The sequence below is a fragment of the Ovis canadensis genome, chromosome 14, assembly GCF_042477335.2.
Source record: "Ovis canadensis isolate MfBH-ARS-UI-01 breed Bighorn chromosome 14, ARS-UI_OviCan_v2, whole genome shotgun sequence".
Classification (NCBI taxonomy): domain Eukaryota; kingdom Metazoa; phylum Chordata; class Mammalia; order Artiodactyla; family Bovidae; genus Ovis; species Ovis canadensis.
Genome location: NC_091258.1, coordinates 31010439 through 31082092, shown reverse-complemented (window position 1 = coordinate 31082092; position 71654 = coordinate 31010439). Strand labels below are relative to the sequence as shown.

Here is a 71654-nt window from a genome sequence, read left to right as displayed (position 1 = left end):
TTTATTAATTAAAGACACACACTCACACACACACAAATCACCAGAGCTTCCCGTTGGGTGTTGGAAGCTGATGTGGGAATCAGCTGACTAAGTCTCCACTTTACTTATGAGCAAGAAGAGAAGTTCTTTTTAATTGAACGATGTAAAGAAATAGAGGAAAACAATAGAATGGGAAGGACTAGAGATCTCTTCAAGAAAACTGGAGATATCAAGGGAACATTTCATGCAAGGATGGGCATGATAAAGGACAGAAAAGGTACAGACCTAACAGAAGCAGAACAGATTTAGAAGAGGTGGCAGGAATACACAGAAGAACTGTTACAAAAAAGATCTTACTGACCTGGATAACCTCAATGATGTGGTCACTCACCTACAGCCAGACATCCTGGAGTGTGAGATCAAGCAGGCCTTAGGAAGCATTACTATGAACAAAGCTAGTGGAAGCAATGGAATTCCAGCTGAACTATTTCAAGTCCCAAAACATGATACTGTTAAAGTGCTGTGCTCAGTATACCAGCAAATTTGGAAAACTCAGCTATGGCTACAGGACTGGAAAAGGTCAGTTTTCATTCCAATACCACAGAAAGGCAATGCCAAAGAACGTTCAAACTACTGTACAATTGTAGTCATTTCACATGTTAGCAAGGTTATGCTCAAAATCCTTCAAGCTAGGCATCCACGGTATGTGAACTGAGAACTTCCATATGTACAATCTGGGTTTAGAAAAGGTGAAGGGACCAGAGATCAAATTGTCCACATTTGTGGGATCATAGAAAAAGCAAGGGAGTTCTAGGAAAACATCTACTTCTGCTTCATTGACTATACTAAAATCTTTGACTGTGTGGATCACAACAAACTGTGGGAAATTCTTAAAGAGATGGGAATATTAGACAACCTTACTTGTTCCCTGAGAAACTTGTATGCAGGTCAAGAAGCAACAGTTAGATCTGAACATGAAACAATAGACTGGTTCAAAATTGGGAAAGGAGTATGACAAGACTGTATATTGTCACCCTGCTTATTTAACTTATATGCAGAGGACATCATATGAAATGCTGAGCTGGATGAAGCACAAGCTGGAATCAAGATTGCCAGGAGAAATATTTACGACCTCAGATACACAGAAAATAGCACTCTTTTGGAAGAAAGTGGAGAGGAACTCAAGAGCCTCTTGATGAGGCTGAAAGAGAAGAGTGAAAAATCTAGCTTGAAAATCAACATTCAGAAAACTAAGATTGTGGCATCTGGTTCCATCACTTCATGGCAAGTAGAAGAGGAAAAAAGTGGAAGCAATGACAGATTTTACTTTCTTGGGCTCTGAAATCGCTGCAGAAGGTGACTACAGCCATGAAATTAAAAGACACTTCCTCTTTGGAAGGAAAGCTATGGCAAACCTAGACAGTGTATTAAAAAGCAGAGACATCACTTAGCCGACAAAGGTCCATAGAGTCAAAGTTATGGTTTTTCCAGTAGTCATGTATGGATGTGAGAGTTGGACCATAAGGAAGGCTGAGCTCCAAAGAACTGATGCTTTTGAACTGTGGTGCTGGAGAAGACTCCTGAGAGTCCCTTGGACAGCAGGGAGATCAAATCAGTCAATCCTAAGGGAAATCAACCTTGCATATTCATTATAAGTGCTGAAGGGGAAGCTCTAATACTTTGGCCACCCAAGTATTGTGAAGAACCAGCTCATTGGAAAAGATCCTGATGCTGGGAAACAGTGAAGCCAAAAGAAGGGAGCAGCAGAGGGTGAAATGGTCATGTGAATCTGAGCAAACTCTGGGAGATAGTGGAGGACAGAGGAGCCTGGTGTGCTATAGTGCACGGGGTCACAGACAGATGGGACAGTACCTGGCGACTAAATAACAACAATAACAGAGAAACAGGACCAGACCCATGTCTTCTGCCCCGGTGAGGAGTCCTGATCAACCTCCACCTCCATCTCCATGTGCAACTTCTGTCCAGTCCTCTCCACAAGGGGACCAAGGTGGCAGGCAATTACACTGAAAAGAGGGTGAATATGAATATTTTATTTTCTCTCCCATCTTGTCAAAACCTACAATATTGCTTTCCATAAGTCATTTTCACTCAAGCACTTTGTTTGGGGGCATGCATGCCTTAATGTATTTAGTCTTTGATTCTGCCTCTGGCCTTCCTTTATGAATAACCTTGCTCTCAGAGACCCTTCAGAGTGGGGACATTCGGATGGTAAGTGGGCACCTGTCTGACTTGGGCTTCTCATCAACTTCATTGCTTTTACATTAGCTGGGGCGGTGGAACCTGAATGTTAGCTGCTTAATTGCACCCACTTTTTAGCCCTCTTCTCGAAGATTGATTCCAGGGCTTTCTTAGCATACTACATGCCACCGTCTGTAAAAGCGGAAAGCAGCAGCTCTCTTAACTGGAACAGCAAAGTCAATTGATGCGTTTCTCCTGTTAAATTTACTGGCTTTATTGAAAGGTCTTTGGGGAGTTGCTTGCTCATTAAATACACCAGATACAAAATCTCTCTTAATACATTATTATCTAGGTAATATAGAAGACTTCCCCAGCATGAGCTCAGAGAGAATTGTCAAAGCTTTTCGGAGGCCACCTCGTAAAGCTTGCCCTTCTCCTCCTAAGCATCCACTGTGTGCTTCTGTGATTCAGGGTGTCTTACTCTGCTTGTTCTGGTCCAGCCCATCAACCTCATTGCCTGACTCCCTGCCCATCGTGGTCCAGGCCAAAGTGTGGCAAGAGCTACGGCAGCTCCCAGAATGGTAGAAAAGGTGATGTCAGATCTCAATGGCTTTTTGAATTGAAGAGTTGGAAATGACTTAGAAACAGCAGCATCTTACTGTGCACGCATGCACACACACACACACACACACTGTCTCTTTCTCTTTCGCCAGGTGTCTGCCTTATCTTCAGATAGTGGCAAGAGGATTAATTGGTGGTGAAAGTGGAGAAGAGGACAATGGCTGGCTGCTCCCGTCTCAGACGTTCTGGGACCCCCAACCCTCGTGAGAATGTTGAATTAGACCCTGGCTGCAGCCAGCCGAATTCTGCTTCCCGAGGGACATGGTTGGGTGTGCATAGAACCACTCCCCCCACTGGACCACTGGCCCCAGAGAGTCCTTGCTTGATGTGAGATCTTTACTAAGTCAATTCCCAAGTTCTGACTGTCAGTTTCTGAGTAAAATCAGGTTAAAAATTCCTTTCCCTCTTTACAATTTTGGTTCAAAAAAAAAGATTCCATCACTTTCCTAAAAGGATATGGGTCAGCTAACAGCATAGGAAGCCTCAGATAATTTTAACAGAATAGAAATAGAAGGGAAAGCCCAGAGTGAAGGGGAGGAAGGGGAGCTTGCACATGCTTAGTCAGGGGAGGCGTGGGGCACCAAGGGCTTCGTGAGCAAAGGACCAGCCAGTGATGCCTGGGGGGATGTTACATTTAGAACAGGGCACACACACAACCCCAGCATTCTCGCCAGCCTCCCCCTTCCCTTCAGACTCCAGTTCTGCATCAGGCACTGTACTCACCGATTGGAGGTGGGGCTCTTAACCTCTATTGTGGTAGGGGTCCACTGGCAGTCTCAGAATGATGCTTTTAAATGTGTAAAGTCGAAGATATGGCCTTGCAAAGGTGGTCAATTATATTAAAAGCCAGTTATGAAAATATTTTAAAAATTATCTAGTGATGTGCTTTTGTTGGCCTATTATGTAATATGGAGGAACTAACAATGCTTTTTGAAGCATTGTTAAACAAAAATGATAAACAAAAATGCTTTTCTGATGTATCTGCAACAACTGCGGCGGCATGATTGGAAAACTGTGCTTTCTCTTGGTGACAAAGTCACAGGGACTGGGGACACCATTGCAATTTGTTGCCTGTGTTTGAGAACTCCATGGACAGAAGAGCCTGGCAGGCTATAGTCCATGGGGTTGCAAAGAGTCAGACATGACTGAGCGACTAACACTTGCTTTTTCAGGAATGAACGCAAGTGCACATCCTCTCCTGTGACCAGACCATGCTTTCCAGAAAATAGAAGGGATGCCCTTCTCATTTCAATCACCATTTGGTGATTTCCATCTCATGCAGGAACTCACAGCAGCTGGTAAGACCCTGTCTCCTCACCTATGCTTTCCCTGGCTCCACCCATAGTCCTTCTGGCCACATTTTCCTGGAATGCACTGAGGTTACTCCTGCACAGGACCGATGCAGGTTACTCCTGCACAGGACCGATGCTCCTGCCGTGCCTCTGCCTGGCACACTGTCCATGCATGTGTCTCATCTTGTCCTGCTTCATTTTCCTTCCTGGGCTGTATTGCTATAAATGTGTCTTGTCCCTGCTTTATTTTCCTTCCGGTCTGTACTGCTATACGTGGCAGTGTGTATGTATTTGCTAGTGTGTGATCTGCTTGCCCAGCCGTGCTGTGCCACCCACGAGGGTGAGGACTCGTTTCTTACTTGCTGCCCACATGCACCTCACATGTGGTTAGTGCTTGAAAATGCTTGCTGACCAGGAAAAGACATTTTGGAGAATAACTGAGTAAGAACTAGCTATTAGACAAGAAATTATTGTTAATTTGATTGAGTGTGATTGTGTCATTGAGGTTACGGTGAAATAAAGAAGCCGAAGTATTTATGGGTAACATGGCATCCTGGGATTTGCTTTAAAATATTCCAGTTTAAGGAAAAATAGGAGTTGATGAAACAAAAATGGCCAAATGTTGATAACTGTTCAAATTAGGAAATGAATACAATGTGGGTTAATTACATTACTTTCCTTCTTTGATGGGGAGGGGGTGTTGAACATTTCCATAATGAAGAGTTAAACATGCTTGTTGACCTCAGGGGTTAGGGAGCAAATAGTATACAAAATGCCCTTAGTCCACATCCAAGCATAAGACAGGCACTGACTAATATTAGCTTGTAAAATTATCCATAAAAGTAATGAAGAAGCAGGTAAGGAAGTGCACTGGGGACTGGAGCAGCCTGGACTTGGAGGGGGATGACAGATACCATTGTTGCTGGTGCTCTTGAAAAGCAGCCCCCTGTCTGCCACACTCATACCAGGGCCTGGGCAGGCAGGGTGAGTGTATCTTGTGCCCATGGCCAGTTCACCCTCCATGGCTCCCAAAGGATGTGTCGCGGCTGAGCCGGGTTGAGCAGACTCGGAAGGTGGAGGGCTCAGTGAAGCTTTCAGGACATTTGTCCAGCAGCCACACCCCACTCGCTCCATGGCACTGGGGCTCTAAGAGGCATGGGGTGAGCTAAATGAGCCCTGGCCTGGGCAGGATGGGCAGGGGCGCCACGGAGCCACACACTTATGCACTGCTGAGTCATGGAGGTCCGGAACCGATGCGGTCCAGGTTCTCTCTGTCCACTCAGGGAGCCGGGCGCCCTGGGGAGGATGGCATGTTGTTTCTGTAGTCAGAAGGGCAGAGGGAGCCCCAGTGGCTTTCAGTGGGGCCAGGAACACCAGTCAGATAGGACTGAGTCTATCGCCTGGAGTGTCCTGCAGGTCAGAGCCGTAAAGGTTCAGTTAGTGCTCCTGGAGGTAGGCGGGGGAGGGGGTGGCTTCACAGCCCACCTGGCTAAGGGCCTGCTCTGCTTTGTGGCTTTTTGGCCACATAGTACTGATGGCTGGAGGGCAACAGTGCTGGGTGGGGATGTCAGCTCACCCTGTTAGCTCTGCAGCCTTGGGCCAGCCACTTCTCTTTCTGAGCCTGTTTTCTAGTCTGGAAAATGAGGCTAATGATAGTCCCTGTTGGGGAACCCTTCTACACTGCTGATGGTACAGCCTCTATGGAGAACAGTATGGAGCCTCCTTTGGAGGAGGGCATGGCAACACACTTCAATATCCTTGCCTGGAGAATCCCATGGATGGAGGAGCCTGGCAGGCTACAGTCCATGGGGTTGCAAAGAGTCGTACATGACTGAGCGACTAAGTACATGGAGGTTCCTTTAAAAACTAAATATAGAGCTACCATATGACCCTGTAATCCCACTCTTGAGCATATATCTAGAGGAAAACACAATCCAAAAGGATACAAGTAAAAGTGAAGTAGCTCAGTCGTGTTTGACTCTTTGCCACCCCATGGACTGTAGCCTACCAGCCTCCTCCCTCCATGGGATTCTCCAGGCAAGAGTACTGGAGTGGGTCACCACTTCCTTCTCCAGGGGATCTTCCCCACCCAGGGATCGAACCCTGGTCTCCCGCATTGCAGGCAGATGCTTTAACCTCTGCGCCACCATTGCAGCACTGACTTAGCATAACCAAGACTTGGAAGCAACCAAAATGTCCATCAACAAAGGAATGGATAAAGAAGATATGGTTCATATATATGATTGGCTATTGCTCAGCCATTAAAAAGAATGGAATAATGTTATTTGCAGCAACATGGATGGATCCAGAGATTGTCATACTGAGTGAAGTATGTCAGACAGAGAAGGAGAACTATCTTATGACATTCTTTATATGTGGGATCAAAAAAGAAATGATACAAATGAGCTTACTTACAAAACAGAAAGAGACTCACCAACTTAGATAATGAGCTTATGGTTACCAGGGGGAAGGTACAGTTAGGGAGTATGGGATGGACATGTACACACGGCTATATTCAAAATGAATAAGCAACATGGCTCTACTGTACCTTGAGCACATGGAACTCTGCTCAATGTTATGTGGCAGTCTGGATGGAAGAGGAGTTTGGGCTGAGTCCCTTCTATGTTCTCTTGAAACTATCATAACACTGTTAATCGTCTATACCCCAACACAAAATAAAAAGTTTTTAAAAAAATTGATGGTCTCCACTTAATCAGGCACAGTGCTTAAGGGAGGCAACGTGGGTACCATGCCACACATAATGCCTGGCCAGAGCAAACACCCTCTTCCACCAACACAAGAGAAGACTCTACACATGGACATCACCAGACGGTCAACGCCGAAATCAGATTGATTATATTCTTTGCAGCCAAAGATGGAGAAGCTCTATTCAGGCAGCAAAAACAAGATTGGGAGTTGACTATGGCTCAGATCATGAACTCCTTCTTGCCAAATTCAGACTTAAATTGAAGAAAGCAGGGAAAACCACTAGACCATTCAGGTATGACCTAAATCAAATCCTTTATGATTAGTGGAAGTGACAAATAGATTCAAGGGATTAAATGTGATAGACAGAGTTCCTGAAGACCTATGGATGTAGGTTCATGACATTGTATAGGAGGTAGAGATCAAGACCATCCCCAAGAAAAAGAAATGCAAAAAGGCAAAATGGTTGTCTGAGGAGGCCTTACAAATAGCTGAGAAAAGAAGAAAAGTGAAAGGCAAAGGAGAAAAGGAAAGATACACCCATTTGAATGCAGAGCTCCAAAGAATAGCAAGGAGAGATAAGCAAGTCTTCCTCAGTGATGAACAGACAGTTCAGTTCAGTTCAGTTGCTCAGTCGTGTCCGACTCTTTGCAACACCATGAATTGCAGCACGCCAGGCCTCCCTGTCCATCACCAACTCCCAGAGTTCACTCAGATTCACGTCCATTTAGTCAGTGATGCCATCCAGCCATCTCATCCTCGGTCGTCCCCTTCTCCTGCCCCCAATCCCTCCCAGCATCAGAGTCTTTTCCAATGAGTCAGCTCTTCGCATGAGGTGGCCAAAGTATTGGAGTTTCAGCTTTAGCATCATTCCTTCCAAAGAAATCCCAGGGCTGATCTCCTTCAGAATGGACTGGTTGGATCTCCTTGCAGTCCAAGGGACTCTCAAGAGTCTTCTCCAACACTACAGTTCAAAAGCATCAATTCTTCGGCGCTCAGCCTTCTTCACAGTCCAACTCTCACATCCATACATGACTACTGGAAAAACCATAGCCTTGACTAGACAGACCTTTGTTGGCAAAGTAATGTCTCTGCTTTTGAATATGCTATCTAGGTTGGTCATAACTTTCCTTCCAAGGAGTAAGCGTCTTTTAATTTCATGGCTAAAATCACCATCTGCAGTGATTTTGGAGCCCCCAAAAATAAAGTCTGACACTGTTTCCACTGTTTCCCCATCTATTTCCCATGAAGTGATGGGACTGGATGCCATGATCTTTGTTTTCTGAACGTTGAGCTTTAAGCCAGCTTTTTCACTCTCCTCTTTCACTTTCATCAAGGCTTTTTAGTTCCTCTTCATTTTCTGCCATAAGGGTGGTGTCATCTGCATATCTGAGGTTATTGATATTTCTCTCAGAAATCTTGATTCCAGCTTGTGCTTCTTCCAGCCCAGTGTTTCTCATGATGTACTCTGCATAGAAGCTAAATAAGCAGGGTGACAATATACAGCCTTGACATACTCCTTTTCCTATTTGGAACCAGGCTGTTGTTCCATGTCCAGTTCTAACTGTTGCTTCCTGACCTGCATACAGATTTCTCAAGAGGCAGGTCAGGTGGTCTGGTATTCCCACCTCTTTCAGAATTTTCCACAGTTTATTGTGATCCACACAGTCAAAGGCTTTGGCATAGTCAATAAAGCAGAAATAGATGTTTTTCTGGACCTCTCTTGCTTTTTCCATGATCCAGTGGATGTTGGCAATTTGATCTCTGGTTCCTCTGCCTTTTCTAAAACCAGCTTGAACATCAGGAAGTTCACAGTTCACGTATTGCTGAAGCCTGTCTTGGAGAATTTTGAGCATTACTTTACTAGCATGTGAGATGAGTGCAATTGTGCGGTAGTTTGAGCATTCCTTGGCATTGCCTTTCTTTGGGATTGGAATGAAAACTGACCTTTTCCAGTCCTGTGGCCACTGCTGAGTTTTCCAAATGTGCTGGCATATTGAGTGCAGCACTTTCACAGCATCATCTTTCAGGATCTGAAATAGCTCAACCGGAATGCCATCACCTCCACTAGCTTTGTTCGTAGTGATGCTTTCTAAGGCCCACTTGACTTCACATTCCAGAATGTCTGGCTCTAGATTAGTGATCACACCATCGTGATTATCTGGGTCATGAAGATCTTTTTTGTACAGTTCTTCTGTGTATTCTTAGCTATTCATTATTGTTGGCTTGGGGTGGGGGGCAGAACTTCACAAATATTTCTCAAGTGATCCAGTTTGTTTCACCTATTGCCCACTATTCCCCTGGAGTGGCAGAGGGTTGGTTTTTACTGATAAAATTGGGAGCAGTTATCAGGAGAAGGGGAAGGATGCTGGGGCATTTCTCCCCAGCTGCTTATCTCCCAGCCCCATCCGGCCAACCCTCCCTTGTCATGATGACCACCATGGTCCTGCTGAGATGCACAGCAGGGTCTTCCCTCTGCAGAAAGGCTACTCTTTGACTGCTTAGTCCACACTGGCACTAGGCTAGGTGCTTCATCTGTGTGATCTTATTGAACTCTATGACAATGCTATAACTTAGATATTTGTATTATCCCCATTTTAGAAATGGGGAAACAGAGGTTGCTGGAGTGAAATACTTTTCTTGGTAGAACCAAGACTTGACTGTAGATAAATCAATTATGAAAGTGAAAGTCGCTCAGTCATGTCCACCTCTTTGCGACCCCCTGGACGATACAGCCCACGGAATTCTCCAGGCCACAATACGGGAGTGAGCAGCCATTTCCTTCTCCAGGGGATCTTCCCAACCCAGGGACTGAACCTAGGTCTCCCACATGGCAGGTGGATTCTTTACTGGCTGAGCCACCAGGGAAGCCCTATACCCCCAATATAAAATAAAGATTAAATTTTAAAAAATTTAAGAAGAGACTTGATCAAAGAATCTGAGGGATCAAACACTTGTCCTCTTTCCTCTGGGCTGGTTACAGGGGAGACTCGATGCCTGCAGGGGTGGGGTTCACCCTGGAGGGGCTTGGAAAGGTGAAAGCATAAAAGTCGCCTTGCCTTGGACCCGAACCACTCTCTTGAGGGGAAGGAGGGCTGATCATGACAGATAAAAGAACACCTGCCTCACTGTCTGGAAAATAATGTTCTCCTAAAGTACCGTGGGGCTTCCCAGGTGGCTCAGGAGTAAAGAATCTGCCTACCAGTGCAGCAGACTCAGGTTTGATCCCTAGGTTGGAAAGATCCCCTGGGGAAGGAAAGGGCAACCCACGCCAGTATTCTTGCCTGGGAAATCCCATGGACAGAGGAGCCTGGTGGTCTATAGCCCATGGGGTCACAAAAGAGTCTAAACAGCAATAACAGCAAGGTGCAGCAGCCTTGGCTGAAAGCATAAACTGGTTTGTGACTGAACGTCCGCTGATGCATCCTCCTGGGCTCCAGCGATAGCAGGTAGGACTGTGAGGACTGGGGGTGTCCCAGGATGAGTGCTAGCCTAGAAGTTCCTAGCTCGGCTTCCAGGTCTAACACTTAGAGCCTCCATTGTCCTCTAACCTGGTGGGACCAAAGCCAACCCTCAGAGACAATCCAGGGTGTGTTTGAGTGACCAGGGTGCAGCGCTGGGTCTCCCTCCTCCTGGGCTCCAAGCCAGGAGGGGAACCTCTGGAGCAGCTATAGCCCCCTTGCCATCTGGCAGGAGAACCTATTAGAGAACAAACCCTGCAAAAGCAGGAGAGCTGAGAGATGGGAGAAGATTGTTTGGATCCTAGGCACACCATTAAGCTCCTGGATCAAGCTGTGTCTGAAGGCAAACTGGCCGTGGGCTTGTCCCTTAATAAAAGCTGGCTCATTGCTCTTTTAGGTTAGCCACTCTGGGTTCTTGTTTTCATCACTTGCAAACCTAACGGCTCCAACATCATTGGAAGTTTGAACACCCATTTGAGGGGGCCATGGGGAGCCATTGCACGTTTTTGAGCTGAGGAAAGGCAAGCAGTGAGCCTCACTCCAGAGGGTGTCTAGGGGGGCTTCTAGGAAGGGGTAGAGCACGCTGGCTGCACCTGCCCTGGCGGTGCTTCGTGCCTGTCTCTGCCTGTTGCCTCCACCTGCTGGGGAGAGCGAGGCTCTGAGCATCCATGTGCCCTGGCGCTGGCTTCACTCATAAGCATCTTCTCTGTGAGAAAATGAGCTTCACATCAAAGTGTTTCCTCAAACACAACAGCCTTCCCCTCCCCACTGCCTTGCAGAGGCAAGAAACCTCATTTAACCACCTGCAAGTTTCCATTCATGGTCCCGTTTCATTACGGGAATGCTTTAATGGGGGCTGGGCGGGCCTGGGAGAGATGCCTGCCACCATTACAATTAACTTGTTAGGAACAATGACGCCCAGCCAGGGCCCTGCCGGCTTGGGGTGTCGGGTGGGTGTGATGAAAGCGTGGGCCCACAGAGGGGGTCTGCAGCATGGCCAGGCCCTGGCGCCGCAGGAGGAGACCATCGAGTGGGGGCCCAGCTCCCTGCTGGCTCTGGGAACATGCCCATCGGTGTCCTAGTACAAAGGGACCACGTGTGCCACCAGACACCAAGTGCCATCTTTTGTGACTTAACCAGGAGGCTAAAAGCCTAGCATTTGGCGTCAGACAGCTTCACCACTGGGCTGTCATCAACCCGTGCCGCTTTCTGAGCCTTGTTCTTACTGGTAAACTGGAATGGAGGGTGAATGCTTGTAATGGGGGTAGCAGGGTGTGTGGCCTCTGTGCTGGCCACTGTATCCTTATTTAACAAGGAGTGGGCCTCCAGTCCAGGAGTCCTGGGAGAGTAATGGGTCAAATATCACCACCAAAATCACGGTGTAAAATCTCAGGGTCCTAGGACCTGGGCTTGGGCCCCCTCCCTTAGCAGGGCAGTCCCCCTGGTTGGGGAAGGGCAGTGATATCTCCCACCCCCTCCCTGACCCTTTGACTCACAGACTCGGGGGCATCCTGGGACTTAAGGACTGGGAGGGTCCTCGCAGTCCTCAAGGTCGGTCCTCATCATCCCCAGCCAATGCTGACTCCTGGGTCACTCACTCCCACCTTGAAATACACAGCTTCGAGCCCCATAAGAAGTCCAGTCAGTCTCTGTGGTTCCTGAAAACTCAGGGTCTGGGAGGCGGGAGGTTGGCTATTATCTTTGGGTCACTGTGGAAAAGTCTTACCATCACTCTCGTTCACCATCACCTCCTCCAAGCAGGTGCCTGAGAGCTAAAGTTAAGCCTGTCCTCTCTGTAGATCTGGCTCTCTGCCGGCCCTCAGGCTTGTGCCCGAGCAAGCGTGGGTTTTAGAGGAACATGGGTCCTCCATCCTTGCTTGTATGGATGGCTCTCTTGGCATCTGATAGAGCTGGAGGTGGGGAGAGATCGGCAAGGAAGGAGTTGAGTTGTGTGTCTCCAGCCTCAGCAGCACCAAAGCAGCCCCGTCACGCTCTCTCCCTTTCCTGGGCCCTCACCTGGGGCCACTCTTCCAAGAACTTCCTGCCCAGCTCCCTGTTCCCAGCCCATCTCTCTCCACGAGCCTGGCTTGTTCTGGTGTCGCCTCCTCGTGCCTGGCACAATCATCCCTGTAGCCCCATTTCCGGGCCTTTGCACGTACCGTTCCCTCCACTGGGGCACACAGCCCCTCACCCCGACTCCCGTCTGTTCCCCTGAGGCCTCCTGTGGCTTCCCCATCCCCCACTTTGAAGCAGGGGCCTGTCCTCCTCACCCTCAGCTCACCTTGAACTAGTCTTTCCCTCTCCTTAGCTCTGATGGTTTCTCCCCTGCATCTTCCCGGCACCCAAGGGGTCTCACAGAGATATGGGATGCTGCTTTGCTCCCCTTGTATCCCCGACCTCTAGGTAAAACCTCACCTGGCTTGACGCCTGGCCTGGGCTGCCAGGTAACCAGGGAGACCCTGAGTAAAGGCCCAACGTCTGGGTGAACCATCCCGGCTTCTCCCCAGTGCACAATAGCACCTAATAATTAACTCTCCAATTAGGCCTGTAATAAAGGCTTAATCTGGGGCTCGCTGGTAATGAGGCTGTTCACAGCCGGCCTTTCATCCTGGGCCCAGGCCGGGGCTCCACGGCCTCCACCCTGGCTGTGCATCAGAGCCACCCCCTTGTTAAACCGGGCCTTGGCCCTCTCCCTACCCGGAGCCTGGAGCGCGGAGCCCAGGGCTGTGCACCTCACAGGAAAGCCTCTGTCTGTCTGCCGGGCCGGGACCAGCTGCTGGGAGTGTGTGCCCGGTGGGCAGAAGGCCCTCCTCGTTCCGGAGACGGGGACGCACCAATTGGCACAGCCCATGAAAGACTTCAGGTCTGCGAACGTTAAGACTTAATTGCCTTATGGACGCTCAAAGAATGGAGCGGCTTCTCCAGGGAGCGGTCCTCGCCTTGCTTGTTTCCCTCTCCCCGCTGGATCATGACAGGGCCTGGGACAGACTAGAGGCGGGAGACGAGCTCCCCTGTTGCAGACTAGTGACAGGTTCCACCTCCACATCCCATCCCCAGTGACTCGCTTCCTCCCTGACTTCTCAGAGGTGATTCTTCTTCTTTTTTTAAACTGGAGTTTGCATAATTGCATTACAGTGCTGTGTTAGTTTCTGCCATAAGGCAAAGTGAATCTGCTATATGTTCACGTAGCTGCCCTCCCTCTTGGACCTCCCATGCCCTGATCCCATCCCACCCGTCTAGGTCATCACGGAGCGCAGAGCTGAGCTCCCGGTGCTACACAGCGGCTTCCTATGAGCTGCCTATTTTGCACACGGTGGTGTATCTATGCCCATCCCAATCTCCCAGTTCATCCCCCCCACCCCACCCCATCTCCACATACCTATTCCCTATGTCTGCGTTTCTATGCCTGTCCTGCAAGCACATTCATTTGCACCATTTTTTCCCTGATTTGGCATATCTGTGTTATTATATGGTATTTGCTGTTCTCTTTCTGACTTACTTCACTCTGTGGGACAGACTGATTTTTAATTGCATTTTCCCAGCAGAGACAGGGCGTTGAGATGGGGGGCAGGGTGGGCCAGTCCTGGGCACATTCCCAGCATCCCCCATTTAGTAGGACTCACTTACCTTGCAGGGCTGGAGTTCTCAGTAAATCCGTGGACGGGGTCAGTGTGAGGAGGAAACCGTGGCGCAAAGCTTCGCTGGCTTGGTCCTGACCTCCAGGCCCTGTGGAAGCGCGTCTGCATCTGCAGACCTCACCCGGGCCCACTCCCTGCGCCGTTCGCTAGCTCCCGCCTCACTGGCCACGCTGACCTCGCTGCCCTCCTGCTCATCCACTCCAGGCCTTGCGTGTTAGCGGTTCCCCTCCATGCAAAACACAACTCCTGGATCTTTGCACGGCTCACCGCTTGCTATCATTTAGATGTTGCTTCCAATGACACAGACAACCTGCTCTGTACAATGTCAAGTTCACCCTTCAGAGGCATCCCCTCACTTTACTCTCATGCTGTCAACGTTTCATTAACATGTATTCAGCAAGCATCTCTCTCCCTCTCTGAGACCTGCTTGGGACCCATCTGTTTGTTCACTGTGGTTTGCCTGGTGCCTAGCTCTGTGTGGGTATCTAAATATTTATGGAACAACGAGGCAGACCTCCTTACCGACCCGCAAATGCTCTTTCAGCCCCACGGGTCTGGTGGAAAACCTCTCCTAGCCTCGTCGGGGACACACCCCTCCGAGGACTTCGCTGTTGACAATGGTACCTTCTTGAAGTCACCTCCATTTCCACGCTGGCCCAGTGGGGCCAGGATAACGAAGCTGCTTTAGCATAAATAATTTGCTTCCGAGGTGTAAGAAATAGGGAATATTTTTAGAAGGCCTGCCCTCCTAGGGGAAGTAAATGACTTATGAAAACGGGATTTTTCAAAGTGGCCTTCAAGAGAAAAGGGAGCCGTGTGTGATGGCCAAAATGGAATTCTATGAATTAGTGCGATTCATTATTCTGGCCGTGTGCACACAGACACACACACACACACACAGGCACACACACTCACTCGCTCACTCACTTTTCCTCCCTGCCTTCCATTTCATGGTCTTAGCTCGAATCTGAAATAAAACCACCGCAGCCCTCCTCCCCTGGCCCTCAGCGGCGGCCTGTCTGATTGGATCCCTCCCACAGCCCTGAAGACCGGAGCTTCAAGGAGGAAGCTGTCGGGGACACGCTGAGCCCTCGCCTCTTAAAGTGCGCGCCGTAAGTTACCTTGAAATGTTATTTTATTTTATTTTTTTAAAGTATTTTAGGTTCAACAGACACTTGGGTTCCTGTTAACAACTCATTTAAGGAGAAAGTGGGGGGAAGGCATTCAGATCAAGGCTCCTTTGACAACACGAACCTCCTTACTTTGAATCCTTACACTGGGGATCGGATGAAAGATCTCGTGGAAGCGCAGATGGGCAGGCGCGGGTGAGAGAGAACAGATGTTAGCCGCAACAGAGACGCAGGCATCTTGGGACGGTCTTTGTCTGCCCAGTAATGGAGAATAGATTTTGGAGGGAGGGGGCGAGTTGGAGGCCTAGAAAACCAAGATACAAAAACCCCCACTTTTGTGGCCATTGTATTTCCACTGGAGTCTTGATCTATGGAAGACGTACTGTTTGGGGAACTAATAAGGCAACCAGCTCGTTTGAAGAGGCACGTCTGAAAACCAAGGTCTGGAGGAGTCATCCATTGCTGACTCCTTGGGTTCTTTCTTCCATTGTCTACAAAATCTGGCCTCCAAGGAGGCATGGATCTGTCTGCCCATCACTCCTGAAGCCCCAGACGACCGGCTCTGGACTCCTTGTCTGGAAGATCATGGTAGCTTTCCACTGTTCACAGGCTCAACTTCCAAATCCCAGGCTGATCCTCCATGAAGTGAGTTGGGTGCACTCTGCCTTACTCCCCAGTCCCCACACCTACCTTGACCTCTACTCGCATCACACCCACGTCCTCGCCCATCCCACTTCATTCTTCCCTCTTCCATGGAAGGCCCCCTTCTCTGAGCAGTCTCTTCTCTCCCTGGATGTCCGAAGTCTACACGTCCTGGCAGACCTGACTCCCAAGAGCCTCCTGAGACTAGCCCATCCTCACTGAACTCCTTGGTGAGTTCTCACCCACTGATTCCAAATGTATTCGACCCACCTCACTGACTGTCATTCTAGTCTACTCTCCCCAAAGGACTGTCAGCTTCCTTGGGTTAAGGATTCAGCCCCGTAGGTGGCAGCACAAGGCATAGGACACACAGAGTGGGCCCAAGAAGTGCTGGCCTCTTGTAAACTGTGAGAAGTGGCCAGGTTGTGGGCAGGAGAATGCAGCCTCACCACCTTCTCCTGGGGCTCTTCCACTCCTGAGGCTGGGGAACAGGACTCAAAAGGAGCTGCCACCCTCTGCCAACTGCTCTAGAGGACTGATGATCCCTGGGGCCAGGCTAAAACTCTCAGCTTCTCAACGTTGTCTCAACTCTTTCTGTTCTATGACAGTTCACTCCATCGATAAAGAACTGTTAAGTGGCCCACAATGTGCCAGGCACTGGTGGCTATGCCAAACACTGTTCCTCATTCTCTTAGGATTTACCAAAGACAGGCTTGATTACAGTTGTGATAAATGCAGGGAAGGGTAGGTGAAGGCTGCTCCAGGAGTACTCTGATGGACCTAAAATTGCTTCTCAATGTGAGCCAGCTGTGCAGCTGTGGAGGACATTGAAAGCCCTGAGTTGTCTTGATGGACCTATTGATAGGATGCTCAGAGTAGTGAACTGACGGAAGGTCAGTTCTCACTGAGGGTCTCTGGTGAGGCAGGTACTCTGAGAACGTATGGACAGAAGCAGGGCTTGTTATGAATCAGACTGAGGCCAGAGAGGCTCCGATGTTCTCTGATGCCAAGTGCTGTCTCCTCTGTGAAATGAGGCCCTTCTCCCAAGTGCCATGTCCTTCAAAGCCTCACTAACATCACCCTAGTGGTAATCGATCACTCCCTCTCTGTATCTATCTCTCTTCCTTGATTTTTCTGTTAATGAAACTAGTAAGCTACCTTATATCATGGCTTCTTCCGCAAATGTTCAGCCACTCTACCTCATGGTGAACTTTAGGAGAATTGGAATTACATCCAGTTCTCTGGGTAATAAGGATCCTAGGTGAGGGCATAAACCAGGTACAAGTTTCTGGCATGCCTGCTATCACCTCCTAATTCAGTGGCTGTGACAGACATTATTAATCAATCCTATTTCATTTAATCTCATTTATGGGCTTCTCTGGTAGCTCAGCTGGTAAAGAATCCACCTGTAATGCAGGAGATCCCAGTTCGATTCCTGGATCGGGAAGATCCGCTGGAAAAGGGATAGGGTACCCACTCCAGTATTCTTGCCTGTATAATTCCTTGAACAGAGAAGCCTGGCAGATTATAGTCCATGGGGTTGCAAAGAGTCAGTCAGACCCAACGGAGAGACTTGCAGTTTCACTTTCAATCTCATTTCTGCTATACTTCAGCGGGATTTAAAAGCACCTTCTCAGAAGCATCTTCTCTGATCACCCTCCAAAGGAGGTAATCCCTTCCCCAGTTGTTTTCTATGAATAAACCCATTCTTTACAATGCTTGTCACACTTAGCCATTGTGTATTTTTAACTTACTTAATGCCTGTTTCCCCAACTAACCTAAGCTCCATGCAGTGGGATTATGTCTGGTTTTGCTCACCACAGAATCTCACAGCTGAGCAATCTTTGTCACATAGGAACAGCCGAGTAAATGTTTGCGGCAAGTTGACTGAATACTTTAGGCCATGAATGATTTATTAAAGAGAGAACCCAGGCTTCCTCATCAAAATGTGTGTGTATGCGCATGGGCTCAGTCATGCCTGACTCTTTGTGATCCCATGGAGTGTAGCCCACCAGGTACCTCTGTCCATGGATTTCCCAGGCAAGAATTCTGAAATAGGTTGTCATTTCCTTCTCCAGGGGATTTCTTTCCAACCCAGGCATCGAAATCTTGCATTGGCAGGTGGATTTTTTTTACCAACTGCGCCACTTGGGAAGAGCCCCCTTGTCAAAAAACTTGGGATGAATCCCAACTCTGCAACTTCCTAGCCAGGTGCACTTGGCCAGTCCTGCCTTTCTCCAGGCCAGGGCTCAGACAGGTTAAGAGTTTAAGCTGTTAAGGCCTAAACCTGCCATCTTAGGGGTTTCCTGCAGATCTGGGACAAATCGTGTCCCTTTGGGCTTGGTAACCACGGGAATTTGATCTTGAACCTGAGCATTGGTTTACTTTGGGCCTAGTGGGCTGGTGGTCAGTGTGGGCTCAGGAGATGTGTCCTGGGGGCAGGGAGCAGAGTTGCAGCCCTACCCTCCCACTTGGGTCTGTGGTGAGACCCCCTGCAACTCCTGGGACCCTGTGGGGTGGGGCCCTCGGCACCCAAGGACTGGGCTTTGCTGGCATGAAGCATGGACTTGACTCTGGCCCTTGATTATTGAGGATGTGGTAGTGCCACTCTGCCTGGATCCTAATTTCCTCTCTTCCTCTTCCTCCATCTCCCTTCTACCAAGGTGGGGGTGGTGAGAAGGGTGCTGTGAACCCCACTTTGTTGCTTCTATGGCTGGGTCCAGATGGCCCCCTCCACCCTGGAGATGTGAGTCCTAGCCCCCCAGAGCCCGTTTCTCTGCAGACTCACCCTGCTCTGACCACTGAAGCCTGCCGAATGTGTCCTGGGGGAGGCGGGTGCCTTAGGCAAAGCAGGTCCCCTGGCCCTGCAGCCTGTGGGAATTTGCGTGTGTTTCTGGCGAGCGGAGTAGGGGCTCGGGGATGGCCCTGTGGATTGGTAGGGCCCCGACTGGCTGCCCGCAACCCCAGCCGCCTCAGCTGGGGTGGAGGGCAGTGGCCATCAGGAGTCCAGTCTTTCTTCCGGAATGGCAGGCCCATGATCTCTCCCCCTGGGGGACCAGTTAGCTGGGGGAAAGTGTGTCCTTCCAGCAGAGAAACCAAGCAGAAAGCCCAGGCAGGCTGGAAGCAGGCAGCCCTTGGGTCGTTTCAAAGGCTTTCTCTTCTGCAGAGCTGACTCCACCCTCCTGCTTTTGCCTGGCCTGCCCTTCCTCCCATCTCTGCCCAGTGAGCTTCTACTTATGCTCGAGATCCAATTCACATGTCACCTCCTCAGAGAGCCTCCTGTGACTCCTCCAGCCGAGGTTACTTGCTGCCTCTTTGGGTTCCTACCCTCTTCATTCCTCTTCCATTAGGGGTGGGGGGTGCCCTCAGCTGAGTAGTTACTAATCAGCTCTGACGTCTTACCTTCTGCCTCTAGACAGCGAGCTCCAAGGACATCATCCTTGTGTGAGCATCTGTTCTTTCTGCTTGCCTTACTTCCTAGTGCGGTGCTTGCAGCAACCAGTCCCCGTGATGTCCTCTGTGACTCTCGACTCCCGACCATGGGTGGTCCCCTCCCACAGTGAATAAGGCAGAGCTGTGTGACCAACAGATGTTGCGTTAGTGATGGTGTATGTGGCTTCAGAGGTGGAAGCATCAAGGGCAGGATGCTCCTGCCTTGCTCAGAGGTAGTTGGCACCATGTCATCAGGATAGATGAGCGGCTCTAGGGAGAGAGACCAGCGTGGAGAGGAACTGGGGCCTCCTCCCCACCACCAGCACTCACCAGCCACCCATGTGAGCCAGCTGGGCAGCAGGTCCTCAGCCCCGGCCACGCCTTCAGATGACCTCAGCTGACTGACAGTTTGACTGCAACCTCAGGAGCCATGCCAGCCACGCTGCTCCCTGATTGCTGACCCACAGAAACGGTGAGACAATCCATGTTAATTATTGTTGGAGGAAAACCCTTCCCCAGCAATAGATGACTGATAAGGCCCCCAGAGGAGAAGGCAATGGCACCCCACTCCAGTACCTTGCCTGGAAAATCCCATGGACGGAGGAGCCTGGTAGGCTGCAGTCCATGGGGTCTCGGAGAGTCGGACACAACTGAGCGACTTCACTTTCATGCATTGGAGTAGGAAATGGCACCCCACTCCAGTGTTCTTGCCTGGAGAATCCCAGGGACGTGGGAGCCTGGTGGGCTGCCATCTATGGGGTCGCACAGAGTCGGACGCAACTGAAGTGACTTAGTGGCAGCAAGGCCCCCAGATCCCCTGGGGGAACTACCTTCCCCCTTCTCCACTGTGTGTGGACTTGGTGGAACCGTCTGTGAGGATGTTCCATCTTCCCTGGACCAAGGGATGCGGACCTGACCTTGGAGAGGACAATCAGACCCTCTCCCTGAAATTTGTCTGTCAGACAGAGATACCAGATCAGGAAGTGGTTAGGGTGATCCTAGAAACCACTTGATATCACCCACCCCAACATACACACATGCCTTTTGTGAGTGTGCCAGAGTTGGTTACTGGCAATCAAATAACCTGGACTGGCACAGCTACCTTGCAGTCATCACCCCCCGCCCACCATGCTGAGATCACACACCATTTAGTAAGAGTTCAACCACTGTGTGTCGGATAAACAAAAACCTGGACATGTGAACGCTCTCAGGGCTATCTATGGTGAGTTTAATTTGTGTTTTGTTTGCGCGCTTGGAGGAGAAGTTAAAAGCCTGAGAATTCTGCGTGCTCGGCTCTCCGCATTTCTCCCTCCACACCTTCCTGGAGGAGACAAGCCCTGGGTCACCTGTGCCCAGGCTGGGAGCAGCAGGTGTCTGCAATTCACCGGCCCACCTGCCTTGGCCTGGAAGCCTGGGCTCTTTGAGGTGAGTTCTGGGGTGACAAGAAAGCACAGGCAGGAAAAGAGGGCCAGCCCAGCCTTGACGGCCAGCACGGCCAAGAGGCACAGGTACCTTAGCTGCTGTCAGCAGCTTGGAGGTGCCAAGGCCCTTCTGGGAGAGCCAGCAGTGCAGCCCATCTCAGGAGGCAGGACCTTGGCCGTGGGGCCTCCCAGTGGAAATCCTGGAGCCCGCTCGGTGCGGAGCCAGTGCAGCTGCCCACTTGCAGGGCACCTGGAGGCGTTGTGGGCTGTGACCCCTATAACTCAGCAGTGACTAGTGTAGATTGCCCCCAGTCTGCACCTGTACTGCTCTAGGTAAGGTCTGGGCTCCTGGGGGTGTGAGAGAGGAAGCCCCACCCATGACTGAAATGGAATTTCCCACCAGACCAGCAAGGCAGAGGCACAAAACTTAATCCACAAAATGAATTCATAGTAACTGAGGAAAACGTTCCATTTTTTTTTGCACCTCTGTGGAATAAGACTCAAAGCTACTAGAATGTCAGCTCCATGGTGGAGGGAACTTTCCTTTTTTAAAATTTATTACTGTATTACAGGGTCTGGTACGCTGCCCGACACACAGTAGGTGCTCAGTAAGTATTAATGTATAAAGGCACAGGTAGAAAATAAATTAGTGGGCTGCCCACTAAGTGCTCTGCTTCCTAGTTGGCATTAGTGATAAAGAACCTGCCTGCCAGTGTAGGAGATGTGAGAGATACGGGTTTGATCCCTGGCTTGGGAAGCTCCCCTGGAGGAGGGCGTGGCAACCCACTCCAGCATTCTTGCCTGGAGAATCCCGTGGACAGAGAAGCTTGGAGGGTTACAGAGAAGCCTAGCGGGTCACACAGAGTTGGACATGGCTAAAGTGACTTAGCACACAGCAGGCACCACTATGTGCGAGAGACTTATGGAAACTCCCCCGAGCTTCTTTCCACGACAAGCCTAGAAACCTGGTATTCTCAGCCACATTTTCTCTTCCTTCCTTTCTTTCCTCCCCTCCTTCCTTGCTTTCTGCCTCCTCCCCTCCCCGCTCCCTGTTTCCTTCCTAACCCCATTCCAGCTGTCCCAATGCACTGATACATGTTCTTACGGTGCACTGTTTATATATATATATATCTCTAGTTTATATGATGGTTAGTGTGTCACGTCTCATCCCATTTCCCACCTTTCCCACCACATTTTGCCATCCAGCATCCCTCGTGTGGAAGGCCTCTAGCGCCCAGCTACCCTATCAACACTGAGTGACCATCCTCGAGCGTGTCTCCAGTGAGAGAACTTGGGGACGTACACCCAGGATTGCTGGTCACTGCAACGCCTGGGTGTAGCTTCACCAGGACGGGTGGCAATGATCTACTACCTACGTCAAGGTTTGAGGCTTCTTTCATTTCCATATCTGGACCATCCTCGGCATTCCGTGGCTAAGTAGTATTTTCTTGTCTCATTAGGTACAGAGTAATCCCTCATTGCTGCTTTAAATTGCATTTCCTTGCCTTCACCTGGCGGGCAGGGAAGAATGGCAGCTTTAGAGAAGTGACATGTCCAGGGGCTCTCAGCTGGTGTGAGAGCAGCTGGGCTTCACCCGCCCACTCTGGGCTCAAGCTGGAGACACGGTTCAGCGGCCCTTGTCTGGGCTGAGGGCTCTATCCGCAGCCGGTCACACTTGAGCAGATGCGCGTCTTCCGCTGTGATCGAGCCCCACCTGGTGGGGCTGAGAGGGAACTGCCTCTGTGGAGGGGGCGAGACAGGACGGGAGGGGAGGGCACCTGAACTGATCACTTTTCAGGCTCTCCTTGATTTCTGTTTTTAAATTTTCAAAATTGAGATATAATTGACACACAATGTTATATTAGTTTCAGATGTACAACATAAACTTTTCTTGTGATGAGAATTTTCAAGATCAACTCCCAAATACACAGCACCCCATCATCAACCATAGTCACCATGCTATACACTAATCCCCAAGACTTATGTATCTCATGACTGGAAGTTTGAATCCCTGCCACTTTCACCTTGCAGGTGAAGAGAAGCTGAACTGTGTCTATTTTGAGGCTTCTATTGTTTTTAGCAAATAAAACTAGAACTCTCACGAAAACATATAGTATACCTTTTCTTAAAGGGACTCTCAATAAAATACAATATACCAGCATAAGTTATGACCAACCTAGACAGCATATTAAAAATCAGAGACATTACTTTGCCAACAAAGGTCCATCTAGTCAAGGCTATGGTTTTTCCAGTAGTCATGTATGGATGTGAGAGTTGGACTATAAAGCTGAGCACCGAAGAATTGATGCTTTTGAACTGGTGTTGGAGAAGACTCTTGAGAGTCCCTTGGACTGCAAGATCAGACCAGTCCATCCTAAAGGAGATCAGTCCCGAGTGTTCACTGGAAGGACTGATGTTGAAGCTGAAACTCCAATACTTTGCCACCTGATGCGAAGAGCTGACTTATCGGAAAAGACCCTGATGCTGCGAAAGACTGAGGACAGCAGAAGGGGACGACAGAGGATGAGATGGTTGGATGGCATCACCGACTTAATGGACATGAGTTTGGGTAAGCTCCGGGAGTTGGTGATGGACAGGGAGGCCTGGCATGCCGCAGTTGCAAAGAGTTGGACACGACTTGGTGGCTGAACTGAACTGAACTGAACTGAGCATAATGGACACAGATACCAAAGGTACAGCTCAGTGAATTTTCACCAGTGAACACTTGTGTAACAAATGCTCAAGGCACCCCTTCCAGCCCCTCCTGCCACCATCTGACTCCTAATGCTGGAGATTCTAGCTTCCTTTGCTCGACTGACTGCTGTATACTTGGAATTAGACAGCTGTTCCTTTTTCTGTCTTGCTATTTTTGCACAATATTGTGTGTGGATTATGCATCCATCTTCTGTACAGTATTCCATTATACGAATATACCACAAGTTAGCTTTCTCACTGTTGATGGATATTTGGGCTGATCTGAGAATCTGGCTCTTTTGAATAAAGCTGCTATGGACAGTCTACCACAGATTTTTGTTGCAGCTAGGCATACAGTTCTATTATGTACGTGTCTAGGAATGGAAACTGGAGAAGGAAATGGCAACCCACTCCAGTGTTCTTGCCTGGAAAATCCCATGGACGGAGGAGCCAGGCAGTCTACAGTCCATGGGGTCGCAAAGAGTTGGACACGACTGAGCCAGTTCACTATATATAGGAATGAAAACACTGCAGCGTGGGGAAGGTGTACACTCGACTTTCATAGACATTGCCAGTTTTCCAAAGTGGTTGTGCCAAGTTCCCATCCCAGTGGCGGTGTGAGTGTAGGTTGCTTTGCATTCTCCCCTACCCTTGGTATTGTCCTGTGTTTAGCCATTCTGGTTGGTGTTAGTGGTACTGCTTAGCATTTTTAAGTCATTATCATTGTTATTTGTTTGGCTGCCCTGGGCCTTTATTGTGGCACGCGGGCTCTTTGTTGAACCCTTGAACCTTTTCTGGCTGTGGCGCACGGGCTTCTCTCGTCGCAGAGCAGGGGCTCCAGAGCATGCAGGCTCAGCAGCTGTGGCACACAGACTCTAGAACGCGTGATGCCTAGTCTTTTTCCTTCGCAGTCCTGATGACTAATGAGATTTCTTATGTTTACTGGCCACTTGACTAATCTCTTCTGTAAATTGTCTTTTGGCTACTTTTCTGTTGAGTTGTCTCCATTTTTCTTACTGAAATATAGGACTTAACCCATGTCATCTGGATATGAGCACATTTTTAGAAATATTTTCTCCCACTTGGATCACTTGCCTTTCCACTCTCAGTGATGTCTTCTAATGAGCAGAAATCCTGGCTTTTACTGTAATATAATTTATTAATATCTTCTCTTACTATTAGGGCTTATTGTGTTGTATTAATTTTTTTTTTGCCTATGCCAAGGTCATGGAGATTGTCTTCTGGTTCTTCTAAAAGCTTTCACAATCTGCACCCATCTGGAACTGATTTTTGCATCTGGTGGGAGGCAGAGGGTCAATATTTTTTCCATATGGATATCTAATTGACCAGCCTGATTTATGGAAAAGATCCCCACTGCACGGCAATGTCACCTTTGTCATAAAGCAGGGGACGGTACCTGTGTGAATCGGTTCCTGGTGTATATGCCTGTTTCTTTCAGAAAATACTGTGTCATGGTCCCGTGCATGAGGTCATTTCAGAGTTTATAAACTGTTAGAATACAGCGTGCAGCAGGTGGGATTGTCTGGCTTGAGCCTGCTGACAAGCATTACCTTTTCTTTGTTATCTTGGGGTTCACTGGGGCTCATTTGACCAGAAAGTCAGGAACCTGACTCAGTGCTCCCTGTAAGGTTCCTGAACCCCCAGAGGAACACTCATGGGTCCCTAGAAGCTGGGGTGAGGCAAAGTCTCTTTCCATTTCCCCATCCATGCTGGACCCCAGGGAAGCCTACACCCAGCCATTGCAGGGGCACCTGGGGTCAGAGACGTGGGGTTCCCATAAGGACTCCCCACCTGAGGGGCTAGGAGCACCAATCAGCCCCTTGAGGATGTGGCATTCCTCTCAGCAGGGGCTGGAGCTGCCCTCCTGCTAAGATTACTTTACTTTGTGCAAAGGGGTTGCATGTTGATAAGAAAATCCAGCAACCAGGGCCTGGGGGTGGGGTGGTGGGGGACCATCTCTTGGAGGCCCTGGCTCTCTGAGTATCTCAGAGAGTAGCAGCTCTGGTCCTGAGGTCACCAACCTGGGGCCCAAGCTCTGGGACATCCCCTGGGCCATGATGGGCAGTGTGGGCAGCAGGGTGTGGTGGGAGGGCTGGGTCAGGGAGAGGTCAGGGGTGTGGGTATCACAGCTCTCTCATGAGCTCAGGGGGCTCTTGCTGAACTCCCTGCCCCTCTCTAGGCCTCTAACTCCTCATTTTGGTCTCTCTGTGTCATGGGTTGCATTGTGTCCCCAAAAGGATATGTTGACATCCCAACCCCCTGGAACCTAGGAATGTTACCCATTCGGAAACAAGGTCTTTGCAGACATAATTGGAAAAGATGAGGTCATAGCTGGGCCCTGATTTAATCTGGTTGGTGTCCTTCCAGGAAGAACAGAGACATATAGAGAAGACAGGCATGTGAAGATGAGGACAGAGATTGGAGTGATGCTTCCACGTGCTCAGGAACACCTGGGACCACCAGAGGCTGGAGGAGGAGGGGAAAGACCCTTCTCCAGAGGCTGCAGAAAGAAACCGGCCCTGCTGACACCTTGATCTGGGACTTCCATCCTCCAAAACTCAGAAAACAAAGGTCAGTTGTTCTCAGCCAGCCACTCTGTGGTCTTCTTACAGCAACCCTAGGAAACAAATGCAGCCTGTGTCTGGGCTGGCTCTGCCCACCTGTCCATCATCACATCACTCTCCTGGTGAACACTTGTCACTTCAGTTTAGTCGCTCAGTTGTGTCCCACTCTGTGACCCCATGGACTGCAGCACGCAAGGCTTCCCTGTGTATCACCACCTCCCAGAGATTGCTCAGACTTGTGCCCATCGAGTTGGTGATGCCATCCAACCATCTTATCCTCTGTCATCCCTTTCTCTTCCTGCCTTCAATCTTTCCTAGCATCAGGGTCTTTTCCAATGAGTCAGTTTTTCACATCAGGTGGTCAAAGTATTAGAGCTTCAGTTTTAGCATTAGTCCTTGCAATGAATACTAAGGACTGATTCCCTTTAGGATGGATTGGTTTGATCTCCTTGCAGTTCAAGGGACTCTCAAGAGTCTTCTCCAACACCACAGTTCAAAAGCATCAGTTCTTTGGTGCTCAGCTTTCTTTATAGTCCAACTCTCACATCCATACGTGACTACTGGAAAAAACCATAACTTTGACTAGATGGACCTTTGCAAGCAAAGTAATGTTTGCTTTTTAATATGCTGTCTAGTTTTGTCATAGCTTATCATCCAAAGAGCAAGCGTCTTTTAATTTCATGGCTACAGTCACCATCTCCAGTGATTTTGGAGCCCAAGAAAATAAAGTCTATTAATGTCCATTGTTCCCCCATCTATTTGCCATGAAATGATGGGACCGGATGCCATGATCTTAGTGTTTTGAATATAGAGCTTTAAACCAGCTTTTCTCTCTCTCCTCTTTCACTTTCATTAAAAGGCTCTTCAGATCCTCTTCACTTTCTGCCATAAGGGTGGTATTATCTGCATATCTGAGGTTATAGATATTTCTTCTGGCAATCTTGATTCCAGCTTGTGCTTCATCCAGCCCAGCATTTCACATGATGAACTCTACATATAAGTTAAATAAGCAGGGTAACAATATACAGCCTTGACGTGCTCCTTACCCCATTTGCAACCAGTCCATTGTTCCATGTCCAGTACTAACAGTTGCTTCTTGACCTGCATACAGATTTCTCAGGATGCAGGTCAGATGGTCTGATATTCCCATCTCTTGAAGAATTTTCAACATTTTGTTGTGATCCACACGGTCAAAGGCTTTGAGGCAGTCAATAAAGCAGAAATAGATGTTTTTCTGGAACTCTCTTGCTTTTTCTATGATCCAATGGATGTTGGTAACTTGATCTCTGGTTCATCTGCCTTTTTAAAATCCAGCTTGAACATCTGGAGGTTCTTGGTTCATGTGCTGTTGAATACTTGCTTAGAGAATTTTGAGCATTACTTTGCTAGTGTGTGAGATGAGTGCAATTTTGCGGTAGTTTGAGCACTCTTTGGCAGTGCTTTTCTTTGGAATTGGAATGAAAGCTAACCTTTTCCAGTCCTGTGGCCACTGCTGAGTTTTCCAAATGTGCTGGTATATTGAGTGCAGCACTTTCACAGCATCATCTTTTAGGACTTGAAATAGCTCAGCTGGAATTCCATCACCTTCACTAGCTTTGTTTGTAGTAATGCTTCCTAATGCCCACTTCACTTTGGACCCCAGGATATCTGGCTCTAGGTGAGTGATCACACCGTCATGGTTAACTGGGTCATGAAGATCTTTTTTGTATAGTTCTTCTGTGTATTCTTGCCACTTCTTCTTAATATCTTCTGCTTCTGTTCCATACCATTTCTGTCCTTTATTGTGCCCATCTTTGCATGAAAGTTTCCCTTGGGATCTCTAATTTTCTAGAAGAGATCTCTAGTCTTTCCTTTTTTATTGTTTTCCTGTATTTCTTTGCATAGATCACTGAGAAAGGCTTTCTTATCTTTCCTTTCTATTCTTTGGAACTCTGCATTCAAATGGGTATATCTTTCCTTTTCTCCTTTGCCTTTAGCCTCTCTTTTTTCTCAGCTATTTGTAAGGCCTCTTCAACCATTTTGCCTTTTTGCATTTCTTCTTCTTGGGGATTGTCTTGATCACTGCTTCCTGTACAATGTCATGAATCTCTGTCCATAGTTCTTCAGGCACTCTGTCAATCAGATCTAACCCCTTCAATCTATTTGTCACTTCTACTGTATAATCAATCATAAGGGGTTTGATTTAGGTCATACCTGAATGGTCTAGTGGTTTTCCCTACTTTCTCCAATTTGAGTCTGAATTTTGCAATAAGGAGTTCATGATCTGAGCCACAGTCAGCCCCTGGTCTTGTGTTTGCATAGAACTTCTCCATCTTCTGCTGGGAAGAATATAATCAATCTGATTTTGGTGTTGACCATCTGGTGATCTCCATGTGTAGAGTCATCTCTTATGTTGTTGGAAGAGGGTATTTGCTATAACCAGTGTGTTCTCTTGGCAAAACTCTGTTAGCCTTTGCCCTGCTTCATGTTGTACTCCAAGGCCAAATTTGCCTGTTACTCCAGGTATGTCTTGACTTCCTACTTTTCATTGCAGCCCCCTATAATGAAAAGGACATCTTTTTTAGTTAGTTCTAGAAAGCCTTGTAGGTCATGATAGAACCATTGGACCATTGGCCCAGGGGTCATCCTTGACTCCTCTCCCTCATGCCTGCATCTAACTCAGTGACAAATTCTATCAACTCTGCCTCCAAAGTGTATTTCGGTTCTCAGTTCTTTGCTTCCACCATGATGACAGTATTTTAAGACTGCAACTGCTCTTTCTTGAACTACATGACAGCTTCCTGTGGTAGGTTGATTGCAAAAAAGTGGCTATAATCCTTTATTCCCCTCTCTGTGCAGACCCTTGGCAATGTGACTTTGCAGTACCCTCCTTCAACAGGCAGAGTCTCCTTCTCCACCACGAGCTCTGAGCTGACCTTGGAACTTGCTTTGGCCACTGAGAACTACGTGAGGCGACGGTATGGTGAGCGTGCCAGTTTTGAACCTAGATCTCGGGAGACTTTGTGCACTTCCTGGAACATTGCCACCACCATCACTTTACTTTACATTATCACACTTTACTTCCATCACCAGTCACATCCAAAGCTGAGTGCTGGTTTCATTTTGGCTCTGTCTGCACAAGCCCAGGCTAGTCTGTTAGAGGATGATGTGCACAGAGCAGGAACTAGACATCCCAGTCAAGGCCACTGTAGACCAGCCAATCCTCAGTGAAATCACTAGCTAACCCACCAACACATGAGCCCAGCCTAGATAGGCCAAGCCTGGCCCAGATCAGAATGGTTCAATTGGCCAGTCAACTCATCAAGAATTACATTCTTTAAGTCAGCAGCCCCTTTTTGGCCCCAGGGACCAGTTTCACGGAAGACAATTTTTTTCCCCCCACAGATTGAGTGAGGGTGGGAGATGGTCTGGGGATGATTCGAGCACTTCACATTTATTGTGCGCTTTATTTCTATCACTGTTGTTACATCAGTTCTACCTCAAAGCATCAGGCATTAGATACTGGAGGTTGGAGACCTCTGCTCTAAACCACGGTTTGAGTAATTTGTTATGCAGCCGTAGCTAACTGATACACCTCCTTAACTAGTCACCAGGCTCTCCCTTCCCCTCTCACAATGTTTTCTCCTCTCAGAAACCAGAGTGATCTCTCCTCTATCACCCTCCAGTGATTTCTTGTTGCAATTGAATGAACTCCAAACTCTAGACTTCAGACTCTGCTCTTTACGGCTTGACTGATTCCCTCCTCTCCTTCCTCATTCTCCTTCAGTCACAGTGACCATTCTCTCAGTCCCATCAATGTGCCTTTGGTCTTGCTGTCCCCTCTGCTGGAGCAGACCCTCCTATATCTGCGCATGGCTGCCTCTTCCATAGCCATGTATTAACTCAAATATTTCCTTGGAGAGGCCAATCTAGCTAAAGATATCCTTCCTCCCCATCCTTTGCCCAGTTCTTTACTTCCATTGCACCCTTTTTATTTTCTCATCAGTTGCTGAAATGTGTTGAGGAACATAGTAACTCCTTTAACTAGAACATTCGCTTCCCTTGTGGCTCAGATGGTAAAGAATCTGCCTGCAGCACAGGAGACCCTGGCTCAGTCTCTGGGTTGGGAAGATCCCCTGGAGGAGGGAATGGCTACCCGCTCCAGTAGTCTTGCCTGGAGAATTCCTGGCGGTCTACAGTCCATGGGGTCACAAAGAGTTAGACGTGACAGAGTGATAAACATGAGCATGAGGCGACAGGAAAACAGGAATGGTGTCTTTTTCTGTTTAATGCTCTGTTCCCAGTAGTTATAGTTCCTGGCATATAGTAAGTGCTCAATAAATATTTGCTAAATGAACAAGCCCAAGAGGGAAAAAAACCACCTTTGTGGCATAGCTTACAAATCCTTTGTAAGCATATGATTTCCTGCTACTGTTCTTGTCAGTTCTCTGCACCACACAGACAGACTACCTGCAGTTACTCCATCACGCTGCCCCTGACCTCAGAGCTTTCTGTACACACTGTTCTTTTGGCCTGCCCTTCCTTCCCAGACAAAAATACTTGTGACCATTTCATCATCATTGCATTAGAAGTTTCGCCCTTCAAGGAGCTTTTCTTAAAAATTTTGGTGTTAGCAGATGCAAACTATAATATATAGAGTGAATAAACAATAAAGTCTTACTGTATAACACAGGGAACTATATTCAACATCCTGTGATAAAATGTAATGGAAAAGAATACTAAAGATGTATATATGTACATATAATTCTTGCTGTACAGCAGAAATTAACACAACTTTGTAAATCAACTATTTGTTGTTGTTCAGTCCCTTAGCCATGTCTGACTCTTTGCGACTCCATGGACTGCAGCACACCAAGCTTCCCTGTCCTTCAGCATCTCCCAGAGTGATGCCATCCAACCATCTAGTCCTCTATCATCCCGTTCTCCTCCCACCTTCAATCCTTCCCAGTATCGGGGTCTTTTCTAATGTGTCAGCTCTTTGCATCAGGTGGCCAAAGTTTTAGTATCAGTCCTTCTAATTTTAGTTCTTCTAAATTCAGGATTGATTTCCTTAAGGATTGACTGATTTGGTCTCCTTGCTGTCCAAGGGACTTTCAAGAGTCTTCTCCAACACAGTTCAAAAGCATCAGTTCTTCAGCATTCAGCCTTCTTTATGGTCCAGCTCTCACATCCATACATAACTACTGGAAAAACATAGCTTTGACTATATGGATCTTTGGTGGCAAAGTAATGTTTCTGCTTTTTAATACGCTGTCTAGATCTGTCAACTCTACTTCAGTTTAAAAAGAAAAGAAGGGATGGATTTCCCTGGTGGTCCAGTGGCTAAGACTCTGCACTTCCAATGCAGAGACTCTGAGTTTGATCCCAGGTCAAGGAACTAGATCCCACATGTGACAACTAAGCTCGTATATGTTGCAACTAAGGCCTGATACAGAAAACTGCATTTTAAAAAAGAAAGAAGGGAAAAGAAGAGAAGCTTTCCTGTGTCCCACTGCCAGCCATGGTGGGGCCCTCTTCCTCCAGGTCTCCCTAGGCACTCCACATGCTCACTGCGCTGACTGACTGGCTACTCCTGCCTTCAGGACTGTATACTCCATGCTGGCAGGACCTGCCCTTCTTAATGACCGAGTTCCTGATCCACCCATAGGACCTGGTGGGATTCTGTAAATACGTGATACGATCAGAGGCAGATGAAGCAGGTGAGCTAAAGTTCTGCTCTTTCCCCGGTGGTCTATCCAAACCTTTGAAGCTTCAGGGAGAATGTGGACCCTAGTGGATTTGAGGAGCTGGGTGATGCAGTGGAGATAGTTAGTGGAGTGTCGGAATCACAAATGTGCTGCTATGAATCACTGACCACTCCATCAGGTGAGAGAGCTCCAGATTAGAAGTCGGAAGGGTGGCGCCTCCCCTGGCTCCTTTGTGACACCAGAAAGGCTGGGCTTGCCCCTCCCTGAGCACCCCCCTGCATCTGGGCCTCCTAGTGATTCATGGACAAAAAGCTGATATACAGCTCCAGCCCTGCAGAAGAGGGCCCAGCAGTCTCAGTGGACCACAGGGGGAATACAGAAAGCTTGCCATATAACACAGTTGGTGAGGGGAGAGAAAATGAATGAATGAGTGCAATCCATAGCCATCTTAGAGTCAGTCTTTCCTGAGTTCCAGAAAGGAATTCGGTCTTTGGCATCTTGTTAGAAAACAGGGCTAGACCCATCTTCATCAATGCACTTTAAGAGGGCTATGGAAAGGAAACGGGAGAAATAATCAAATGCAACTGTATGACAGAGAGCTGGAAAAAATGGTCATTGTCATATCACAGGCTGCTCTTATTGATGCATCTGACATTTAACTTCCCAGGGCCTTTCATCTGTTCATTTGTTCCTCAGCACACATCCTCCAGAATATGAATACTTATCAGACAATGAAGACTAGCTTCTCCTCTCTTTCCACTGTGGCCCAAAGGAGAGAAAATAGACTCACACTGCAGCAAGAGAGAGGCAGATTAGACAGGCAGACGGACTTCCTGGAGGCCAGAACGCTTGATGCAGGAAAACAGCTGGCAGTGCTTCATGCAGACCACTGAGTCGGCAGCACAAAGTGGATGTCTCTGAAGATGGTTGTGGGCTTTGATTTTGAATGAAACAACACTGATAAAGTGCCTGACACTCAGTAATGCTCAGGAAATACCTTTCTTTCCCATTTTTGAAGAGCTGGTTCTCCCCAAGAACAGGTACTTATGGAGAGAAACTATTACCTAATCATTTACAACTGGTTTCTTGACATTCTTACCAGGGCGCAGTGCTCTGTGCATGTGTTTCTGACCTGCCTGCAAGCCTAAGGGTCTCTGCCTTCCCTTAGGAAGTCCCTTAGTGGGGACTTGAGTTGGGTGCATGGCGGCAGGCAGGAGAATCGGAAGCCTCCAATTTTAATCTGATTCCCAAGGGCAATGACTCTCAGCGGAGAGAGCCACTCACTTCAGAGGGGTTGCTTTGTAGTTGTGAAGTGGGGCATGGAGATTTAAAAAGCATATGGTGGAGACTTCCCTGGTGGCCCAGTGGCTAAGGCTCTGCACTCCCCTAGCAGGGGACAGGGGATGTGAGTTCGATCCCTGGTCGGGGAACTAGATCCCACATGCTGCAAAAGAGAGTGTGCATACTGCAGCTGAAAATACCATGTACTGCAACTAAAAAAGGAAAAAAGAAAGGTCCCACATGCTGCCATTGAAAGATTCTGCATGGTGCAACTAAGACCCAGCACAATCAAATAAATAAATAAGTAAACAAATTAGTATTTTTAAAGTAAATCCATATTTTAAATAAATAAAAAACATGGTGTAGGGGCGTGGTGGGATCCAAGCCCTTTTTGAATATGGAAGCAGAAAGTAAAGTGGGGTCTGGCTAGTGAGGCCTGTCTGGAGCACGGCCACATGTCACCCTCTGGGGTGCGCAAATAGCCCCTGGGGGCTGAGGGACCATTTAATTTTTGGACATATCACAAAGTCCAGGGGCTTGGAATCAGCATCCTAGACTCAGCACCAATCGGCCCCGTTTTCAGGACACCTTCTGAGGAAGCCAGGGCTGGGAGGGCTGAAGCTGCTCCTCGTCCACCTCAGGAGCTGTGGGAACAGCACGTTTGCTGAGCTCTGTACGTCATTGTCTGGTTTTGCTTCACACGTAAACTCCCGTTTCCTCTTCTCAGGATCCTCCCTCAGCAGGTTATATCATTAGCCCCATTTGATAGATGAGGAAACAAAGGCCCAGAAAGGGAAGGTAATTTGCCAAAGTCACACAGCTAGTCAGTGTGGCCGTTGGAATTTGACCTTACTCGAAATGCTTGCAGGGATGTCAACTGGCATTTGCTCCACGGTGGGAAGGAAGTGGCTCTGAATCGTCCTGTAGGATTTGCCAGAGGCTCCATCACAGGAGAACGGGAGTTGAGGCGAGGACAGTCTTCCACCCCAGCCCTGCTGCTTCTTTCCTTTGTTACTCTGAGCCAGCCTTGCCCTCGGTGACTTCTTGGAGTAACCCATGTTTACCTGAACAGACTCCTCCCTCTTCCATTCTCCCAATCCACTCTCCACCCTGCACACCGGAAGACCAGCTTCCCACAGAGTCATGTCCCCCATGAGAGGTGGTGGGGATGGTTGGACAAGACCTGGAGTGTGTGTGTCCCTGACAGCCCCTTACCAGGTTGTCCCCGCTGAAATCCCTCTGGAGACTCTTGCTGTTGTTCAGCCATTAAGTTGTGCCTGATTCTTTGCGACTTCATGGATTGCAGCATGTCAGGCTTCCCCGCCCTTCACTATCTCCCAGAGTTTGCTCAAACTCATGTCCATTGAATCGCTGATGTCATCCAACGACCTCATTCTCTATTACCCCCTTCTCTTCCTGCCTTCAATCTTTCCCAGCATCAGGGTCTTTTCCAATGAGTCAGCTCTTCACATCAGGTGGCAAAAGTATTGGAGCTTTAGCATCAGTCCTTCTATTTGCCATGAAGTCACAGGACCAGATGCCATGATCTTAGTTTTTTGAATGTTGAGTTTTAAGCCAACTTGTTCACTCTTCTCTTTTACCTTCATCAAGACGCTCTTTAGTTTCTCTTCACTTCCTGCCATCAGGGTGGTATCATCTGCATATCTGGGGTTATTGATATTTCTCCCGGCAATCTTGATTCCAGCTTGATGTACTCTGCATATAAGTTAAATAGGCAGGGTGAATATATACAACCTTGATGTACTCCTTTCCCAATTTGAAACAGTCCATTGTTCCAGTTCTAACTATTGCTTTTCGACCTGCATACAGGTTTCTCAGAAGGCAGGTAAGGTGGTCTGCTATTCCCATGTCTTTAAGAATTTTCCACAGTTTGTGTGATCCACACAGTCAAAGGCTTTAGCATAGTCAATTAAACAGAAGGAGATGTTTTTCTGGAATTCTCTTGCTTTTTCTATGATCCAGTGGATGTTGGCAATTTGATCTCTAGTTCCTCTGCCTTTTCTAAATCTAGCTTGAACATCTGGAAGTTCTTGGTTCATGTATTTTTAAAGCCTAGCTTGGAGAATTTTGAGTATTACTTTGCTAGTATGTAAAATGAGCGCAGTTGTATGGTAGTTTGAACATTCTTTGGCATTCCCTTTCTTTGAGATTAGAATGAAAACTGACCTTTTCCAGTCTTGTAGGCACTGCTGAGTTTTCCAAATTTGCTTGCATATAGTGCAGCAGTTTAACAGCATCATCTTTTAGGATTTGAAATAGCTCAGCTGGAATTCCATCACCTCCACTAGCTTTGTTCATAGTGATGCTTCCTAAGGCCCGCTTGACTTCATACTCCAGGATGTCTGGCTCTACGTGAGTGCTCACACCATCGTTTTATGTGGGTCATTAAGACGTTTTCCTGTAGAGAGACTGGAGACTTTGGACTCCCATTTCTCACTTCTAAGATTTCTTTTCTAGGGAGTGTTCTTTGGGAGGTGGGGAGAAAACCCATAGTTTCTCCTGCGTTGGTTCTGACTTGGATGACAAGGACAAAATATCACATCAACACAATGATCCAAGCAGTCTATCCTTGTTTCCTAATTGCTACTGTCTAAAGGGGGTGCCCCAGGTCTGAAGGGCCAGGTGCGGTGTACCAGAGGGTGGCATCTGGCGGTTGAGGACCCAACAGCAGAGGGAGCTCGAGGCGGCCAGGGAGAGGGGCTCTTTAGAGGGCTACACTGATGTTTTGGTTGAACACCTTTTTAGCGTCTATCTCTCCTTCGATCATGTGGGGGTGGATGTCCACGTTCATTCCCGCATCCTTGCACAGCTTGAGCAAGGTTCGAATGTTATTCTTGGATAACCTCAGGTATCTGTGCAAAGACAAGGCCAAAGAGGTCAGTTGAGGGTGGAGTCACCGCAGCTCCAAACTTTATTGAGAAGAGCTTAGATTTAAGCAGTGTCAGTGTGGGGACCTCTGTAAGGACTGGCTCTCCAGACATTTCTGGAGCTGACAGAGGTCTCATAAAAGACTTGGTGGGAGTTTTTACTGGCATAACTCTTTAAAATTTGTTTTTAATCGAAGAATAATTGCTTTACAATGTTGTGTTGGTTTCTGCTGTACAACATGGATCAGCCATAAATATATCCATACCCACTCCCTCTTGAGCCTCCCTCCCACCCAGCCACCCCATCCCACCCACCTAGGTCATCACAGAGTGCTGAACTGAGCTCCCTGTGTTCTAGAGCAGCTTCCCACTAGCTATCTAGTTTACATGTGACCGTGTATATGTGTAAATGCTACTCTCTCAAACTGTCCCAACCTCTCCTTCCCCCACTGTGTCCACAAGCTCATTTTCTACACCTGTGTCTCTATTCCTGGCCTGCAAATAGGTTCATAAGTAACATTTTTTCTAGAAGAGAAAAACAAATATTGTATATTAACACATATATATGGAATCTAGAAAAATAGCATAACTCTTTTGGAAATAAATTGGGCAACATTTATGCCAAACAAGTTGCCTCTCCACCCAAAAAATTTCATTATTTTTGATTCAGTAATTCCACTCTGGTCCTCAACTTACCCCAAGAAGAGAAGTCAATGGAAGAAAATCTATATCAATAAAAGTATTTATTTGGGGGGTTATTGACAATAAGAAAATAGTAAATTCCATCAGTAGAGGAATGGTCAAGCAAACAATGGAATATTCAATTCAAGAAATCTTCTTAATGTTAAAATATCATTTGCGAGAAGAAGGCGCAATATGGCTGTGACGTTATGCCAAGTGGGGAGGAAAAAGTTGAATGCAAATTGTTAGGTGTTTTCTCTCATCACTGCCTTGTGTGTACAATCTGAGTGAGGCCAAGGGCTGGGGGAAATACAGGACAGTGGAAATAAAGGCTGAGAAAGTTGTAGAAATAGAGGTGAGTATTTTTTAATAGTATTCAAACAATTAAAATTAAAACATCATTTAAAAATATTAGCTAAAGCCCCACCGTTCTGACTTGTAACTGAAGAACAGGACTGACGCCATCTCTGCCATGCAGTTTAGAGAGTGTCTCTGCCGTCATGCCCCTTATCCCACCATCAACCTTGGCCTTGCTCTCAGCTTTAGTATAAAGAGGGAGGCCCCCGACTCAGGCTGCTTTCAGGCCACCTTCTGGTTGCTTACTTTGCTACACATGGTGGGGAAGGAGTTGTGTATTGTAGAAACTGGGGTTTCTATCCATTGGAAATGGTCTCCCTTCTCTTTCCTCTTTTTTCTTTTTGACCGTACCCACAGCCCACAAGATCTTAGTTTCCTGACTAGGGATTGAGCCCAGGCCCTCAGCAGTGAAAGCCTGGAATCCTAATCAGGAGGCCACCAATGAACTTCCCTTCTTTTTCAAGATCTGCCCAGAGCTTCCTTGTTCTCACAGTCAGCTCCCACCAGTCCTGCCTTTCCCTGATGGCTCCAGCCACAGTCCACCCCATCCCTCCCTGACCAGCCCAGCCCCTGGGGGGAGGATCTCACACACATCTACCTGTGCGCCCTCACTAAGATAACAAAGGACAATTTCATCCTTTGTTTAGATGTTTTTCTAATGGCTTGTTTTTTTGCCATCTCCAAATATTCTCTCCCCCTACGCTGTCCAAGTCTCTTTTCTCCCCACCATGGAACCCAGGAAGACTATCTTTGGCCAGAGTCAATTAAAACCACGCTATCAGTCTGAAAGCCATGGCCAAGTCATTCAGCTGTGGAAGTGGCAGGAGCCAGAAACCCCCCTAGTCAACAAGGCTGGCTGCCCATCTTTCAGCCGGTTAGCCATTCCACCCATCCACCCCCCCCAACCAGTCAGCCAGCAGAGCAGGACTGTGTGATGGGGCCTGTGGATGCCAGGTGTCTGAAACGTGCAGGTGAGTTCGCTGCTGTGAACTCTACAAAGATGACTACCTTATTCTGTTGTCCTATATCCTCCTCTACTGAAGTTTCTGAACTGTGTCAGATACATCTTTACAGTAAAGAGTAACATCAGGCTGGGGAGGGATGCTCAGATTAGGGGCAGAAGCCCTGATGTTTGGTGTTGCTGAAAACCAGTAGGTCTTGTAACTAGGACAGAGAACAGCAAGAAGGGAGACCCCTTGGTAAGAGCATACATGCCAAATGGTTTCAGACTTTGTTTATGGTCACTTTAGAGTCTGAAACCCCAAACATACAGCAGGTAGCCCCTGGGAATGGTGGCTACTGTCCCAGCGATTCAACACCACAGCGTAAAGGAACTTAGGGGAGTTTCCTGTTAAAACAAGGCCACACAATCTACAGATTCAATGCAATCCCTATCAAGCTACCAGCTGTATTTTTCACAGAGCTAGAACAAATAATTTCACAATTTGTATGGAAATACAAAAAACCTCGAATAGCCAAAGCAATCTTGAGAAAGAAGAATGGAACTGGAGGAATCAACCTGCCTGACTTCAGGCTCTACTACAAAGCCACAGACATCAAGACAGTATGGTACTGGCACAAAGACAGAAATATAGATCAATGGAACAAAATAGAAAGCCCAGAGATAAATCCACACACCTATGGACACCTTATCTTCGACAAGGGAGGCAAGAATATACAATGGATTAAAGACACTCTCTTTAACAAGTGGTGCTGGGAAAACTGGTCAACCCCTTGTAAAAGAATGAAACTAGAACACTTTCTAACACCATTCACAAAAATAAACTCAAAATGGATTAAAGATCTAAACATAAGACCAGAAATTATAAAACTCCTAGAGGAGAACATAGGCAAAACACTCTCCGACATAAATCACAGCAGGATCCTCTATGACCCACCTCCAAGAATATTGGAAATAAAAGCAAAAATAAACAAATGGGATCTAATTAAAATTAAAAGCTTCTGCACACAAAGAAAACTATAAGCAAGGTGAAAAGACAGCATTCGGAATGGGAGAAAATAATAGCAAATGAAGCAACTGACAAACAACTAATCTCAAAAATATACAAGCAACTTATGCAGCTCAATTCCAGAAAAATAAATGACCCAATCAAAAAATAGGTCAAAGAACTAAATAGACATTTCTCCAAAGAAGACATCCTGATGGCTAACAAACACATGAAAAGATGCTCAATATCACTCATTATCAGAGAAATGCAAATCAAGACCACAATGAGGTATCATTTCACACCAGTCAGAATGGCCGTGATCCAAAAGTCTACAAGCAATAAATGCTGGAGAGGGTGTGGAGAAAAGGGAACCCTCTTACACTGCTGGTGGGAATGCAAACTAGTACAGACACTATGGAGAACAGTGTGGAGATTCCTTAAAAAACTGGAAATAGAACTGCCTTATGACCCAGCAATCCCACTGCTGGGCATACACACCAAGGAAACCAGAATTGAAAGAGACACGTGTACCCCAATGTTCATCGCAGCACTGTTTATAATAGCCAGGACATGGAAGCAACCTAGATGTCCATCAGCAGATGAATGGATAAGAAAGCTGTGGTACATACACACAATGGAGTATTACTCAGCCATTAAAAAGAATACATTTGAATCAGTTCTAATGAGATGGATGAAACTGGAGCCAATTATACAGAGTGAAGTAAGCCAGAAAGAAAAACACCAATACAGTAGACTAACACATATATATGGAATTTAGAAAGATGGTAATGATAACCCTGTATGCGAGATAGCAAAAGAGACACAGATGTATAGAATGGACTTTTGGACTCTGTGGGAGAGGGAGAGGGTGGGATGATTTGGGAGAACGGCATTGAAACATGTATGCTATCATGTAAGATACGAATCGCTAGTCTACGTTCGATACAGGATTCAGGATGCTTGGGGCTGGTGCACTGGGATGACCCAGAGAGATGATATGGGGAGGGAGGTGGGAGGGGGGTTCAGGGTTGGGAACTCATGTACACCTGTGGTGGATTCATGTCAAGGTATGGCAAAACCAATACAGTATTGTAAAGTAAAAAAATATATATACATATAAAAAAAAAAAGAAAGAAAACAAGGCCACAAACAACTCATTCTTTCCTTTGTGAATAACAGTCATGGTTTCTTCTGTCAAACAGAAATTTGGTGAAAGTTGTGTACGTGTCCTAAGGCAGGGCATCAAAACACCAGCACCTAAATGTCGTGTTCGTTAGTGGACCTACCGGCTTCAGCTCTTTGGGACTCAAAGCAGAGCCCGCACATGCTGCAGCCACCCTCCCTTGCTCGGGGCTCAGCCCAGGTGTCTGAACCACAGACCGTGGTGAGAAGAGCCTGGTCTTACAGGAAGCACCCAGCCCCACCCGCGCAGGGCTGCTTACCGGCAGCTCAGCACCTCTTCCGGCTTCAACATCTTCATCATCTCCATCTTGGGCTCCGTGCCCTTGTCCATGAGGCTTTTCAGCTTACGCTCATAAGAGGCATCAGGCATCTTGCCCCCCCACTCTCTCAAGACGGTTGACTTCCGCTGGGCAAAGGCAGTGTCCTGTAATACGGGTTCGACGACGCTTTGTCGACGGTATGGCATTGGGCGCTGAGTGGACTCTTGAGCCACTGCATCTTTGATGTCTAAGTCTGAAATTAGACAGATGTCACCAGGGAGTTAGGTCCTGGTCTGGGTGGTGGTAAGGTGGACAGGAAGGGGATGGGACCTGGAAGGCTGCATGGGCTTCAAACCTTACTGGATCTAACGTCTCTCCAAGACCTTGGTTAGTTCTCATTCAGCATTTGTTTAATCCCTATTCATCTTATCCTCCTTACTTTCTCCTTGTCTCTCATTCTTCTCAACTCTCACCCTTTTTCGCCTTTCATTCATTTCCTTCTCTCAATCTTCTCTCCTTCCCTAGAGAAAATTCACCTAAAGTGAACTTTAGCCTAATGGGGGTTTAAAAGAAGGTATCAGAGGAGATCAACTTTGAACTGGGATTTTAAAGGACAAACAGTTTATCACATGATAAAAAGGAAGAAAAGTATTGCAGGCAGGAGGAACAGCATGGCTGAGCAGGAGGAACAGTGGGCACAAAGGCACACATATATTAAATGAAATAGTGAGGGTCTGATGCCACCCAAATATGGAGTTTGTACTTAGTGAGATACTGGTGGGACTTGGCGGCCTTAATTATTTTCTTGTTAAATATACTCTTCTGTATTTTACAGACTTTTGCTTGAACGAGTAGAGTATTTTCTTCCCATTTCTAACTGGTGAGACTGGTATAGAGAAAAGACTACTGTTAAAAATTTTTTTTTTCTAGTACACAAATAACCACACCATACAGTATCATTTTGGGCCTAGAATTTCTTGAGTTTTGCAGAAAGACGGTCATATCAGGAGAAAAATGAAAACATATTCCCCTTAATATTTATAAAAATTATGTGCTCTTCTTGACATGCTGCGTTTGACACTCTCCAAAACAGTGTCAATAATGACGAAGGAAGTCATGCTTCATTTTGTTTCTTATTTTAATAAAGAGATTTAACATTCCATCATTTAGAATGATGTATGCCAGAATTTTTAGAATGCTTTGTAATATTCAGGAGTTTTACTCCTAGTCTACATAAGGTTTTTATTAGCAATAGTTGATTGTCTGTTTATTGCCTTTCTATCATCTACTGATACGATCATATGGCTTTCCTTTAATTTGCTGATAAATCATGTTATTAGATACCTTGACATCCTAACCATTTGCAAGCTGCTATAATAAATCCTACTTGGTCATGGCTTGTTATTAATTTCATAGATGGATATATTTGCCATATTTTCAAACATTAAGTCTATTTGCTAACATTTTAAAAATAACTTTGCATCCATATTATTGTGAGGTTGGCCTGCTTTTTGCCTAATATTTTATTTTTTTTAATTTAATTTTTAATTGGAGGATAATTACTCTACAATATTGTGATGGTTTCCACCATACAGCACCATGAAACAGCCACAGGTGTACATATGCTTTCCCCCACCCAAACTTCCCTCCCACCTCCCTCCTCATCCCACCCCTCTAGACTGTCACAGAGCACCAGCTTCGGGTTCCCTGCATCATCAGCATGGTGGCTTGTCAAATTAATGCAGAAATACCTATATTTTCTTATTTTTTAATTTTTAAGTTATGAAAGTACAGTAACACATTTACAGGAGACTTGGAAAATACAGAACAAAGTTACATATGGTTCCACTATATATTACAATTCTTTTTTTAAGTAGATAAATTAAGACTTTTAGTCGAAGTTTCACTATCAAGCTCTCAAAAATTGATAGAGTGAACAGACAAAAAAGTAGATGGATATAGTAGACCTGAAAAGCACTATGAACCAATTCAACACAATTAAGATTTATACAGTTTTCACACAACAACAGGATACAAATTCTATTCAAGTTCCCATAGACTATAAATCAGGAGACTATAAACTGGAATATATCCAGGGACATAAAACAAGGGGCAAAAATTTCATGATCTGAATGACTGATTCTGAATCATACAGAATCTGTTCTCTTATCACTGTGGAATTATGTTAGACATCAATATCAAAAGATATTCAGAAATAACCCACATATTTTCAAGTGCAATGTGACTTTTACCTTAGCCATTGGAAGCCTCAATAAAGTTAAAAGACTGAGAAAACACAGAGGGTGATTGCAGAGAAGAAAGAATTTAAGTGAGAAATTAATATCAAAATGATAAATTAATATTAGAAATACTTTAAAAACTATGCATTTGAAAATGAAATGTGTACTTTTAAATTACAGACCTTTATCTAAAAATCATAACAAGGAAAATTAGAAAATAGAAATGTCTATATTTATGTAGCCTGAAATAGCTGAAGTAACATTGGGATTATTTGATTTTTAATGTTAGGTAGAACTTGGTGAAACCATTTGTCCTTGTGCCTTTTTAGTGGGAAGGTGTCTGCTATCTTCCAATTTTTACCTCAGGAATTGTTCTGGTCAACTTTTCCACTCTTTATTATGTCCATTTGATAGTTTATAGTATAAGAAGTTATTCATTTATGTTGGGTTTTAGTTCAGTTCAGTTCAGTTCAATTCAGCCACTCACTCACGTCCAGCTCTTTGTGACCCCATGGACTGCAGCACACCGGGCCTCCCTGTCCATCATCAACTCCCGGAGTTCACTCAAACTCATGTCCATTGCACTAGTTATGCCATCCAGCCAGCTCATCCTCTGTCGACCCCTTCTCCAGCCTTCAATCTTTCCCAGCATCAGGGTCTTTTCAGATGAGTCAGTTTTGCATCAGGCGGTCAAAGTATTGTAGTTTCAGCTTCAGCATCAGCCCTTCCAGTGAATATTCAGGACCGATTTCCTTTAGGATGGACTGGTTGGATCTCCTTGATGTCCAAGGGACTCTCAAGTCTTCCCCAACACTCTATTATAATTCACTTAATGTATTTCTTACCTTTGCTTATGCACCTTTTCTCATATAAAATCTTGTATATTTTTGACTCTTCTTTGACAAGGCTTATGATATACATACTATTTGTCGCATGTTTTTTTTAAAAAGCTAGCTTTGGTTTATCTTTTTAGCTACTTTTAATTTTGTATTTCATTCATCTTAGTTGGTATTGAATGGATGAATTCTCTTTTTCATATTAATTATTTCTTCTATGTCATTAAATTAATAAAAGTATTACTTTTTAATTTGTTTTATATAAGATAAAAACCATTGCTTTCAGCTTTGGCTGTAAAATTTCTCCTAGGCATAGATTTTGCCTTCATCCCATAGATTTTGGTATGAAACAGTCTTATTTCCATTAGTTTTTGTCTTTAAATCATGGTATTTTGGAAGTGTGTTTCTTAATGTTTGTTGAGATTATCTTTTAAAATTTTATTTCTAATTATTGACTGTAACTGGCCCTAAAATCTTTACTATCTTGAATGTTAAAGTTTCCTTTTGGTGAATATGCTTTGGCCACATAAAAATGTATATTCTCTATTCAAATATAAAGTTGTGGTTTGTTAATTGCATTGTTAAATTCTTCTAGGCACTTCCTAAAATTAGCTATTTGATCTGTCTTGAAAGAGGTATATTGCAATCTCCTACTGTAACTATTTTTGTCAGACTTACTTTGCATTTCTAAATGTTTATTTAACTCTATTTTTGGTGTGTGTAGGTTTATGGTTTACTCTCTCTAACATTTTAAAATCTCTCTCTTTTAGCCTGTTGTTTCTTTTAGCATTAAATCCACTTCATCTGTTTGCATATCTCTTTGCCTATCCTTTTTCATTCTTTCTAAAAAATATGATTTTAAGTGCATATCAAGATTTTTATTTTTAAACTATTTCCTAATTTGATGCCTCTGCTCTCTTCTAGAGCATTTTCTTTAGATAAATGAATAAATGGCTGAGAAACCCCCTAAATATTTCTGACTTTGCAAATATCTTTCATTCACCCTAACAGTAACTTATGTATGGACTAAGAATAAGATTGTGAGACTGTAATAATCAGTAGTCTATAAGTATCATTTCTAGATTGATGCTAATTTGACTCTTTTTTTGTAAGTAAGTTGTTTTTCCTAAGTAAAACAAGTTGTAAGTAAGTTGCAAGAATTCATGAATAAAATGCAGAAAATTTACCAGAATACGTCTAGGAAAGTCTAGACATTCTATAACATAAATGGAGGGACAACAGCCTAGAGAGAGGCTCTGACTTGCCCAAGGTCTCACAATGAGTCCATGGCTGAACTGGGATCTTTGTGTCCAGTACAGCTCTCTAAACTGACAGCTGGCCCCTGAGAGAGTGGTGGGGTCAGGTGGCATCAGCAGTCGGTTTGTGCATGGTGGAAATTGATACCACGTTCCAGGAGAATCATGAGGTACATATCTTCATTGACACAAATGGAAATCCCTTGGAGAAAGGGCCATGGACTTTCTTGAGACATCTGAGCCTTTTCTGGATCAAAGTAGGTCTCATGCAGGGAAGATGAGTACTAAAATGGATGGTAATGAGAATTATACACATTGGCTAACACTTATTGAGTAACTCATGTTTCAGGCAGTTTTCTAAAGGCTTTCTAGGGAGGGGGCACTGCAGTCTCACAACCATATCATGCCCTTTGATCAAATAAGAAAGTGGAAGATCAGAGAGATTAAGTCATGTGATCAAGATGCCAGGAAAACGTGAACCCAGGTTATCAATGCCTTTTTCTGGGAGCCTGTCCTGGCTACCCTCTTGGACAAAATGTCCCATATTTCTGAGTTCATTGCTGAATGAATACATTAGATTTCTGGTGAGCTGTGTTTGGGACTCTAGGGGTTGACTCTATAATCACCTAGAGACAGAAGGGGTAACTGCACCCCAACCCTCTGCATTAGGAATACACCCTTGCCTGGCATTGACAGAATGCCCTGAGCATAGGTGGGCAAGAAGAGAAAGCCAAATGAATTCCATTTTCTTAGCCTAGATGCTCAGACTTTGTCAAGATTTACTTTGCAAGTGTGTTCCCAATGCTTTCCCAGCATCTTTTAGTGGCCCTTAGCCACAGTCACCTTTTAAGAATTCAGATCCAACTTCATAAACGTTTTCCATGTCTTGTGACTGTACTCAATTAGGGCTGTGTTTTGGAAAGGCCAATCTGAGATTTCTGCTTTCAGCCAAGGGGTGGCAACAGGAGTTAGATTTACCTGTCCATCTCAAGCAGTTAAACACTGGGGCCTGATAGGTGAAATGGCATTTTTCAGACGTTGGCCATACAGGGCAGTGATCCTTTAGAAAATGAAACAGAAGGGGTGAGTCCCACGAGATCCCCAGCTGATGGCTGGAAGATGCTTTAGGGTTGCAGCATGGGTAGAGAAAACCTAGACAGTTTTCCCTGAGTTGAGGAGAGAGAATAGACAGTTCAGCTAGAGTCTACAGGGCAGAGTAGCATGGAGAGCTGCAGAAATCTGCACAGGCTTATCTAAGTTGATAACAGGATGTGCAGGAGAGGAAACCACACAGAATTGGTGGCCAAGACCCCTAAAACAGCTGGTTCTTGGAAATGACGCCAGTTATTTGGGCGCTGAGTGGGGCTGAGGGAGGTTAGTAAGAGATGTTCTGGCTAGAATATTTCTCCTTGTTTGGGATCAATAGGTACACACTGCTATTTTTTAAATGGAAGTCTAACAAGGACCTACTGTACAACACAAGGAACTCTGCTCAGTGTTATGTGGTAGCCTGGGTGGGAGGGGAGTTTGGGAAAGAATGGATACATGTATTTGTATGGCTGAGTCCCTGTGCACGTATCCTGTATCTCCATAAATATATTTGCTGTCCACCTGAAACTATCACAACATTGTTAATCCGCTATACTCCAATATAAAGTAAAAAGTTAAAAAAATTTTTTTTAAATGCTTTTTATTGATCCACACTTATCCTTCTTAGACTTTTGCCATAGGCCTTAACTGCCTCTACGCCCTTCCTAGAGGCTGCTTTGTCTCTATCTTGACTCCCAATCCAGATTCTGCTCACTCGTTTCAGGCCTCCTGACAGCTTTCACAGTACGTTCCTCTTTCTGTGCCCAGACTCAGCCCTGACTCAGTCCTGGTGCCACGCGTGGATGCCCAGGTGGATGCCTATGCTGGATGCCTATGAACACCCTCCCACTTGTCTGCGTGAGCTCCGGCTGACCCCCAGTGGCCATTGGTTGTATTACATTTGGAGAGGGCCACCTGCTCTCCAACAGGGTGGCTTTGTGGGGGACAGAGCTGGGCAGATAGATGCAGGAGGCACTGCAGAGGATCAAAGGGCTGGCGAATCAGCCTGCCCTGCTGGCGTCCTTGTGCAGCGAGACGGAAAAAATTAAGCAACTTGTGTGAGAGTTTCTCTTAGGGAAATAACTGCCTTTGTTTAGGAAAATATCTTTTTTTTCAGACTACATTGAAAAAAAATACTTTTTTTCACAGACTACATTGAGTGTGGAATGAGACAGTGGCACAAAGTGATCCCTTGAGGTACGAAGAAATGGGAATGTGTGGGTTGGGGAAGGCGGAGGATAGAGAAGGGAGGGGAAATAAGGGAAGAGGGAGAGCTGGGCAGAAGCAGGACTAGAGTGAGACGAATGAGGCACTCAGGGGGCGAAACTCAAGGAGGTGTGTGCTCTCAGGCTCATGAAAGGGCAAGGTGGGCGGCTGAGAGAGACCAGCTTCTTAAATTTTGTGTCCTGGGTGCCTAGCTTGTCTGACCCTAGTCCTAGTCTTGGAGTTGAGCAAAACATCTGGAAGCCAGCCCTGCAGGAAATGGAGCCGTCAGGGAAATCTGATGGCGGGGGACAAAGGACTTTGAAGAACATCATAATAGACTTCTAATATGTTTGCTGTGTAAGTCTGTGATGTAATTATTTACCTTTGTTGCCACAAACCTTCAGTAAAGTTTGCTGACACGCAATGGCTTCATGTGAGAGGGCTGGGGAGAAGGGATGTGTTCCCTGTCTGGGTTGGCAGAGAGCAGGGAGAAGGAAATAGTCCTGGAAGTGAGATCCACAGATGCTCAGCCTCCCAGCAGGACCAGGACATGGAGAACGACAGGAACCTTGGGGAAGGGGTGGGGCTTCTCACAGGGCATAAGTTGAACTCCTTCCACTGTTTACAATAGCCAGGACATGGAAACAACCTAGATGTCCATCAGCAGATGAATGGATAAGAAAGCTGGGGTACATATACACAATGGAGTATTACTCAGCTATTAAAATGAATACATTTGAATCATTTCTAATGAGATGGATGAAACTGGAGCCGATTATACAGAGTGAAGTAAGCCAGAAAGAAAAACACCAATACCGTATACTAACACATATATATGGAATTTAGAAAGATGGCAATGATGACCCTGTATGCAAGACAGCAAATGAGACACAGATGTGTAGAGCGGACTTTTGGACTCTGAGGGAGAGGGAGAGGGTGGGATGATTTGGGAGAATGGCATTGAAACATGTATACTATCATGTAAGAAACGAATCGCCAGTCTATGTTCAATGCAGGATGCAGGATGCTTGGGGCTGGTGCACGGGGATGATCCGGAGGGATGATGTGGGGTGGGAGGCGGGAGGGGGGTTCATGTTTGGGAGCTCATGTACACCTGTGGTGGATTCATGTCAAGGTATGGCAAAACCAATACAGTATTGTAAAGTAAAATAAAGTAAAAATAAAAATTAAAAAAAATAAATAATTTTTTTATTTTGGAATACTTTTCGATTTATAGAAGAGAAGACTCGCAAAGACAACTCTTACAGACGACTCCTATACGTCCTCCCCCTAATGTTAACATCTTACATAAGCCAGGAATGAGAGATTAACATGGGCATGTTGCAGAGTTGTTTTTCCTGGATTTCACCATTTTTTTCACTGAATAACTAGCCTAGGATTCAGTCCTGGATCTCACGTTGCATTTAGAGCCAATCATATTTAATTCTAACTGGCAAGTAACCACAGTTTTGTTACAATGGCTTTGGTACATTAAATGAAAAAGAAATGAACTTTTTGTTGGGCAGAGTGTGGGACAACACAGGAGAACTGGCAACCCCTACTCCAAGGCTCTTGCCCCTCTTCCTTTGAGCTAATTGGAAATCCCCTCCAGAATTTTTTTCTTTTTTAATCATGCACCTCCATCCCAAGAGGCCAGGTACAATAAATGAATTTGTTATTCCAACACAGCCCACCTGAGAATGTTAGCAAAATGTTTACAGAGAAGTTCCATATGCTTCCCAGGTGGCTCAGTGGTAAAGAATTTGCCTGCAATGAAGGAGGTGCAGGAGACGGTGGTTTGATCCCTGGGTTGAGAAGGTTCCTTGGAGTAGGAAATAGCAACCCACTCCAGTATTCTTGACTGGAGAATCCCATGGACAGAGGAGCCTGGAGGGCTATAGTCCACGGAGTCACAAAAGTCGGCCATGACTGAGCATGTGCATGCAGCCCTTTGCTAACATCTATTGAGCACCGACTCTGCATCTGGCGGAGTGTGGTCTGTGCTTCGACTTGCTAAAATACTACACTATACTGTGAGGCTGGTTGTGTAATTGTTGCATTTTGCGGATGTGAAAACTAGACCCCATGGATGGAGTGGCTTGCTTGGGATTATACAACTCTGAGTTTGTTACCCATCAGTGGGGCTGGGACTCAAACACAGTCAGTCTTAGCAATATCTGGCATAGCCCAAGCCCACTTCTTTTTCTTGGGTACTAGCATCAGCTGGCAGCTTTCAGGCCAGCAGCTGTGGCACCTTCTGTAGCGCCTTGACACTGTCACAGGATCTAAACTAGTTTGATCATTTGGGCATGAGGATGATGTCACCAAAATGACTTCAGGAACCCTGGGGATATGATACTAACTTCCTGAGAAGAAATGCCCCCTCCCCCCGGGTGCCAGATGAGGCTTGACACCCATTTGTCTCCTGTCCAGGTCACATCCCCTGATGCTATGATCCCTAGTCATGGGGGTTCCTGCATCCACAGAGGTGGGGTTGACATAGATGGTGCTGCCTTAAAGATGGTGCCATCTCTGGGCCCCTCTGATAGGAGGGCAATGGCGAGGACAATTCTGGCATCCCCCCACCGAGGTTCTTCCCTTACCGGATTTCCTGGGTGTGTCGTTGGAGTTGGTGCTCGGGGTCAGGCTGCTGAGGCGTTTTCCCTTTGCTTCCACTCTGTAGAGCCTTCGGTACAGGGCAGAGGTTTCGTCCTCCCTGGAGGAGTTTTGCCCTGAGGCCTGGGAGGAGATCTGGAGAGATGTTATAGGCTAGAGAATGGGTTCTGGCTCTGCTTCCTTCATCCCCCCGCGAGTGAGTTCAAGGGTTGGCTGAAGGGCAGATGAGGGGGACCCAAGGAGAGGCTGACTCTAGGTGCTGGGTTCCTGGGACAGGAACGCACACTGGTGTCTGCTCACCAACTTCTTTCTTCTGTCCCCAGAGCTTGTGAGGGACCCTGGAGACCACAGCCATCGCTGGTTGTCCCCTCTGCCCAATGGCATTCCTGAGTGGTTTAGGGGAGGGAGGTGGTACTCAGGAAGAGCAAGCCCTATCGCAGGGGTGCAGGTCTTCCCACTGGGACTGCGCAGTGTGTTGGGTGGGAGCTGGCTGGCTGGAGGGGTGACCTGTGTGGGTGCTACTGTGCGGCAGGGATGAATTTTAGAGCCCCACATTTAAAAGAAAAAGTAGCCAATTCCGTGCAAGAGCAGAGTGGGCACCCCCTCCGTCCTGTGAAGGGGCTGGGGTAGGCGGGGTGATGTCACCTGCTCAGAGAACGCCACCTGTTGGTTCCCTTGGCTCTTGCGGCGGGCTCCCTGATGTTTTAGGGCACTTTTGGTTTTCTTTTGTTCCTTCGCAGGTTCTGCCAAGCCTATCACCTCCTTGGGTTTGTTCTGAAACAACAGGGAGAAAAGCCCTGTGGCCACCTCAGTGGGCACAGACCAGTCCTGCACACCACGGAGGGGAAGGACCACACAGCCTGAGCACCTACTCTCATCCTACTGTTCCCCTTGTGGCCCCTCTGCCTCCAGACACACCTGGTGACCTCATCCCAATTCCAGCGCCAGGCGTGGCTGTCCCTCTCCACTTCAGAGTCCATCACTAGCTCCCTGTCGCCCTCCACAGGAGGGCCCCACTCTCCAGCCTGGGAGGAATTCCTTCCAGCCCTCCAATGGCCTTGCTAGCTGCCACTTCCTTACGTGACCTCCAGTCATCGAGCCCAGCCAGGGTGCTCCCTCCCCTCTCCACCCCACCCCCATCCCATCTTGACCTCCCCGAGCTGTCATCGTGACTCCTCCTGCCTTTCTCTTTCCCCGGATGCTCCAGTCTGCCTGGTGGGAATGGAAGGCCAGGTAAGTGCAACAAGTCCATTCGAGGCATGTATGCTTGGCTCTCCCAGCTGCCGGGAGAAGCCGGTAAAAGAGTCAGTTTCATTAGTAAGTCTCATCACTGCCCAGGAGGGGAGGGGCCCACAAAGGTGCATCCAGGCCCATCCTTAATGGGTAGACTTGGGGTGCTGGAGCATAGCAGGGAAACTGAACTGACCGGATCTCCTCTTGGGGTATGCTGTGGGTTCTGAGGGCTGTGCAGAGATGGCCAAGACTGGTCCCCAGGGCTGATGGCCTGGCTTGCAATCCTGCTCTATGGCTGGCTGTCTGGCCGAGTGACTTTGAGCAAGGGACGGCTCTCCGGGCAGTTTAGTTCCCTTATCTGAGGATGAGGATGGTAGCAGAAGCTACTTCATAGGGTTATGGTGGGAAATAATGAATTACTGTGGGGGAAGTGCTTAGTGCTCCCTGATTGTTAGCAGCACTCTGTGAATGGAAGGAGGGTTTTGATAAGCCAGTCTGGGTGTGTGGAAGGAAACTGTCCAAAGACCATCTAAGAAGTGGGTACTAGCTACCTTCAGGGTTTTGTGGGGCTTAGTGGGGGAAGGGGTGCAAGCTGGGGCCAGGGCTGATACTCCTAGTTGATTAGAGAGAAACTAAGTCTAGTTACTCTGAGAGTGGCCCACCTCCCTCCTTCCCCTCTCAACCTTCAACCTCTCTTCAACAGCTGCCCAAGTAGCTACAGTCCCCTCTTTTGAAGGAAGCTGAGTGGAACTGATTTGGTACCACAGACCCATCAGGAAACTGTCACAGAAACTCACTTGGTGGCCCCTGTGCCCGAGACCTTAAATCTCAGGGATCTTCTTTTATGACAAATGTTCACAAGGGGCACAGCCCTCTGGGTAGACTATAACCCAGAGGTTATAGTGCTGAAGTGGGGGAAAAGCCTGGACTGCCAGGGGAAGGGAGACAGGGGCACAGAGAGCCCTCCTCCAGCTGTCTTCACTAAAGGGCCCCCTGCCACCTGCCATCTGAGACCTGCCATGGAAACATCACCCTCTCTCTCAGGAGCTTCTTTCAAAATCCAAATGCTTCTGGAAAGGGTAACGATGCTTGAAGATTTAATTGTATTTTGAAAGTAAATTTGTTCCCTTTCTGAGTCCAAAATTATTTACAAGAAAAGCCACATAGAAGCTACAGCTGTGAAAACATTATTAGAATATAAACTTAGCAGGAAGAGATGGGATCAAGTATATTCATCAAAGGAGTGAGTAAGATTCCTGTAACTGAGTTCTGAGAAGCCCAGCAGTCAAGCCCTAACACCTCCCCCCCCCCCCAAATGAGGGGTAATTGGTGGGGTAGGTAAATCACTAACTCCTTAGAGTAAAATATGTTTGTCAGATGTGTTTCCATGTACCTGATGAAACTAGCCCTCCAAATCGCTCTGACTGTGTGTTAGTTGCTCAGTCGAGTCTGACTCTGCGACCCCATGGACTGTAGCCTGCCAGGCTCCTCTGTCCATGGGATTCCCCAGGCAAGAATATTGGAGTGGATTGCCATTCCCTTCTCCAGGGGATCTTCCCAACCCAGGGATCGAACCAGGGTCTCCTACATCACGGGCAGATTCTTTACTATCGGAGCCACCCTCAGTAAATGACTATAATGATAAATAAACACATAACCAGAACAGAAGCTCCCGTGAAAGGCAGGGGCCGATGAGCTGGGAGAAGCAGGAAAGGACAGGCAGTGGCAAAGGTGTGTGGGGGGTGGGCCTGACAGCCCATGAGCTGGGGAACTGGGCGTGTCTGGCTGAGACCCTCACTAGCTCCGTGAGCTCCTCTCTTCATTTCAGCTTCCTTATCCTTCAGCTGGTGGGTAAGATCAGTGTCTACCTTATAGCCTTGCTAGGAGCAGTTGACCAGACAACTCACTGCAATGCCAAGCACAGGGCCTGGCACGCAGCAAATGCTTAGTAAAACATATCACTGTTGTTAGTAATGCCATTTTCACCCATTTTTTCTCTGGGGGCCAGGGGAGTCAAGATCAGGTGGCCTCCTCTGCTGAAGAGACCACTTTCCAAGGGTATGGCTTGACCTTCTGTAGATGAAGGGACCAAAGGGGAACTCTTGAGGGAAACTGGGGCAAAACTGGTTGTTCCTGGAGAAAGAGAGAAAACTGGTGTTGCAGACTTTCGTGCGCTCCCCTCCCCCTAAATTCACGTGTTGAAATCCTAATTCCTAATGTGATAATGTTGGGGAGGTGGGGCCTTCGGGAGGTAGTGAGGTCATGAGGGTGGAGCCCTCATGAATGGGATTAGGACTTTAGAAAAGAGGCCCTGGAGAGCACTCCTGTCTCTTCCTCTTTACGAGAACATAGCAAGAAGCAGCCATCTATGAACCACAAAGCAGGCCTTCATCAGATATCAAATCTGCTGGCACCTTGATCTGGGACTTCCCAACCTCTTAGTTGGGAAGAAAGAAATTTCTGTTGTTTCTAAGCCACCTGGTTTATGGCATATGATTGTAGCAGCCCAAATGGATAAACTAAGTTCTGATGAAGGATAGAAAGGAAGAGGTTCCCAGGTGGCGCTAGTGGTAAGGAAACTGCCTGCCAATGCAGGAGATGGAAGAGACACAGGTTTGATCCCTGGATAAGGAAAATCCCCTGGAGGAGGGAATGGCAACCCACTCCAGTATTCTTGCCTAGAGAATCCCATGAACAGAGGGCTTATGGTCAGTGGGGTCCCAAAGAGTCAGACTCAACTGAGCATCTGAGGTTTTTTGTGTTATCAGGAGTCGCAGAGAGGACAGTGGAGGTGGAAGATGCCCTTTGACCCTGGGGCTATCACGAGGCTGGAAGTGCCTGGGGACAATGGGAAGGACACAGCAGCAAGACCCTAGAAGCAATTGTCCCTCAGCCCTTCTAAAAAGCGGACAGAGAGAGCTTTAATGTCTCTCATTAAGTGAAACCTCAGTGAAACTAGACAGGAGTCTCCCTGACGGTAGACCCTTGACCTCCCCTTTCCTAGAACAATTTCTTTAGAAAATTTACACTTGTAAATTCCTTTTCTGCCCCTTTGAGATATAAATCCTCTCTCAGCCTCTTGCCCAGGTTTACAATCCAGCAATGTTTTTCTCCAGATGCTGGGTCAGGAAGATCCCCTGAAGGAGGGCATGGCAACCCACCCCGGTGTTCTTGCCTGGAAGTTTCCATGGATAGAGGAGCCTGGTGGGTTGCAGTCCAGGTTCGCAGAGTCAGACATGACTGCGCACAAGCATGCAGAGAGCCCTCCTTTGAAATGCGAACATCAAGAAAGACAGCATCCCCACCTCCCAGTCTCTGTGGCAGGGTGGGAGCTTAACTACATGGGGCTCCTTAGCAAACAAGGATGGCCTGACCCCGTGGACAATCTCCCCCTTGCGCTCCAGCGCTCTCCTACTGGCTCACCCCCGTGCTGCAAACCCGCCCTCGCCCCATTACATCAGGCTTCAGTCGCCTTGAGCGAAGCCTTCCTTGTAGGGTTTCTGGGACAGTACACACCTGGAGAGCTTGCTTCTTCTTCCCCTGCCTCCGTTCCAGCCACTCCAACACTCGAGTCAGGTCTGACATCCGCCTCTCCTCGGCCGTCCTCCACACGAGCTTCCTCTCTGTGGGCATGGAGTTCTTCAGGTCCTCTGACTTCTCTGTCATCGTGGAGCCCTGGCCCTGCCGTGGGCAGGAAGGTGGCCCACTCCCACTTTGTTGAGCCCTCTGCCTCTGTCGCTGGTCCTGGATGACTCAGATGGTGCGGTGTTTCCCTCTAGACATGAACATATATGCGAGCATAAAGGGCAGTGTTGGGGCAGAGCCGGGGATCCTGGCCTCCAGGGGCAGGAGGTCCAGAGGCTGATTGTGAGGTCATTGTCAGGCTGTCGGCAGGGGTCAGAGTGGAGCGGGCTTCCCCACGTGGATCCTGTCCCCTCTGTTGTAGCCACGGGTTCTGGGAAACAAGCTCACTCAGAAGGTTAGTGCAGATAGTGGAGTGCAGTTTATTACACCGGCGGGCCCAAGGCAGAGTCTCCTCTTAGCCAAGGATCCTGGCCAGTTTTTGTGAAAACCTTATATACCCTAAGTGTATAAGGTCCCCTGAAACTAGCCTGAACAAAGGAAAAAGAAAGATACAATCAAAGTTTACCCGTGATCGTATGCCTTAAGCCTAGGACGCTAACAGTGACAATTATCGATAGGCCTGTGGTCATACCCCAGTAAGCACAATAGAATGTATGATTCTATTTGGTTACACAGACAATTAGGGTATTGTTTTAGGCGACGGAGAACCCTGGGGCTCTTCCTTCTGGGGGCCTGGTTTTCCAGTTGGTATGTTGTTTCCAAAGATACTGGACGTATAGCTCAAAGTCCACAATCCAGCCCGAGATGGAGTCCTGCTTTCAAGATAGAGCCTGTTCTGTTTCCTCCCTCACCTCTTCAGGCACTGTCCATCTCCTGGATTCTGCCACAGCCTCCAGTATGGGCTCTCCACCTCCATTTCCACAGAGATGTTCCTAAAACAATGGTCAACTCACCTATCTCCTCAAAAACCTTCAGCGGCTCACTGCAGCTTATACAAAAATCTAAATTTTTTAGTTTTGTAGGCTTTCCACAATGTGCTCTAATTAGAATGAGGATTTGTATAGGCTTAATTACTTTTATATTCATCGACTAGATATCAGATGCCTGCTATATGCCAGCATGGTGCAGGGGATATAAGGCAAGATAAAAACATCATCAGGACTCCTAAAACATATGGGCTAGTGGGAAAGACAGCAGTTCAATAATTACTCTGTGAATCCATCAGGACAAATGAAGAGGAGTACTCTGAAGGAAAGAAATATAATTCTAAGAACTAAACAAAAGAACTAGACTCGGATGGGTTAGTGGGTGGATCACACTTGGGGAGTGGCTAAAGATAAAGGGTAAACTGGTCTTAATGGGTCTCTGGACCAGGAGGTTGAGCATGTGCAAAGGCCCTGTGGCAGGATAGAAGCAGGGAACACTTGCGTAATAGCAGAAAGCCAAGGTAGCTAGTGTTGTAGCCATGCATTCTGGGAAACAAATTCATTCAGAAGGACAATGCCAATAGTGGAGTGCAGTTTATTACACCAGCAGGCCCAAGGCAGAGTCTCCTCTTAGCCAAGGACCCCGACTGACTTTTGTGAAAACCTTATATACCTTACGTGTACTGCTCAAGCCCACATCCCCCAATTCCTTAAACCTAGCCTGGAAAGTGTTAAAGGGAGATACAGTTGGGTTACAGCCACGATTCATAATCAGAAGGGTCAGCTGGTTATACGTCGTAGCCTACACCACTGGGTGCCATAAAGATTACAAAGGTGATTGACTTCACAGGGGATTATCACACTCTTTTTGGCGATGGGAAATCTTGGTATGGAATCTGGTGTTTATCAGTCTGGGAGGTCAGTTCAGCTGTAGGTATGTTATCCCCATGGCTACTAGGCATATAGTCCAAAGCTCCCTGAAAGTGCAAGATGGAGTTTCCTTCTTTTTCAAGAGGGAGGCAGCTCGGCCTGTCCCTTTCCTCCCACACTAGATTACAAGGTAGTGAGGAATGATGCTGGGGAGGCAGGCAGAGGCCACACCAGGCAGCTCCTTGAAGGCCACTGTTTTGCTGAGTCTGGAAAGGAAAGGGAAGCAAAGGGAAAAGAAAAGGGATTCAGACGGGGGGAGGCAGTGACATGACCAAGCTTCCTTCTTTGTTTTAGTGAATTTTATTGATTTAAACTACATGCAGAAATGTTCCAGAATCATAAATAACTAGTGCTGCAGAATTTCCTCCCTATGTCCCCTGCTAGTCACTCCCTCCCTCCAAGGGTAAACACTACTCTGATTTTTAATTTCACATTTGTTCTGTCTGTTGGAATTATATATATATAAAATCAGATACATGTAATCTTTTGTATCTGGATTCATTTGCTTTATATTTGCAGAATTTTAGCAAAATTGTTAGTTTTCGTGTATGTGGAGATATCTGTATTTTTCTCTTCATTTCTGAAAAAAAGATTTGCTGGATGATAGACTTCTTCGATGGCACCCCACTCCAGTACTCTTGCCTGGAAAATCCCATGGACGGAGGAGCTTGGTGGGCTGCAGTCCATGGGGTAGCAAAGAGTCGGACATGACTGAGCGACTTCACTTTCACTTTTCACTTTCCTGCATTGGAGAAGGAAATGGCACCCCACTCCAGTGCTCTTGCCTGGAAAATCCCAGGGACGGAGGAGCCTGGTAGGCTGCAGTCCATGGGGTCGCAAAGAGTTGGACATGACTGAGTGACTTCACTTTCACTTTTCACTTTCCTGCATTGGAGAAGGAAATGGCAACCCACTCCAGTGTTCTTGCCTGGAGAATCCCAGGGATGGGGGAGCCTGGTGGGCTGCCGTCTATGGGGTCACACAGAGTTGGACACGACTGAAGCGACTTAGCAGCAGCAGACTTCTTGGTTAACAGTTTACTCAGCACTTTGATGCATCATTTTGTCGTCTTCTGCCTCCCATTCTTTTCTATGGGAAGTCAGCTGTTAGTCAGCTGTTTGCTCCCCTATGTATGTCATTTTTCTCTTGCTGATTTTTCTGTTTTTGCCTTTCAAAAGTTTTCTATGATGAGTCTAAGTGTGAATCTCTTTATATTTAGTCTACGTGGGATTTGTTGAATTTTTGGATATGTATTTAATGCTCTTTCATTAAATTCTGGAAGATGTTGGCCATTTTTTTCCATTATATTTTTCTGTCCATTTCTCTGCTTCTAGACGCCCATGCTTAATGTTGTCCTCTTGGTCTCTAAAGCGTTGCCCATGTTTCTTCAGTCATTCTTTTCTCTGTTCTTCAGACTGGATAATTTCTACCTATCTATCAGTCTTCTTTCCTCTGCCATGTATAATCTGTTGTTGAGTCTTTCTAGTGTAATTTTCATTTCAGCTGTACTTTTCAAGTCCAGAATTTCACTTTAAAAATGATTTCTGTCTTATTATTTAGAATCCCTCTTTGTTGCTTCATTATTATCATATTTTAAAATTTAAGACATGTTTTACTTTTGTTATTTGACCATATTTTTAAAAGTATTTAAAGTCTTTCAACATCTGGGAACACTCAGAGACAGCTTATAATGACAGTTGCTTTTCTGAATACAGTTCACGCTTACCTTTTTTTTTGGTATAACTTGTAATTTTTTGTTGAATATTAGACATTAAGAAATATAGTAGCAACTTTGGATTCTGATTCACCTCTACCCTTGCCCCAAGTTTATTGTTGCTACTTTTTCATTTGGTTATTTTTAAGATCACTTCTCCAGGCTCTATGAATCAGGCAATTCTTGTCTGATGTCCTGTTTTCTCTATGGTGTGAAGCTGCTGAAGTTCTGATTAAAATTTTTATATTCTTGTTTTTATACTTAAATCTAGCTTCCAAAACATTCTCTCTGTGTCTGTATCTGCATATCTGACTGGACAGAGATTGTGCTCAAAATGCCAACTTTCTGTCCTCTGTTGATTAGTCTGTGTCTGGGTAGGGGAGCTGTGTCAATTACCATGTTGTTACATAACAAATCAACCCAAAGTTTAATGGCTTAAAACAAAAACATTACTATTGTACGCTTTTGTGGGTCAGAAGTCCGGGTACACTTTAGCTGGGTCCTCTGACTCAAGCTAAATCAAGGTGTTGACCAGGTTCCTTGGCCCAGAAGCCTTGACTGGGAATGCAGCTGCTTCAAAGCTCCTCATTTGGTTGTTGGCAGGACTGGGTTTCTTGCAGTCCACTGGACTGGGTTCTTTCTTTGCTGGCTGTTGGCAGAAGGCCACCCTCATTTCCCTGTGACCTGTGCTTTTCCATAAGGAATTTTATAACATGGCAGCCTGCTTCATCAGAACAGCAAGGGAGAAGAACTAAAGAGAGAAGGAGAGCAAGAGAGAAGTCAGTCTTTTATAGCCTAGCCTTGGAAGTGACATCCATCACTTCTCCCATGTTCTATTTATTAGAAGCAAGTCACTATGTTCAGACTATGCCCAAAGAGAGGACACTAATTTTAGAGGCAAGTGTTATTGGGAAACCTTTTTAGAAGCAGCCTATCTCAGGAGCACATTCAACATTCAGGCCATTTTCACATGTTCCCTGTCCTTTACTTTCTGCTGGGCTATCTCCTGTCTCCTTTACACACATGCACAGCCTCAGGGTTGGCCATGAGCTTGTGGCTTGATCGGCCTCTTCTAGTTTCCGAGGCACATGCATGCAGCTTTAGCCAGAAACATATATGTCCAATCACAATTGGAAACTTAGTCCAGTGGAACTGTTGGTTTTCATGTTTCTCTGACTTGGAGATTTTCCCTTAAACCGATAAGGTTGCCAAGAGTGAATGCTATTTACTGATCAAAATCCACTGAGCCCCCTTTAACCAAACCAGAGAAACTGCCCCACCCTGGTGGAAACTCCATTCTGACTGAGTTGGGAGGAAGGGAATAGAAGACTCAGGCTAAAATGATATAGATCCTCACTGTTACTGCCCAAATTTCCAGTTTCCAAGCACAGATGTTGCTCCAATTGTTAGGCGCCTTTGGTTGATATCCAGAGTACTACACGGTTGTTTTGATCAATTTAGCCCAACTTTATAATTGCTTTTTGGGGAGAGGCTTTACCGTCTCCTCACTCAGCCAGAGGCAGAAGTGCTTGCCAATGCACCCTTATGTCACACATTCTGTAAGGGGTTTGCTATCTTGCAATAAAATTCATATACAACTTAACCTATTTGCAGATACATACTTCTAAACATTACTAAAATCTTCCAAACCAAAAAAAGAGAGAAAAATTTAAAAGATATAAGTCTTCTTTGAATGTATTTCAGTATTTTAATGCATTCTCACAACTAAAAGCGGGTAAAGAATCTGCCTGCAATGCGGGAGATCTGGGTTCGATCCCTGGGTTGGGAAGATCCCCTGGAGAAGGGAAAGGCTACCCACTCCATATCCTGGCCTGGAGAATTCCATGGACTATGTAGTCCATGGGATCGCAAAGAGTCAGACATGACTGAGCGACTTTCACAACTAAAATAGAAGACAACCCCCCAATTTTCCAAATACCTCTTAAGGAATAGTACAACTCTGCTGAAAACCAATGAAATAATTAATTGCAATCAATCAAGAATGGTCATGATGGGTGGAGGCAGGCAGGAGTGGGATCGTAGAGGACACCACCAAAGTCGTATTGGAGCTAAGTAGGTTTTGAAGGATGCAGAGGACTTTGACAACAAGGATTATACACTCCAGCTGGAGGGAACTGCACCCACACTACAGTCACACCACCTGTCCCCTTTCAGCAGGGGCTATGGGCTGAGGAGGCAATGATAAATAGGCATCAATACAGTGAGCAGGTGAGTGAGCAAGTGAATGGATAATACCTGGGGACTAATCTCAAGCCTCTTTATCCCAGGTTTCTCTTCCTCATATCTTCAGTAGAGGTCGGTGGCCACGTTTCTAGAAGCCCAATTCTGAGGCTGAAATTGGGGTCGCAGAACTCTACTCTTGTGAACCTAAGTATTAGCGCTATCAGTCATCTGACAGCCATCACTGTCGTTTTTGGAGGCCAGGGGACAGGCCCCAGGCCCCAGAGTATCATCTTATGGGTCAGAAGGGTGTTCAAATCAAGGAATATTTAAACTTGTGTCTCTGGCGCCAAGCACCATGCTGGGCTCTGAGTAAGGAGGAACCCCCAGATGAAGTAGAGTCAGGCCCTGCGCTCACAGAGATTATTGTTTCCTTGGGGAGACATTTACAAAGCCCTGTGGGCACTGTTGTGTCTCCCCAAGCTTCCTCCATTGTTCCCCATTGTGGTTTGGGTGAGTAAACATTGCTCCAACTTGAGGGAGGGAACCAGGTTGGTCTAAGCCAATCAACATGCAGCATTCCCCAGCCTACAGTGACTGGCGCAAGAGAGGCCCAATCAGCATGGAATAGGGACAGACATGGGAGGAAGCCTACTTCCGGTGAACCGTGGGAGATTTCGACCGTGAAGCCTGCAATGGCGGTGGTCATGTTGGGCTGATGAGGGAAGGATGCTACCATTGAAATGAACCTCATTCAAAGAGCAGGGCAGAGCCACGAGACTCACTGAAAAATTAAACCAGTATTTTAAGCTTTTCATAGTGTAACTCAGCCTGAGTTGTGTCTTTTGTTACTTGTTATCAAAATCTTTTATGTGATACAAATAGCTAAAGCAGAGGAGATGGTTAATAGTGTTGTGGGTGCCCAAGAGAGGGCATGGTAAAGTCTGTTGGGGGGATCAGAGAAGAAACCACCAAAGTAGTATTGGAGGTAAGTAGGTCTTGAAGGAGGCAGAGGACTTTGACAACAAGGATTATACACTCCAGCTGGAGGGAACTGCACCCACCAAAGCATAGAGGTGTACAGGGAGAAAATTAATCTGTGTGTCTAAAGAATGAAGGCCTGGGGAAGCAAGTGGAGAATTAGTTTGGGGCAACTGGGAAAGGAATATGTCAAGGCTGTATATTTTCACCCTGCTTGTTTAACTTATATGCAGAGTACATCATACGAAATGCTGGGGCTGGATGAGGCTCAAGTTAGAATCAAGATTGCTGGGAGAAATATCAGTAACGTCAGATATGCAGATGACACCACCCTAATGGCCGAAAGTGAAGAGGAACTAAAGAGCCTCTTGATGAAGGTGAAAGAGGAGAGTGAAAAAGCTGGTTTAAAACTCAACATTCAAAAAACTAAGATCATGGCATCTAGTCCCATCACTTCATGAAAAATAGATGGGGAAAAAATGGAAACAGTGACAGACCTTTATCTTATTGGGCTCCAAAATCACTGCGGATGGTGACTGCAGCCAAGAAATTAAAAGACTCTTGCTCCTTGGAAGAAAAGCTATGACAAATCTAGACAGCGTATTAAAAAGCAGAGACATCATTTTGCCAACAAAGGTCTATATTGTCGAAGTGATGGTTTTTCCAGTAGTCGTACATGGATGTGAGAATTGGACCACAAAGAAGGCTGAGTGCTGAAAAATTGATGCTTTTGAACTGTGGTGCTGGCGAAGACTCCAGAGAGGCCCTTGGACAGAAAGGAGATCAAACCAGTCAATCCTAATGGAAATCAACCCTGAATATTCACTGAAAAGACTAATGCTGAAGCTGAAGTTCCAATACTTTGCCATCTGATATGACGAGCTGACTCATTGAAAAATACCCTGATGCTGGGAAGGATTGAGGGCAGGACGAGAAGGGACAGACAGAGGATGAGATGGTTGGATGGCATCACTAATTCAATGCTCATGAATTGAGCAAACTCTGGGAGATAGTGAAGGACAGGGAAGCCTGGAGTGCTGCAGTCCATGGGGTTGCAAAGAGTCAGACGTGACTGAGCAACTGAACAACAAGGGAATGAAGGCACCAGGATGTGCTGCTTTTGTTTCATTCAACCAACCACTCTGGACTGCTTCCGACGGGCCAGGTGATATGAACAGAAATAGGAGCAGGTAGGGAGGAGAGTGGGCAGGCTGAGCTGGAGAAAGCCAGGAAGACACCTTGCATATGTGGAGATAGCATCCAATAGAGCACTGTTGCTGGCAAGCCCAAGTGCCAAGCCTAGATTGGACCTGGGATTGAGTTGAGGGTTGGCAGAAAGCAGTGAAACTTGGGAATTTGGGGGTGAAGTGGAGAATAATGCCCTGCCATTGCACCTCCACCCCCAACCATTGGCATGATGTTCATCTTTAATAAAAGATGTTAGGAACAGTGGTGGAAAAAAAAAAGAGAGAGAGAGAGAAAGTATAGTCAGGGGGAGACAGTGTTTTTATATGTTTTCTGTCATCCAGTCCTGCCCCTGGGCTGGCCAGCCTCTAAGCTCACTCTTGTTGGCTTCAGAGCCTGGCTCTGTCTTATGAACAGTGGGTGGTGGGTGGGTTAAGAGAGACAGAGACTCAGTGACTGGTACCCAGGGAAACTCGAACAGCTTCTCCCCTCTTTCCCTGTCTCCTTCCCTTTAACAAATATTATGGCAGAACCTAAGTAGTCAAGAGGCTCTTGGACTGCTATTGAAGAGAAAAGTTTGCAAGACCAGCTCCTGGAGGCAGTCCAAGGGTCAAAGCTGGAAACGCTCCTGGAGTCTTCTAGTGCTCGCTCTCGTTTCACAGATTCGAAGCCGACCAGAGCCCAGAGAGCCCGAGAGACCTGCCCAAGGTCAAAGCCAAACAGTGGGATCCAAAAATTCCATTAATAATAATGAAGCCCAGAATCCGTAGACTTCCCCCAAAGACTTTTCATATCTGTTGCATTAAATCAGAGGTCTCAAATTCAAGTGTGAAGGAGGTAACATAAAGGAGTGAAGCTGGCTGGGTACCGGAAGTCAGGAGTGGGCGGCGTCAGGGGAACAGGCAAGCTGTCACTCAGCTATAGCCCGTTGTGACCACATGGGAAGGTCAACCCTGTGTGGCCAGATCTTCTGATTTTTCAAGAGAAGCCAGAAATCCAGATGTTTATGTGAAATTAGTCGGAGACAAACTTAAAAAGAAATGCTGATTGGGCGAAACCCATGTGGCCTTGCTCACGCCTGGGGATGGATACCCGTTTGCAGCCTCTGCTTCACTGGAGCTTCACCACAGCTGGGTGCGGTGTCAGCGCAGAGGACAGAGGATGAAATTGAGGGGGGTGGGAGGGCAACTTGCTCACATCCGCTGAGCTGGGAATATGTCCATCCAGGACCGGAACCCAGTTCATCTGACCCCCAGCACCGTGAGAGCACTGTGGAGTTCCAGGAGAAAGGAGTCTGAGAACAGGGCTCACGTAGCCCCCCACCCCCATACCTACTGCAAGAGTCAAGGAGACTAGGGGATGCCTGGGGGTGAAATCCACAGGGAGTTTTTAACCTGGTGCTGAACGATTCCTGCAGAAATGAGCTGATGGTCTTTTTTTTTTTTTTTTTTAAATACTGTGTCTTCCTTTCTGGCATTTTAGGACGGACACAACTGAAGTGACTTAGCAGCAGCAGCAGCAGCTCCTTGCAATACACAAGGGCCATTTAAAAAATATATAATCTTGTTAGTGAGAACCGGCTTCCCTGGCTGGTCCAAGTTCCAGAGAACAGCCATCAGTCCCCGGTCTCGGCGGGGTGTCCGCGGCGGGTGGCTCTGACTCTCAGAGAGCCACATCTGCCCTAGTTTTTGAGGACACTCCAAGCAAATGTCTCAATTAGGCCTCAGGATGGATGTGCTATGATGTACATACTCAGAACCCCGCAGTGTCCTTTGTCCTGGGAGTGTCCTTTCTTTGCTCTGCAGGGCTCCCAGGAGTTCACTGCTTCCCAGGGGCACAGACTTCGGGCTGGATGGATCGCAGGGTGCTGGAAACCACCACGCAGCATGGAACTGGGGAGAGCGGACTGGGTGGGGAGCCAGAGGGCTGGGCTGAGGCTTGCCTGGCTCTGCCTGGTTGGCTGTGTGACCTTGGGCTTGCTGTTTGGCCTCTATGCTTTTCTAGCAACTCGAACCCCCATTAGGAGTTACAAACCGGTGCAAGTGACATTTGGTCCACAGAGGTATGTTATTCAGTCTGCAAAGTGTTTTAGAAATCAGGGCATTTCATTAAAAAAAATCAGATTTCTGATTTGTTTAATAAATGGTGATCTGGTACAACTGGGCTGGCATCTTTTCCGCTTGAGATGGAGGTATGTGCCATCTATTGCCACAGCTTCTACCTGGCCAACTTCACCCATCTACCTGATCCATTTGTCTCCTGATGACACGTGAGTTTGTGACCCCCGACCCTCTATGCAGTAATTCTAAATACACATTTTACAAAGTCACAAAAAACAAATGTGTTTCCTCCTATCGGCTCAGTGGTGAAGAATCTGCCTGTAATGCAGCAGGCACTGGCGATGCAGGTTTGATCCCTGAGTCAGGAAGTTCCCCTGGAGGAGGGCATGGCAACCCACTCCAGTATTCTGGCCTGGAGAATCCTGCGTGGACAGAGGAGCCTGTGGGCTATGGTCTGTGGGGGTCACAAAGTTGGACATGACTGAAGCAACTTAGCACACATGCACACACACATCCTTGATCTGGATAAGTAAGGATTCTTATCCGATTCCATAGGTGTAGAGCCCAAGATCTGAAGTGGCCTGGGCCCTAGGCTGTCTGACTGCTGTGTGGTAGGGCTGGGGTCACACCTGTCTGATCACACTCTCAAGCCCACCCTCCTTCTAGGTCTGTATTAAGTAACAGGTTGATCCCCAAGGGCTTCCTGGGCTGACCGAGGCTAAGGGTTCTTCCAGATCTTATTGGTAATGACACCTCCAAATTCCACTGCTCTGTCTGGGAGAAGAGAAGGGAAGGGTTGAGGGGCTGGGAACAAGTAGCATATTCTCTGAGACTCAGGTCTTGTGTTCCCCCAGGGGACTAGGAGGGCGCAGGAGACCCCTGTGATGAGGGATTCCCAGAGAGGCTGGGCAGCTGTCAGGGGGTTGACTATGTCCCTTCTCTTTTCTGAGGCTTCCTGAGTGCATGGCCACAGGGAGGCTGATTCTCCATAGATCCTGGTTTCCTTATCTATAAAATGGCATTAACCTCAACCTCACTTTGATCATGGGGATGTTGGGAGGAGCTCATGGCACAATCAAGGGTTTTGAAAATTTGCAGAAAGTTGGGTCATAAGCTAGTGGCATATTATAGCATCATAATTAAGAGTATAGACTCTGTAGGAGAATCCATCATGTGCAAGCTGTGTATACTTGGGTGAATAGCTTAACCTCTCTGGTCTAAGTTTTCTCTTCTATAAATAAAGCCAATTATAATTCCTACTCCAGCAACTGTGAGCATTCGATGAACTATCTGAGTAAAGTGCTTACTTCCAGGCATACAGTAGGTGCTTAATAGGTGATAGCCACATATATGCAGTGGCCAAATACATGGGCCTATGATAGCCAAAGGTGGGAGTGGTGTAGGAACACTGATCCCAAGAACAATGGGCAAGACCCTTAAGGGCAAGACCAAGGGGCCCAATGCAAGGGAAATAGCCAGGCCTTGGTCTCCCTACCTTCCTCCTCCACGGGGGCACCGAGGCAAGAATCAGCAAGGAAGAGGGGCTTGGCCTGGGCTCTGGGGGCTTGTCCTGCTGCCCAGAAGGACAGCTCAGGGCTCATTCCTCTCTACCCCCCGCCTCTCAAGGAAAGTCAGCCTGGAGGCCTGGCCCAGCGGCTGGGCAGGAGGCAGCTGATTCCAGACGATGGGCAGCTGATTCCAGGTGGGGACAGTTTCAGCCTGATTAGGATAAACTGGTCCTACTCCCTACCCCGGGCCTGTCTGTGGTGGGTTCCAACCTCCCTCTGCTGTCCCAGCTCAGTTATTATTATTATAATACAGAAAAGAATGACTCCCGTACTCCCAGGGGAGTGGCAGGAGCCTGTGGGGCTTCAGGAAGGTGGAGCATGCTATGAGAGCTACCTGCATTCCCCTCCGCTGTTCGGGAAGCAATCCTGCAGCAGCCAGATCTTCAAAGAGCCCTGGATGTGGAGTGTGCATGCCCAGGGGTGGGGAGGGAGGCTAGGCTGACACTTGCTCTGAGGAACAGCTATTTGGCCACTGAACTCTCTGATACATGTGCTGGGGGTAGGACGAGGGCCCGCCAGCCCCAGGGGAACATCTCAGATGTGATCCTGGGGCTGACATGGGTTCCTGAGCACTATTATCTCATGTGCCAGGCATTGTCTCCAGGTTCACAGGTATTTTTTCATTTAATTCTCCCACTAAACCAGCCACAGAGGTATTATTATCCCCTCATGATACCGGAGACAGGAATAGGAACTACGATGGGCTGTATTTTACAGAAGAGAAAACTTAGACCAGAGAGATTCAGCAAGTTGCCCAAGGATACACAGCTGGCACATGGTGGGCTCCCCTGTAGGGTCTGTACTCTTAATTATGAGGCCATAACTATGACACTATCTTATGCCCCAAGTTTCTGCAACTTTTCAAACCCCTTGATTGTTTTGAGGGTCCATGAGGTCCTCCCACCATCCCCATGATCGAAGAGCTGAAGTCTCTTGTGAAGGTCCCACCATTGGTGAGCAGGGAAGCCTGGATCCCTCCTGTTTTCCAGGGAGGTGGGTGTGATTCTTATTGGGTAGATGAGGAACCTGGGGTTAATGGAGGGACCCAGTGGTCCCACTGGTGGGCACTGGAGGGTCAAGAATTTAAACAAGCCCTCAGCCTTGGAATCCAACACCCTCTCCAGGTAGCCGAGCTGGGGGAGGTTCTCAGGGTGCAAACCCTGGTCCCTCTTTGAAGAACTTTCTGCAGGTGTTTTCTCCATGTCACTCCCAGAGCTGTCTCCTCCACTGCAGCCCCACAAATGCTGAGGACAGCCTGGACAGCTGTTCTGCCCTCTGGTAAGGTCAGTGGAACATTCCAGGCAGGAGAGTGGACTCAGAGGCCAGACTAGTGGGATTCGAATCCCGGCTCTGCCACTTGGCATCTTCGGCAAGTAAACAAACCACCACCACTGCCACAAAACCCTCAGTGCCTCTTTCCTCACCTGTGAAAGGGGATAAAATGGCGTGATGTATCTCATAGGTTTCCCTGAGGAATTATTGGGTCAGGACTTACAACAGTGCCTGGACAGAAAAGGGCTGTCTGCTGGTATTTTGCTGCGCATAAGCAGCTACGTGGGGGCACATGGTGAACACTGGGCTGGTCCCTACCTGGGCCGCTCCCTCTTGGGGTCTGAGTTTTCTTGCCTTTTGCTCAGTTTCTTGGTTCCCACTTACATCCGATTCCGAGTGTGGGGTTTTGGTGTGCTCCAGGGGTCCCTTCATCACCCTGCACAGACCCTTGCATGCAGTGGTGCCCACGCCAGCACACGACTGCCCTCTGTCACGTGTGGAACCCACACCAGCTCTTCTGTGCCTTATCACTTTCTTCTTCTCCCTACCCTTGTTTCTGCCCTCCAAGTATCGTGGGAATCCCATGAGGTCTCAGACCCTGCACTGGACACCTCCTTTGTCTCATCTTCTATCCCAGGGACTCTCAGAGGGGCGGCTACTGCCCCTGCAACAGACGTTCAGCCATGTCTGGAGACATTGTTTTGGTTGTGACAACTGGGAGAAGGGGTGCTACTGGCATCTAGTGGCTGGAGGCCAGAAGTGCTGCTGCTAAACGTCCTGTAAGGCACAGAAAGTGAAAGTGAGGTCACTCAGGCGGGTCCAATTCTTGCGACCCCGTGGACTGCAGCCCACCAGGCTCCTCCATCCATGGGATTCTCCAGGCAAGAATACTGGAGTGGGTTGCCATTTCCTTCTCCAGGGGATCTTCCTGACCCAGGGATCTAACCCAGGTCTCGTGCATTGCAGGCAGACGCTTTACTGTCTGAGCCACCAGGGAAGGTGCAGAATACCCCCACAACAAAAACCTTCTGTCCCCAAATCAATAGCACTGAAACTGGGAAATCTTGGTCTCTTGGACAACACAGATATGTGACCAAATAGTTAAAATCAAATGCGATAAGGCTGTAATAGATGTCCGCCCAGAGTTGTCTTGAGGTCCAGAGATGGGAGAAGATAAATGAATGAGCAAGAAGCAAGGGAAGTCCTCATCTGGACAAGCTGTCTCATGAACTCCCTGTGCTCAGCTGACCCATCTAGGATCCAAGTACTGTTCCTCTGATGGTTCAGGCCTCATCTGCTCTGGTAATTTCATTTGTATTCCTGGATTCCCTGGGTAAGATTGACGGTAGGAGGAGAAGGGGACGACAGAGGATGAGATGGTTGGATGGCATCACTGACTCAATGGACATGAGTTTGAGCAAACTCTGGGAGTTGGGGAAGCCTGGCATGCTGCCATCCATGGGCTCACAAACAGTAGGACACAATTTAGCGACTGAACAACAGTTCCTGGATCCAGCCACGCCTGAAGTCCACTCTGGTTATGTGGCACCTACAGATTTCTTTCTTTCTTACATTTGTACGAGTTGAATGACTTCTACTCTGTAGATACACGTCCCAGCCATGTCTGTACACTCACAGATCTTGTGCAGACTTCCCCTCAGCCTTACACACCCAGTGGCCCCCCAACTAAGAGCTGCTTTCTTTTCTCTTTCTTGTGGCTGATGCTTCCATCAGGGCTGCAGTACTGGCAGCTGCCATGCCTGCAGCATCAAAATATCCAAGCAGCAATTGCGTGATTGAAGTGTTCCACTAGCCCAGACGGGGGCGGGAGGCAGGGAGCCAGGATCAGATGTGGTTTGTGGAACAGCTGCCCGTGCAGGGCTGGCAGTTAATTAAAAGCCCCATGCACTTAGTGATTAACTAATCACAGCATGGTGGCAGCTGGCGATGATGTGGTGACTTCTCTGCGGGAATCAGCTGAAGCTCCAAATGTCTGGCCTAGGGCGGCGAGGCGGCAGGAGGCTTGGGTGGCCCCAGTGTAGAAGTCCCAAGAGTCTGAAGAGCAGATTCCCAGTTGTCTCTCCTGCTTAAAGCTCCCAGGAGAAAGTGGCAAAGGGAACCTGGGCGGGAGAGTGAAGATGGAAACATCACTGCAAGTGATGGGGTGCAGGTGGGGCTGGAGAAGCGGTAGGGGGTGCTGTCAGGACCTTGGAACCAGTGAGGTGGGATGTCGGGGAGGGGGTCGGTCACAGGGGTCGGGCAGAGTCCTGGGCTAGCTCAGGGAAGGGGGAAATGGACGCCGCTGTCCATTTCAGGGCACTGTGGCACAATGGTTCAGAAATGGCTGTCATTTACTGCCTGTGTGACTGGACGTTGTTTTCAACCTTCTGCCTCAGTTTCCTTACCTGTAAAATCTGGGGTTAATAACCATACCTGCTTCCCAGAGTTGAGGCGAGGATTAATTCGTGTGAAAGGTTTCTAACACAATAAGCACATGGAAAATATCAACAGACACTCTTAGCAGCAGAGGGCCACTTCCTCACGGCGAGGAAATGAAGGCCTTGAAAGTGAAGTGGCTTTGGCTCCAGTGTACCAGGCAACCCCCTCCCCCACCTCCCCTAGGAGAAGCCTGGGGACTTTGGAAGCCAGGAGGCCTTGGGGCTGGGAGGGCAGGGGTGGGGCTTCCCTGGTGGTCCAGCGGCTAAGATTCTGCGCTCCCAATGCAGGGGGCCCCAGTTAGATCCCTGGTCAGGGGACTAGACCCCACGTTGCTGCAACTAATAGTAGTAATTGCCACAACTAAAAAGATTCAGCGTGCCACAACTAAGACCTGGTGCAGTCAAAAAAAGAGAGAAAGGCAGGTTGTGGTCTCAGTAAGTGGAACTGGGGGAGCCCCTCCAGAAGCTGCATTTCCCCGAGGGCCCTGGGCTGCTGCTCCCGAGGCTGCACCTTACCACCTCTGTCATGCTCCCGGGCCGAGTTCCCCAGCTCCCGATTCTGACCCTGCCCATCAGGGTGACCCCACAGGACTGCAAGTAGCTGTGACTTGGACATCTTGGCCGAATGTTGGCCCCCAGACTCCCTCTGACTCAACAGGAAAGAAGCTCATACTTTCCCAACCTGGCTTACGGGGCCTGGAATCTGCTCCAGCCTCTATTTCCACTTCTGTCTCTCATTACTTCCCTGCTGCCTGCAGACCCCGAAACTGCCACTTTCTTGGCTGACTCTCTTCCTGCTGAGGAATGCTTTGTCTACCGTCTTCCCACTTTGCTTCTGGAAATCTGAATCCTCACCTTAAGCGACAGCGTTGTGTGCAGAGATGCACTGCTGTCTCTCTCTCCTCTCTGTCTCTGTCTCTCTCACGCGTGGTGTGCTGCTTTGGAAAGAGGTCCTGTGATGGGAAGGGGTTGGGGGAGCCCATGGAGATGACCAAGGTCGAGGAGGCTGGAGCCAGGAGGAGAGTGACGTGAGATCCAGCGTAGGAGGAAGAGCAGCAATGGGCCCATAGTAGTGCCATCGTCCCTCACTGGAGTGAGGTGGGAGACTCACCTGCCTTGGGGCCAGCTGTGCTTGGCTGGACATCACATGGCCTGCGAAAGCCCAAGTGGGGAGGCTGGGTCCTCAGAAATTGACCGTGCATCCAGGATGTGTGTGAAAGTGATAGGGAACAATCTGACTGGTTGAGCTGCTGTCAGTGATCACCTGTCTGCTACTAGAGATGCTTGACTAAGCACTCCAAGTGTGTCCTGGGGGAGAGATGGTCTCCAAAAGTAATAGTGGGGGTGCTTGTATCACAAGTGGGAAAAACCAACAGACGTGTCCCCTCCACTGCACCAGGTCTAGTTTCTGGGAGGGGGCGCTCAGCTGGAACCCCTGGACGACACCCTCCCTCCACCCAGCATCCATCCTGGCCCTCCATGAAGGGGCCAGGCCACCACTGGGAAACAGCACGTGAGTGTTCTTTCTTGTCGTCCCCAGATCTGTTGCCCAAAGCCCAAGCCTCTGGGATGTTCTCCAAATTCTGAGGGCTCTTTCAAGTGGGTCGATGCACCGTCTCTGGCTGCTGTGTGACTGTGGGAGAGGTCTCTGCCTTCTCTGAACCGTTTTGTTCTCCCTGGGAGTAAGAGACATAATGGATGAGAAAGCTCTTTAGAAACTATGACGTGTACGCCCACATAACTCATGACTGCTTTCATCTCTGCTCATGGCTTAGGAAGGAGCTGCTTACTTCCGCCGTTTGAAGTTGGTCCTGCTCCCCTCCAGTTCCCCATCTGTCCTTCCAGTGCCTTCTGCCCTCTCCCCGTCCCCAGCCTGGGGTCGGGACCTGTGTTCCTGCTGAGAGTGCTGCCATGGGAGCCTGTCCCATGGCCCCGTCACTGCCTAGCCCAGAGGAGACACAGCTGTACAGTCAGCAGAATGGGGCAGGTGCAGGGTGTCTGGGAGGCTGAGGGCCAAGGCGGTGCCAGGGTGGGGTGGGGGGTCTTGGCAGCGACAGTGTGTGATGATGGTATGAAGGGCAGGAGCCCATCCCCACAGCCTTGCCCTGAATAAGGGACAGTCAGGTCACATTCCCTGCAGCAACATCAGAGGGACTTAATTTCTCAGCCAGAATTCCTGGATAAAAACATCTGGGGCTTGGGGGTCATCATTGATTTTGGGGGAACTCTTGGTTATTCATGGGACTGGTCATC

General features: G+C 47.4%; 1 protein-coding gene across 1 annotated transcript; it reads right to left on the bottom strand.

The window, feature by feature from the left end:
• Positions 1 to 35493: 35493 nt before the first annotated feature.
• Positions 35494 to 54227, bottom strand: C14H16orf78 (chromosome 14 C16orf78 homolog). The gene is made up of 6 exons (XM_069549353.2): positions 54078 to 54227; positions 52632 to 52634; positions 49974 to 50102; positions 49316 to 49463; positions 40086 to 40338; positions 35494 to 35641 (listed from the first exon to the last, which is right to left on the bottom strand). The coding sequence occupies exons 1-6, from the start codon at positions 54225 to 54227 to the stop codon at positions 35494 to 35496; spliced, it is 831 nt and encodes a 276-aa protein (XP_069405454.2).
• Between the last annotated feature and the right edge of the window lie 17427 nt (positions 54228 to 71654).

Excerpts from the sequence above, each read along its gene's own strand:
- C14H16orf78 (XM_069549353.2), bottom strand. The coding sequence starts at position 54,227 with ATGACAGAGAAGTCAGAGGACCTGAAGAACTCCATGCCCACAGAGAGG. Across the intron at positions 40,339-49,315 it reads CGACACACCCAGGAAATCCG|ACTTAGACATCAAAGATGCA; the intron begins GTAAGGGAAGAA and ends GTCTAATTTCAG. Across the intron at positions 35,642-40,085 it reads GAAGAGGTGCTGAGCTGCCG|ATACCTGAGGTTATCCAAGA; the intron begins GTAAGCAGCCCT and ends GTCTTTGCACAG.